The sequence below is a fragment of the Triticum urartu genome, chromosome 2A (assembly GCF_056163025.1).
Source record: "Triticum urartu cultivar PI428250 chromosome 2A, HENAU_Tu73, whole genome shotgun sequence".
NCBI lineage: Eukaryota > Viridiplantae > Streptophyta > Magnoliopsida > Poales > Poaceae > Triticum > Triticum urartu.
In genome coordinates this window covers 25,814,747-25,886,409 of record NC_141874.1, presented here as the reverse complement: position 1 = coordinate 25,886,409, position 71,663 = coordinate 25,814,747, and the positions used below count along the sequence as shown (strand labels likewise).

The 71,663-nt window shown below is 44.9% G+C and overlaps 2 protein-coding genes, 1 long non-coding RNA gene and 1 pseudogene across 7 annotated transcripts; all 4 read right to left on the bottom strand.

The window, feature by feature from the left end:
• Positions 1 to 19,664: 19,664 nt before the first annotated feature.
• Positions 19,665 to 22,272, bottom strand: LOC125540535 (uncharacterized; annotated as a pseudogene). The gene is made up of 2 exons (XR_015614943.1): positions 21,984 to 22,272; positions 19,665 to 21,837 (listed from the first exon to the last, which is right to left on the bottom strand). The product of XR_015614943.1 is annotated as an uncharacterized LOC125540535 (transcript).
• Positions 22,273 to 23,708: 1,436 nt separating this feature from the next.
• Positions 23,709 to 28,173, bottom strand: LOC125534905 (uncharacterized). 4 transcript variants are annotated; one of them, XR_007294551.2, is made up of 5 exons: positions 27,882 to 28,173; positions 27,642 to 27,765; positions 27,042 to 27,277; positions 25,441 to 26,629; positions 23,709 to 25,371 (listed from the first exon to the last, which is right to left on the bottom strand). It is a non-coding gene; the product is annotated as an uncharacterized LOC125534905 (long non-coding RNA). The 4 variants fall into 4 exon arrangements; XR_007294550.2 differs by having other exon boundaries at positions 23,709 to 25,570; positions 26,429 to 26,629; XR_007294549.2 differs by having other exon boundaries at positions 26,429 to 26,629.
• Positions 28,174 to 28,412: 239 nt separating this feature from the next.
• LOC125540534 (GDSL esterase/lipase At5g33370) lies at positions 28,413 to 30,390 on the bottom strand. Its single transcript, XM_048704153.2, has 4 exons — positions 30,072 to 30,390; positions 29,873 to 30,000; positions 29,515 to 29,757; positions 28,413 to 29,127 (listed from the first exon to the last, which is right to left on the bottom strand). The coding sequence occupies exons 1-4, from the start codon at positions 30,319 to 30,321 to the stop codon at positions 28,657 to 28,659; spliced, it is 1,092 nt and encodes a 363-aa protein (XP_048560110.1). The 5' UTR covers positions 30,322 to 30,390; the 3' UTR covers positions 28,413 to 28,656.
• Positions 30,391 to 36,236: 5,846 nt separating this feature from the next.
• Positions 36,237 to 39,033, bottom strand: LOC125534904 (indole-2-monooxygenase). Its single transcript, XM_048697953.2, has 3 exons — positions 38,436 to 39,033; positions 37,421 to 37,849; positions 36,237 to 37,076 (listed from the first exon to the last, which is right to left on the bottom strand). Exons 1-3 carry the CDS (start codon positions 38,991 to 38,993, stop codon positions 36,450 to 36,452), a joined length of 1,614 nt encoding a protein of 537 aa, XP_048553910.2. The 5' UTR covers positions 38,994 to 39,033; the 3' UTR covers positions 36,237 to 36,449.
• Between the last annotated feature and the right edge of the window lie 32,630 nt (positions 39,034 to 71,663).

Genomic DNA, 71,663 nt, shown 5'->3' with positions numbered 1-71,663 from the left:
TAACTGACTAAATTAAGTTAACTGACTAAATTCAGTTAGCTGACTAAAATTCAGACAAAATTCAGTTAACTGACTAAATTCAGTTAGCTGACTAAATTTAGTTAGCTGACTAAATTCAGTTAGCTAACTAAATTCAGATAGAACTTGCTGAGTATCTACCAAACAACAGCAACAATACTACATTGTGCCCGAAAGAACATTTGCTGCACAAGAACCCTAGCTTCTTGGCGAAATCCAAAATTTCGCACCCTAAACCTAGCCTGAAATCAACGACCACCTCAATAACCAGCTTCGCAACTCCGGAAGCTGTATAGACACAGAATTCCAACGCAAATACCCGCAACGCTATCCAAAGGGGGTGATCCGCCGGTGCTGCGAAGGACGCGGGAGGACGATCAAACCAGAGGAGGAGGGGGAGGAACAGAGCAGAGAGGGGAGGAGGACGCACCATAGTCGGGAGGAAAGACGCCGTGCGGGCGAACTTGATGCGCGGTCGGAGGAGGAACTTGATACTCCGGCGACGACGCCGCCATGGTGGCTGACGTCAGCCAGCACCCGGCGCACGCGGTCGGCGCGAGCAAGACAGCAACCAAGCCAAGTGGATGAATGATTGGGGTGGGGAGGGGACAAAATAAATTCAGGTGTTTTTTGCTTCGAGGGGGACGAGTAGTACTGCGGGTTGATTCGTCACAAAGGGAGGGGGCTAACTGAAAAACTCACGGCGCTGACCAGCCCAGTCCACCTGGCTTCACTTGGCGCGTTCGGATTGGCTGTGGACTAAACTTGCACATCCATGACAAGTTGAGGGATGAAATAATCAGCTTTTTCAACTTTAAGGACTAAATCATCACCTGACATGCAAGTTCAGGGACCTGCAGTGCTATTACCTCGTGCAAGATTACATGCATCGGCCGAGCTAGCTGTACTCGATCGCATCGCACGTGTGGCTGTCTGCTGTTGGCAGTGGCCGGGCCGCCGATCTCGCACGTGTTGCACAGGCTGGCTCGGCCGATCGATGCTTTTACCCAGCAGCAAACACGCAGGTACACCGAGGCTGGCTTTGGAACCACGTTGCTGGATCGATTCCTGTCATGGACGGATCCAGCAGCGCGTGGGCATGGGTTCACGGGCAGCAACTAGTTGTAGAGCGTTTTTTTGAGCCTCTCAATGATTACTTGATGGGTTAAAAGCATGTCACATGGCGTGCTATCAGCTGCCGTCACGTGCACTCTAGAAGTTTTCTTCATTTTTTCTTTTTTTCTTTTTACATCGTTTTAGTTTTTTTAAACGATTTTTTTGTTTTCATCGGTTTTTCTTAGCTTTTAGATAAATAAATATTTTTTCTTTTTTGCATGAAAAAAAGATTTTTTCTTCTGGGAGAGACATGATTTTACTTCTCTTGGAAACGAAAAATAACATGTTTTTTTTTCTTCCGTGAGAAGCACGATTTTTCTTCGGCAAGAGGCACAGTTGTGTCTCTGTGTTTTCTGTTTTTTTTCTTTCACGAGAGGCACGACCGTGCCTCTCGAAATGAAAAAAAACGTGTTTTTTGTTTTTTTTTCTTTTGCCAGAGGTATGATTTTGCTTCCAACAAGGTAGTGCTTTCGCCAGAGGCACGGCCGTACCTTTCGGAAACAGAAAAAAGACGTGTTTTGTGTTCTTTTCTTCTTCCGTGGGAGGCATGGTTTTATTTCTGCGAGAGGCGCGCTTGTGCTTTCGCGAGAGGGTGTGTCTCTCGGAAACGAAAAAAACGCGTTTTCTGCTCTTTTTTTCTTCTGCGAGAGGCACAGTTTTTCTTTCGCGAGGGGCATGGTTGTGTTTTCACGAAAGGAATGGCTATGCCTCTTTTGGAAAGGAAAAAAGCGTGCTCCTGGTTTGGTTTTTAGTTCGCCTTTTTTCTTTGGTTTTCTTCGTGAAGAAAATAGTACGTCAGAATTTATGAACATGGGATCTCGTTTTTAAGATCTCGACACGAGGAATCCAATGATGAAAACGGTTCGAGATTTGGACGCATGGTTTAAGAAATAAATTGTTGTGAATAAACTGATTTACGAAAAAAGAAAAAGTGCACAGGTTGCAACAAGTGGCGCGAGCACGACACCGAGATTTGTTAACGAGGTTCACCGATATGGCTACATCCCCGGGGCCTGACTATGGGCACTCCTTCCCATGACACCGTCACAATACCGCACCCGGTTGCCCTGGACGCCGGCACATGCCACCGGCTTCCCCTGCGTTCCAGTGCTATTATGTTGGCATAGTTACATCGTGTGTCTACCCCCACTATATATGAGAGGCCTAAGATACAAGTGTCCTACTTGGACACGACTCCATATTCTATCTAAACACAATACAACTACAAGTCCAACTGTAACCTACCTTGTACACTATATTCGACACAACTTCAATAAATTCCACCTTGGTGAATATTCTCCACCACCTTGAATTTGTCAGTGCATCAAACTTCCATGTACATTGGACTTAAGTTTATCCCATGAGCATCGCTGCTACTCCAAAGACTCCGTATGACTCCACCAGCAACTTGTAGTCCCTTCCTTTCTTGACCGCAGTCAACACTCGAGAAAAATTAAGTTCCTTGTTACTCTAATTTGTGCTCCCAACTTCCAAAGTATCAGTCCAATGCCATCACGCACTGATCACTGACCTGCGTGAATGTGAACAACTCACATATTGGATATCACACATAAGAGTTACCTGAACTCAACATCACCGCTCCTTTCTTGACCGCCTGTCTGAAACTTGAAGGAATTTTACCATTGCTTGTAGTCATCCCGAGTCAATTTCGCAATTGTCTCACCACATGTATGACCACCAGAGCCCTGGCCCGTCTCCATGCCCCGTGCGTACCGCACGCCTCGCCGCTATTACCGCATCGAGCCTCTGCTGTCCTGGTCGAGTCTCAAAGGTCGCGAAACCACACCACTCAATCCCCACTGCAGAGTACCACCGATCATCACCGACCGATGACGAGTTTCACGCTTCCATCAGACCACTGGGCTCCAGTCCTAACTACGTGTCCCTCACTTTTTCCCTGCTGAATAGGCTTCGACTCCGTCGACTTACGCCGTAGCGCCTCAATCAGCACCAAGTGAAGTCTTCCGTCAAACTCCAGCTCCACCTCAATATGACTCCATGGTGGTTGTACGTCCCACCCCGCGCCCCGTCGACTTCAAACTCCGTGTGTACACCACCTTGAATCAACTCCGTGCCATAGTCTTGTCGAAGTCACACAAGCACTCGGGCCTGCGACACGTGTTTCCATGCCCAGAAGTCGGTCACCATCAGCACCACGCTCCTATGTCGTCGTCGTCAATCCCACCACCGTCTTCCGTACCAATCGACTTGCGTCGATCCATCAGACTGTCCAGGCCAACTGCCCTATGTGTCTAACCCGAGCCGACTTTTATGACTGCAACCATCTACAACTCCACGCAACCCTCATCATCCATCTTAACTGGTTGACATCCCGCAACGCCTTCAAGCATCCTTGTTGTGTCAGCAAATTTTCACCGCTGTCTGTCATAACCCAAGGTTTTTAGTTCTGTCAAACTTCTCCACCTCAAACCTAGTATTCGTTGGCGCCAGATTCTTTGTACGACTAACCGTGGTGTAGCTCCTGACTCAATCCCAATGCTAGCTTGCTTTGTCCTCCTTATGGATTTCCGCTACCTGCAAAATTGGGGGGCAAGCTTAAGCATTTTGACTTGTGAAAAAATTAGCGAACACCTAATGTTACATCCAAATGTTACAGTTATTTCTGTTTTTTCACCGACGAAGCACTGCTATCGTGTTTCACATAAAACCGCCAAATATGCTTGTTACACTAACAAAAACACGTAAAATAGCATAATTTTTTAGATTTTATTTACTATGCATTTCAAATTTACTGTTCATCAAGAAAGCCTGTCAAGCAAAGAAGCCACTGAGAGCCAAAACGGCCATCCCCATAGAAATCGTACCATTCGTATCTAAACTAGTGGTTGGGGCGCCACCCGGTGGCGCCGCTTGAAAGGAAGTTGTGCGCATATTTTCATTTTAAAAAATACATGTCGTCCTCATCTAAATCTAGAAAAATATTTTTTAAAAATCATAGGATTTCATCTAGAAAAAGAAGTAAAAAAATCACCAACGCAGCCTACCAGCGAGCGCCACTTTGTGTAGCCCTCCATTTAAAACAATATGTTGGGCCATCACCTCCATCTAAAAAGGAAACAAAACATCTTAAAAAACTCCTCATCTTCATCTAAAAATAAAATCCCAAAAGCCTTTTCACTGCGGCCAACCAGCTTGCACCACGTGGCATAGCTGGTTGGCCGTCCTTCATGCGTAGCTTAATGGGTTTAATAACTAGCCTACAGTACTATATTTGTGTGCAAATACGTGCTTCTCTACATCAGTACAAAAATTGATAATAGTCCAATCAAAATTGTGTGACATCAGCAAATTGTGTTATCCATCTTTGAAATAGCCTTATGGTATTAGAAATATTGCACTTTTATAGATCCAGATTCTTCCACCAATTTGATGAACACAAACACAAGTACCTTCTAACAAGATGAGATGTGATTTGTAGTCCTAAGAACCAAGGTGGCCTTGTTGTGGTGGATCTAGAGATAAAAAATGAGCGCTTGATTTTTGAAAAGTTTTGGTGGGGTCAAATGACGTTTTCACAAGAGGTTATTTCATGGTTAGCAGCTTGACCACATTCTTTTGGGAGGATACATGGATGGAGATGCACCCCTAGCTATGATAATACTTGCGTCTATACAACCTTGTGCAAGGGAAATATGTTTATGTTGCATCGATGTCGGGACACGTACCTTTGAATATTGCATTCCGATGGCCTTTCACTGAAAAAAAATAGATTGACCAGTTGCACTTTATCAATATGTGGGTGGCGGTCAACCTCGGGACAAACAAAGTACTTTTCGCTAAAAGTTGAATCCTTTCAACACGTTCTTAGTTAAATCCATGTATATGGGCCTCATCCATGATGGCCACCCTTTTCATCACAAATATGCTGAAAGATTAAAAATCACTTTTAAGATCAAAAATTTCTTGTGGTACGTGGATAGGAAAGTGATCCTAACTATGAATAATCTGAAAAAGCATATGGGAAGGTTACACAAAATGTTGGTTTGTCTCAATGAGGAATTGATTCGGCATCTTTTACTTCAATACCCTCTCGTCAAACTATAGTTTTGTAGTGTTCATGTACTTTTGATCTGTCGCCACTTATGAGTAGTTCAAATATGTTTGTCAACTAGTTAGCATGTATTCATCCTAACATTAAGGCTCAATTCAGGTCGGAGTTTGTGCTTTACTTTGGGATATTTCAATTTGTTGCAGTGATTGTGTATTTAATTAATCAAAAGCTCTACACACATTACATACTATTTTCAAGGCTATAAATTGGATCTATACATGGTGTTTTTCTCACCGCCCAGACATTCACGGTCTCAATATGCAACCGATGGATGGGTTGTATTTGCTGCAAAGGCTGAGGATGTTATCCCTCTTATTGAACAAAAGTATAAATATATATATATATATTGTGTGTGTGTGTGTGTGTCCAAAATCCATTTGACTTCTGTTGCATCTACAGCCAAAGGGTGAGATTCATAATGATTGGTCTGATTTAGGTGAGTGTTTGTCTCTGCACCCATCATATTTTTTGATGCATCACATTTTTAACACATGGGGCCGACTTGATTCTTGAATATTGCTGCATCGAGTCCTCAATAAAGTTGAACCAAAGGTTGTTTGTGTTGAATAGATACGTCTCCAACATATCTATAGTTTTTGCTTGTTTCATGTCCGATTTATATTGTATTAGCATAGTTTGGGCACCAATTTAAACCCCTTATCATTATTTCTATTGACTAACTTTTAATCTAGTGCTCGGTGTCAGTTGTTGTTTTCTATTGTTTTTAGATTTTGCAGGAAAAAGATTGTCGATCCCAGAAAAATCAGCGGAATATTGATGTTGAGAAGGTTCCGAAAATCATCGACATTGGTTGGGTGCACCCAAGGCCTCCAGGCGGCACCCCACGATACCTAGGGGCGTGCCCCCTTGCCGCGTGCCTCCCTTGTTGCTCCGATCCATGGCCTCTCCGTCCATGTCCATTTATATATACCTATGAAACCCTTTGGGAATTTATCACCATAATTTTTTAACTACCGCACGTCATTGTTTCTTCATCATCCAATCTGGAGGCCTTTTTTGGTACTGCATCAGAGGGGAAAATCATCACGGTGGTCATTTACATCAACTTGCCGGCCACCATGGTCGCCTGTGAGTAGTTTTCTTTTGCTTTTCGTTTTTACTATTTTGATTTATTTATCCTTTATTTTTTCCTTTTTATCCTTTTTTCATGTTCATTAATATTTTTATTTTTTTTCCTATTTTGCTTTATCATTTCGCAAAGATTTTATAAATTGATGAACTTTTTTCATATATTTCAGGTTAAATAAATATAAAATGTTCATTAATTTCCAAAGGAATGTCATCGAATTCATTAAATTCAACAAAATCTTCACCACACAAAAATAATAATTATCATATATTTAAATATGTTCATTATTTTTCAAAAAGGTAAATGAGTGAAAAATTTATTCATCCAATTCAAAATATTACATTCAATTCAAAAATATTTCATCAAACTAAAGAAATTCAATTGAAAATTTGTTCAAAATGTTCACTTTTAGAAATTCATGAACAAATTCTCCATTAGTGAACATTTTGTGAAATTCATCAATATTTTTCAGAGATTAGTGAACAGTTTTTTGAACTTAGAACATTTGCTTTTATAATTTTGTTAACATTTTTTTACTTCGTGATGTTTTATGAAAATTTGAATCTATAAATTTATGAACATTTTCCAAATTCATGACCATTTTTTGGAAAGCGCAACTTCAATTTAAAGTAGCAAAAAGTGGTTATCTAATTCAAAATGTCCTCATCAAATAGAAAGAAATGTTCATCACAATTCGAAAGATGTACATCATATATTTTGAAATGTTCATGATTCTCAAATAGTTTTCACCAGTTCCGAAAATTGTTCATCAAATTCAAAATGTTTGTTGATTTGATTTTTTTTCATTAAATACAAAATATGTTCATAGAAAATAAGAAAAATGTTCATTTTTTGAAATTCGTGAACATTTTTGGATCAGCGAATATTTGCAAAGAATTCATGAACAATTTTTGGAATCCATATACCGTTTTTTACAAATTAGTGAACATTTCTTCATTTTTCCTTTCGAGCATACAGCAGGTTATTTCAAATTTGGAACATTTGTCTTGCATATTTGGTGAATATTTTCTAAAATTCGTGAACAATTTGTTTTGCAAACTTTTGCGGCTTTTATTAATTTATGAACATTTTTGGGAAATCATGAACATTTTTGGGAAACCGCAAATTTGATTTAAAATGCAAAAACAATAAACTGGGAAGAAAAGAAACGAAAAAAAGGAAAACAAAAGTTCAAATTTTGGGGTTAACTTTTGCTGGGCTCCCGCAAGGGTTATTTTTTTCCTGAGAGCGCCCCACCGCCGTCATGTGTCACATGTTGGACAGTCCCTTTGAATTTTTTTTATGTACGGGTTTTAGGGTTTTAGATGAGTTTTGGAGGGGGGGGGGGGGGTCGGCCTTTTAGTTTTTGCCTTTTGTACAAATTAATGAACATGTGCTTCTGGAAGTAGCACAAGTTGTGCTTCCACGAGAAGTGCAACACGTGAAAGCACACACTTCCTCCAGTGAGAAGTAAAGTCTGTGCTTTCACGAGAAGGAAATACTTGCTTCCCGTAAAAGCATGGAGTTGTGTTTCCAAGAAGCACAGTCGGTACATTCGTCAGAAGCACATATTGTGAAGCACAACATGTGCTTCTAGAAGAGTTGTGCTTTCGTGAGAGCACATATTTCTTTTCGTCAGAAGCATAGCATGTCCTTCTAAAAAAACTCGAAAACCGCAACCAAGTTTCTAGGCTTCGGTTTATTTCTTCATTTTTTTATTTTTTTGGTTGCCAGTTCTTTCTTTTAAATTTTTCTTAGGATTTTTGTTTGGTTTTTGGTATTTTTGTTTTTTTTTGTGAAAAAAACTTCGTCAAGACCTATGAACATGTGTTGTAGTTTCAGAGGCATCATCACAAGAAAGTCGACGATAAAATGATGTTTTAAATAAAAAATTTAAAAAAAACAAAACTAGTGGCACCAGTTTAAAATGACGCGAGGTGACAAGCTACGCCCCTGCAATGCGTCCCTTGTCAGGACGTGAGAAGATGGGAAGACGTTTGTAAAGGGTAACCCCTAACTAGTGTCGCCAGCCTAAAATGACTTGGGGTGTGCGTTCTTCAGCGCTTCCCAACGCGCGGGTCGTCAACTAGGAGGTCCCATTCAGCGCCTTAAGCTGCCATTAAGGGCATTTGCGTACAGGGTGCACACCCCATGTACGCTTGGTGTGGTGCGGACCGTCCTATCAATTTCCAGTTTTTTAAGTTTTTCCTCCTGTGTTCTTCTATCGTTTTTTCTATTCTGTACCTTCTTCTTATTTTTTTGTTTCTTTTTCATTTTTGATTTTCTGTTCATTTTTCTATTTTTTTATTTTCATTTTCTGTAAACAATTTAAAAATGTGTAAACTTTTTAATAATTTATGCTTTTTCAAATGCATGAATATCTGTCAAATTCATGATTTTTTTTAGCCCGTGCAATTTCTTCAATTTTTTGAACTTATTCAAATGCATTAATTTTTAAAATTCACAAGCTTTTAGCTTGTGAAATATTTTCTGGATGTTTCATTTTTTTTCAAATCTCATTATTGTTTTTCAAATTTCCTGAAAAAAAAATCACATTCGTGAGATTTTTTGACTTTGTGAACTTAATCTAGTGTCATGATCTTTTTTTCATTTCATAAACTTTACTCATTCTTCATGAAATTTTTCAAATTTGTGAATTTTTCATATTTTCATGAACTCTTCTCAGTTTTTATGAACTTTTTCAAATCCTTGAACTTTTTCTAGTTTACTTTTACTTTCTATTTTTTGTGAAATCTTTTCAACTTTACTTTCCCTTTTCATTTTATCATTTTTCCCAAAGTCAATAGTCAACTGGTCAGCATGTCAACCGGTCAACTAGGGAGATCTCTCGAGCGAACGAGCAAAACAAGCAACTGGTCCGCTCGAGCGGAACGGAACGAACAAGTCTATTGTTTTTCTTCACGTTTGCTAGGCCGACCGGCTCCACGTTGCGGGCGAATGCCAGCAACGCTAACCAGCGCTCAGAGCACCGAACATGAGGTCTTGTTCACCCCCCTCCCCCCCCCCCCCCCCCCCCCCACACACACACCCACGTCAAAGTTTTCACGCCAATTCCGTGAAATTTGCGTAAGCTTCTTGGTCTGTTTTTCGGGAAGCTTCTGCAAACTTCCAACCCATTTCCCTTTTTCTTTTCTTTTTCTGTTCGGTTTCTTCTCATCGGTTATTGTTTTCTTTCTCTGGTTTTCAATTATGTTTTTGTTCCTCTTTCCTAATTTTTCTCACTTTTTTTCTTGTTACATTTTCAATTTCATCTACTTTTTTTCATCAAATTTCTGAATTTTTGTAAATATTGTGAACAATTTTTCAAAATTTAAACTTTTTCTACAAATTTGTGATTTTTTTGGATTCACAAACCTTCTAGAATTTATGATTTTTTTAATTCATGATATTTTTTGAAATCATGAGTTTTTATTTAAAAATCTAAAAGCTAAATTCCTGCCATATGGAATTCTGCAACAGATCCGCACAATTCGGATCGAACGGATCCCGTGATTCCCACTCCCGTTCGGGACTTGTTTTTCCCTCTTCCCTTTTTCCTTTCTGAAGGCAGTAAAATTTGGGAGAAAATGGAATCGAAATCAATACCTCATTGGTATCTTGTAGTGCCCCTAACCACCCGGACTAGATTGAGGATGTGACTACATTCAGATTAGGTAGTTTTTGTACTTGTAAAAAACGTGGCGCAAATAATAAAGTGTCCTTTTCTTCTTTCCTTTTTTACACCAAATTTTCCTTCTTTTTCCTACTATTTTTTCTTCATTTTAATAGTCAAATGGCTCGGCTGCTCTATTTGTATTTTTAATTTGAGACCTTTTTAACCCCAAATTTCTTGCATTTAGTAGGAAGAACACTCACAAGAAAATAAATGCATAATATTGGGGTATAAAAGCTATTAGTTCATCATGATTTTTTGCTACATTTCTCCATTGTATCATTCACATGGTAAATACACTTTGTTGCACCCCTTTGAACACTACAATGATAATGAGGACAATTTCTCGATGAGCCAATGAGGCGTACGAACACCATGATAACTTTTGACCTGGGAAAAAAATTGTTGAAGTATACCCTCGTAATTTTTGTGTAAGTAGCATAATAATATATGAACCGCGGACCTGATAACTTACGTACAAATACCGCGGTAACTTCGACCGCGGGGGAAAAGTTGGTTGAAACCTACCCCCGGTGGGGGGGGGGTGTTGAAAACATATCCCTGATAACTTCTGTGTGAAGAGCATGATAATTTACGCATCACACACCTGATAACTTATGTACTAATACTGTGATAACTTTGGCGGGGGTGGGGTTGTTGTAATTCATCCCCGATAACTTCCGTGTGAATAGCATGGTAATTATGCACCGTAGACCTAATAACTTATGAGCAACACGTTTGATAACTTTTGACCTTTGGAAACAAAGTTGAAGAAACATGTTCCTGGTAATTCTTGTGCGAATTACATGGTAATTTATGCACCGCAAACCTAGTAACTTACGTACAACCACGGTGATAACTTTGACCAAATAACTCATGATTAAATAACATTATAATATATGCACAACTGACTTGATAACTTACTTAGTCTATGTGTGATAACTTTTGACCGGAGGGGGGGCTTGTTAAAAACACTCTTCGGTAACTCGTGTGTGAATAGCATGGTAATACACACACAACAGAGCTGATAACTTAGTTAACCCAGGCTTGATAACTTTTTGACCGAAAGAAGTTGTCGAAACATACCAACATGGGATCTAGCAGTGGCGGAGCTAGCATTTGACATCAGGGTGGTCCGCCCTAATTTTTTTTGATAACTAATATGACATGTGAACATTCTAACTAATTATCAATAGCACATAGAAATAAATCAATATGGTCTTACGAACACACTAAAATTCTCAATTAAATCTCAGTTTTGCATAATACATAGTAAATAGTACCGATGACTGAATAGTACATGGACCATAGTACATACCTTGAGAAGTTCAAAAAGACTATCTTTCTGGCCTACGTTTTTGCATTGCCATGAAGGTATCAATTATGTCATCTTTATTCACCTCGGAGAAAGCATCCCTCTCAATGTATGTCACTAGGCAATCATCCAAAAGACTATCACCCATCTTATTCTCAACTTGTTCTTGACAAAACTCATGGCAGAAAATGCTCTCTCAACATTTGCCGTTGCCACCGGGAGAATCAATACCAATTTTAAAAGCAAGTACACCAAATGATGAACTATATGTCTCCATGTTTGGACAAGCTTAACCGAGAGATCAACAAGATTTCCAAGGCCTTGGAAGTTCTCATCATTTCTCATGTCATAAATATAGTTATCAAGTTGTAGTTCAAGGTGTATCAAGTCGGCAATTGAAAATTCTTTGGGATAAAACTCAGCAAGTCTTCGTACCTTGTGTGCATCAAAAGAAACAAATGAGTTAGAGATTTTGTGTACCAAATTTGAAAGTGATATAAATTTTAGAAGCAAGTTTGTGTTGGGATTCGTAGTAATTTCAAAAAAATTCCTACGCACACGCAAGATCATGGTGATGCATAGCAACGAGAGGGGAGAGTATGATCTACGTACCCTTGTAGATCGCAACGGAAGCGTTGACACAACGTAGAGGAAGTAGTCGTACGTCTTCTTCCCGATCCGACCGATCCAAGCACCGTTACTCCGGCACCTCCGAGTTCTTAGCACACGTACAGCTCGATGACGCTCCCCGGGCTCCGATCCAGCAAAGCTTCGGGGATGAGTTCCGTCAGCACAACGGTGTGGTGACGATGATGATGTTCTACCGACGCAGGGCTTCGCCTAAGCACTACAACGATATGACCGAGGTGGAATATGGTGGCAGGGGGCACCGCACACGGCTAAGGAACGATCACGAGGATCAACTTGTGTGTTCTAGGGTGCCCCCTGCCTCCGTATATAAAGGATCCAAGGGGGGGTGCGGCCGGCCTAGAGGAGGCGCGCAGGAGGAGTCCTACTCCTACCGGGTGTAGGACTCCCCTCCCGTTCCTTGTCCAACTAGGAGAGGTGGAGGGAGAGAAGGAAAGGGGGGCGCCGCCCCTCCCTCCTTGTCCAATTCGGACTAGGGGGAGAGGGGGCACGCGGCCTACCCTGGCAGCCCCTTCCTCTTCTCCACATTAGGCCCATAAGGCCCATTAACCCCCCGGGGGGTTCCGGTAACCCCCCGGTGCTCCGGTTTTATCCGAAACTTTCCCGGAACCCTTCCGGTGTCCGAATATAGTCATTCAATATATCAATCTTTATGTCTCGGCCATTTCGAGACTCCTCGTCATGTCCGTGATCACATCCGGGACTCCGAACTAACTTCGGTACATCAAAACTCATAAACTCATAATATAACTGTCATCAAAACCTTAAGCGTGCGGACCCTACGGGTTCGAGAACAATGTAGACATGACTGAGACACGTCTCCGGTCAATAACCAATAGCGGGACCTGGATGCCCATATTGGCTCCTACATATTCTACGAAGATCTTTATCGGTCAGACCGCATAACAATATACGTTGTTCCCTTTGTCAACAGTATGTTACTTGCCCGGAATTTGATCGTCGGTATCCAATACCTAGTTCAATCTCGTTACTGGCAAGTCTCTTTACTCATTCCGTAATACATCATCTCGCAACTAACTCATTAGTTGCAATGCTTGCAAGGCTTATGTGATGTGCATTACCGAGAGGGCCCAGAGATACCTCTCCGACAATTGGAGTGACAAATCCTAATCTCGAAATACGACAACCAACATGTACCTTTGGAGACACCTGTAGAGCTCCTTTATAATCACCCAGTTACGTTGTGACGTTTGGTAGCACATAAAGTGTTCCTCCGGCAAACGGGAGTTGCATAATCTCATAGTCATAGGAACATGTATAAGTCATGAAGAAAGCAATAGCAACATACTAAACGATCGGGTGCTAAGCTAATGGAATGGGTCATGTCAATCAGATCATTCACCTAATGATGTGATCCCGCTAATCAAATAACAACTCATTGTTCATGGTTAGGAAACATAACCATCTTTGATTAACGGGCTAGTCAAGTAGAGGCATACTAGTGACACTTTGTTTGTCTATGTATTCACACATGTATTATGTTTCCGGTTAATACAATTCTAGCATGAATAATAAACATTTATCATGAAATAAGGAAATAAATAATAACTTTATTATTGCCTCTAGGGCATATTTCCTTCAGTCTCCCACTTGCACTAGAGTCAATAATCTAGTTCACATCGCCATGTGATTTAACAGCAATAGTTCACATCACCATGTGATTAACACCCATAGTTCACATTGATATGTGATCAACACCCAAAGGGTTTACTAGAGTCAGTAATCTAGTTCACATCACTATGTGGTTAACACCTAAAGAGTACTAAGGTGTGATCATGTTTTGCTTGTGAGATAATTTTAGTCAACGGGTTTGTCACATTCAGATCCGTAAGTATTTTGTGAATTTCTATGTCAACAATGCTCTGCACGGAGCTACTCTAGCTTATTGCTCCCACTTTCAATATGTATCTAGATCGATACTTAGAGTCATCCAGATCTGTGTCAAAACTTGTATCGACGTAACTTTTTACGACGAACCTTTTTGTCACCTCCATAATTGAGAAATATTTCCTTATTCCACTAAGGATAATTTTGACCGCTGTCCAGTGATCTACTCTTAGATCAATATTGTACTCCCTTGCTTAACACAGTGTAGGGTATACAATAGATCTGGCACACAGCATGGCATACTTTATAGAACCTATGGCTGAGGCATAGGGAATAACTTTCATTCTATTTCTATCTTCTGCCGTGGTCGGGCTTTGAGTCTTACTCAATTTCACACCTTGCAACACAGGCAAGAACTCTTTCTTTGACTGTTCCATTTTGAACTACTTCAAAATCTTGTCAAGGTATGTACTCATTGAAAAACTTATCAAGCGTCTTGATCTATCTCTATAGATCCTGATGCTCAATATGTAAGCAGCTTCACCGAGGTCTTTCTTTGAAAAACTTCTTTAAAAACACTCCTTTATGCTTTGCAGAATAATTCTACATTATTTCCGATCAACAATATGTCATACACATATACTTATCAGAAATGCTGTAGTGCTCCCACTCACTTTCTTGTAAATACAGGCTTCACCACAAGTCTGTATAAAACTATATGCTTTGATCAACTTATCAAAGCGTATATTCCAACTCCGAGATGCTTACACCAGTCCATAGATGGATCGCTGGAGTTTGCACATTTTGTTAGCACCTTTAAGATTGACAAAACCTTCTGGTTGTATCATATACAACTCTTCTTTAATAAATCCATTAAGGAATGCAGTTTTGTTTATCCATTTGCCGGATTTCATAAAATGCGGCAATTGCTAACATGATTCGGACAGACTTAAGCATAGATACGAGTGAGAAACTCTCATTGTAGTCAACACCTTGAACTTGTCGAAAACCTTTTTGCGACAATTCTAGCTTTGTAGATAGTAACACTACTATCAGCGTCCGTCTTCCTCTTGAAAATCCATTTATTTTCTATGGCTTGCCGATCATCGGGCAAGTCAACCAAAGTCCATACTTTGTTCTCATACATGGATCATATCTCAGATTTCATGGCCTCAAACCATTTCGCGGAATCTAGGCTCATCATCGCTTCCTCATAGTTCGCAAGTTCGTCATGATCTAGTAACATGGCTTCCAGAACAGGATTACCGTACCACTCTGGTGCGGATCTCACTCTGGTTTACCTACGAGATTCGGTAGTAACTTGATCTGAAGTTACATGATCATCATCATTAGCTTCCTCACTAATTGGTGTAGTAGTCACAGGAACAGATTTCTGTGATGAACTACTATCCAATAAGGGAGCAGGTACAGTTACCTCATCAAGTTCTACTTTCCTCCCACTCACTTCTTTCGAGAGAAACTCCTTCTCTAGAAAAACTCCGAATTTAGCAACAAAAGTCTTGCCTTCGGATTTGTGATAGAAGGTGTACCCAACAGTCTCCTTTGGGTATCCTATGAAGACATATTTCTCCCATTTGGGTTTGAGCTTATTAGGATGAAACTTTTTCATATAAGCATCACAACCCCAAACTTTAAGAAACGACAACTTTGGTTTCTTGCCAAATCACAGTTCAGATTGTGTCGTCTCAACGGACTTAGATGGTGCCCTATTTAACGTGAATGCAGCTGTCTCTAATGCATAACCCCAAAACGATAGTGGTAGATCGGTAAGAGACATCATAGATCGCACTATGTCTAATAAAGTACGGTTATGACGTTCGGACACACCATTACACTATGGTGTTCTAGGTGGCGTGAGTAGTGAAACTATTTCACATTGTTTTAGTTGAAGACCAAACTCGTAACTCAAATATTTTACCTCTGCGATCATATCGTAGAAACTTTTATTTTCTTGTCACGATGATTTTCCACTTCACTCTGAAATTCTTTGAACTTTTCAAATGTTTCAGACTTATGTTTCATCAAGTAGATATACCCATATCTGCTCAAATCATCTGTGAAGTTCAGAAAATAACGATACTTGCCGTGAGCCTTAACACTCATCGGACCGCATACATCAGTATGTATTATTTCCAATAAGTCAGTTGCTCACTCCGGAGAACGGAGTCTTAGTCATCTTGCCCATGAGGCATGGTTCGCAAGCATCAAGTGATTCATAATCAAGTGATTCCAAAATCCCATCAGCATGGAGTTTCTTCATGCGCTTTACACCAATATGACCTAAACGGCAGTGCTACACATAAGTTGCACTATCATTATTAACTTTGCATCTTTTGGTTTCAATATTATGATTATGTGTATCACTACGATTGAGATCCAATGAACTATTTTCATTGGGTGTGTAACCATATAAGGTTTTATTCATGTAAATAGAACAACAATTTATTCTCTTACTTAAATGAATAAACGTATTACAATAAACATGATCAAATCATATTCATGCTCAACGCAAACACCAAATAACACTTATTCAGGTTCAACACTAATCCCGAAAGTATAGGGAGTGTGCGATGATGATCATATCAATCTTGGAACCACTTCCAACACATATCGTCACTTCACCCTTAACTAGTCTCTGTTTATTCTACAACTCCCGTTTCGAGTTACTAATCTTAGCAACTGATCCAGTATCAAATACTGAGGGGTTGCTATAAACACTAGTAAAGTACACATCAATAACATGTATATCAAATATACTTATGTTCACTTTGTCATCCTTCTTATCCGCCAATCACTTGGGGTAGTTCCGCTTCCAGTGACCAGTCCCTTTGCAGTAGAAGCACTTAGTCTCAGGCTTAGGATTAGACTTGGGCTTCTTCACTTGAGCAGTAACTTGCTTGCCGTTCTTCTTGAAGTTCCCCTTCTTCCCTTTGCCATTTTCTTGAAACTAGTGGTCTTGTCAACCATCAACACTTGATGTTTTTCTTGATTTCTACCTTCGTTGATTTCAGCATCACGAAGAGCTTGGGAGTTGTTTCCGTTATCCCTTGCATATTATAGTTCATCACGAAGTTCTACTAACTTGGTGATGGTGACTAGAGAATTCTGTCAATCACTATCTTATCTGGAAGATTAACTCCCACTTGATTCAAGCGATTGTAGTACTCAGACAATCTGGGCACATGCTCACTAGTTGAGCGATTCTCCTCCATCTTTTAGCTATAGAACTTGTTGGAGACTTCATATCTCTCAACTCAGGTATTTGCTTGAAATATTAACTTCAACTCCAGGAACATCTCATATGGTCCATGACGTTCAAAACGTCTTTGAAGTCCGATTCTAAGCCGTTAAGCATGGTGCACTAAACTATCAAGTAGTCATCATATTGAGCTAGTCAAATGTTCATAACGTCTGCATCTGCTCCTGCAATAGGTCTGTCACCTAGCGGTGCATCAAGGACATAATTCTTCTGTGCAGCAATGAGGATAAACCTCAGATCACGGATCCAATCCGCATCATTGCTACTAACATCTTTCAACACAATTTTTTCTAGGAACATATCAAAATAAACACAGGGAAGCAACAACGCGAGCTATTGATCTACAACATAATTTGCAAAATACTACCAGGACTAAGTTCATGATAAATTTAAGTTCAATTAATCATATTACTTAAGAACTCCCACTTAGATAGACATCCCTCTAATCCTCTAAGTGATTACATGATCCAAATCAACTAAACCATAACCGATCATCACGTGAGATGGAGTAGTTTTCAATGGTGAACATCGTTATGTTGATCATATCTACTATATGATTCACGCTCGACCTTTCGGTCTCTGTGTTCCGAGGCCATATCTGCATATGCTAGGCTCGTCAAGTTTAACCTGAGTATTCTGCGTGTGCAAAACTGGCTTGCACCCGTTGTAGATGGACGTAGAGCTTATCACACCCGATCATCACGTGGTGTCTGGGCACGACGAATTTTGGCAACGGTGCATACTCAGGGAGAACACTTCTTGATAATTAGTGAGAGATCATCTTATAATGCTACCATCAAACAAAGCAAGATAAGATGCATAAAAAAGATAAACATCACATGCAATCAAAATATGTGACATGATATGGCCATCATCATCTTGAGCCTTTGATCTCCATCTCCAAAGCATCGTCATGATTTCCATCGTCACCGGCATGACACCATGATCTCCATCATCTTGATCTATATCAATATGTCGTCACATGGTCGTCTCGCCAACTATTGCTCTTGCAACTATTGCTATCACATAGCGATAAAGTAAAGCAATTATTTGGCGCTTGCATCTTATGCAATAAAGAGACAACCATAAGGCTTTTGCCAGTTGCCGATAACTTCAACAAAACATGATCATCTCATACAACAAAATTTATATCTCATCACGTTTTGACCATATCACATCACAACATGCCCTGCAAAAACAAGTTAGACGTCCTCTACTTTGTTGTTGCAAGTTTTACGTCGCTGCTACGGGCTTAAGCAAGAACCAATCTTACCTACGCATCAAAACCACAACGATAGTTTGTCAAGTTGGTGTTGTTTTAACCTTCGCAAGGACCGGGCGTAGCCACACTTAGTTCAACTAAAGTTGGAGAAATTGTCACCCGCAAGCCACCTATGTGCAAAGCACGTCGGGAGAACCGGTCTCGCGTAAGCGTACGCGTAATGTCGGTCCGGGCCGCTTCGTCCAACAATACCGCCGAACCAAAGTATGACATGCTGGTAAGCAGTATGACTTATATCGTCCACAACTCACTTGTGTTCTACTCGTGCATATAACATCAACATATAAAACCTAGGCTCGGATGCCACTGTTGGGATTCGTAGTAATTTCAAAAAAATTCCTACGCACACGCAAGATCATGGTGATGCTCCGGTTTTATCCAAAACTTCCCCAGAACCCTTCTGGTGTCCGAATATAGTCATCCAATATAGCAATCTTTATGTCTCGACCATTTCGAGACTCCTCGTCATGTCCGTGATCACATCCGGGACTCCGAACTAACTTCAGTACATCAAAACTTATAAACTCATAATATAACTGTCATCAAAACCTTAAGCGTGCGGACCCTACGGGTTCGAGAACAATGTAGACATGACCGAGACACGTCTCCGGTCAATAACCAATAGCGGGCCCTGGATGCCCATATTGGCTCCTACATATTCTACGAAGATCTTTATCGGTCAGACCGCATAACAACATACGTTGTTCCCTTTGTCAACGGTATGTTACTTGCCCGGGATTTGATCGTCGGTATCCAATACCTAGTTCAATCTCGTTACTGGCAAGTCTCTTTACTCGTTCCGTAATACATCATCTCGCAACTAACTCATTAGTTGCAATGCTTGCAAGGCTTATGTGATGTGCATTACCGAGAGGGCCCAGAGATACCTCTCCGACAATTGGAGTGACAAATCCTAATCTCGAAATACGCCAACCCAACATGTACCTTTGGAGACACCTGTAGAGCTCCTTTATAATCACCCAGTTACGTTGTGACGTTTGGTAGCACATAAAGTGTTCCTCCGGCAAACGGGAGTTGCATAATCTCATAGTCATAGGAACATGTATAAGTCATGAAGAAAGCAATAGCAACATATTAAACGATCGGGTGCTAAGCTAATGGAATGGGTCATGTCAATCAGATCATTCACCTAATGATGTGATCCCGCTAATCAAATAACAACTCATTGTTCATGGTTAGGAAATATAACCATCTTTGATTAACGGGCTAGTCAAGTAGAGGCATACTAGTGACACTTTGTTTGTCTATGTATTCACACATGTATTATGTTTCCGGTTAATACAATTCTAGCATGAATAATAAACATTTATCATGAAATAAGGAAATAAATAGTAACTTTATTATTGCCTCTAGGGCATATTTCCTTCAGTTTGCATACCTTTTGTGCATCAAAAGCAGCAAATGAGTTGGCGGGATTCAAAGCAGACATACAAGATAGCAGCTCCATATTGATCTCATCATACCGATTTTCAAGCTCTTGACTAATTTGATCAATGACTCCAAGAAAAACTTCTCTTCTAAAGTGATCATCATTTGTTTGGGGTCGAGCAAACCGTGTTGATCTTCCATAAGGCACATAATTATCTTCCATTATAGGAACTTGAATGCCATGCTTGTTACAAAATAGTGTGACCTTTTGCAGAAATGCATCCCACCCATTATCCCTAAGCTCTTGTATTCTACTTTTTGCATGTCTAACAAGTGCCATTGCAGTAAGAATATTTTGGTCTCTTCTTTGCAAACAATCAGACAAATCACTTGTGTATCCAAGAATGGCAAACATCAAGTGTGCATTGAAAATAAAGTCAAATGACTCGAACACTCCAACAATAGTATGAATTTTGGGCCAATCACTTCTTTGTGAAGCATCTTGTCCAAGAGTTATGAGCACATCACGGATTGTGGGATACATAGCAATAATGTTAAGAATAGTTTTGTAATGAGAGCCCCACCGAGTATCACCAGGCCTAGGTAACCCCATCTCTTGATTCAAACCACTCCCAGTTTGTAACTCAGCACATTCAAGTAGTTTTAGGATATTCTGAAGTCTAGCATCTCGAAGCATATCATGACGCTTACAAGACACTCCAATAACATTCAGTAATAAAGACACTCGATCAAAAAACCACACACAATCATCATTTCCCTTGGCAACAGCAACAAGAACTAGCTGGAGTTGATGTGCAGAACAATGAGTATAATAGGCAGAAGGTTACTCTTTCATGATCAATGTTTTCAATCCCTTAATTTCTCCTCTCATATTACTAGCCCCATCATATCCTTGCCCACGATTTTGTGTTATAGTCAAACCATGATCAATAAGTAAAGTTCCAATTGCTTCCTTAAGTGACAATGAAGTAGTGTCACTTACATGAACAACTCCAAGAAAGTGCTCAGACGGCCTCCTTACTTTATCAACAAAACGCAAGCATAAAGCTAGTTGTTCTTTATGTGATACATCACTAGACTCATCAGCTAGAATAGCATAGTGCTCATCACCAAGTTCATCAATAATTTTCTTTCTAGTAAGTTGTGCACAACATTGAATAATCTGATGTTGTATCTGATGAGATGTCAATTGACAGTTACCTGGTGCATTCTTCAAAACATACTTATTCACCTCCTCACTATTTGCTGCAAGCCACTTCAATAGCTCAAGGACGTTTCCTCTATTGCTAGACTGTTCACTTTTCATCATGCCCACGAAATGCCAATCCTTGATGAAGAAGAAACTGCAAGCATCTAAGTGAATACTTCAACCTCATCTTGTAAAGACGTAGATCCTCACTGTTCACCTTCACAAAAAGATCATCAATTGCTGCACGAGGATTCACAAATAAGTTATATCTCTCTTGAGCTGCATTATGCACACTTGATACGCAACCAACATGCTTAAGAAGAGCATCCTCTCTATTCCAATTACTCCAACCACCATCAGTAAATGCATTAGTTCCCTTACCACTAGTTTTTTTCTCTTTGAACAAGTAACATACAATGCAAAATGCAGATTCCTTCTTGATACTATATTCAAGCCAACTATGATTATGAAGCCACAAAGGATTGAATGAACGTTCTCTACTCCCAATTGTTCTTTTTTTAAAATCATGTGCATAAGGTTTGAATGGCTTTTTAAGGATATATGCTCTTCGAACTGCATCTTGATCATTGATAGGATAACTTGCAATGGGTAGCCTGTCCCCGAGATTATCTTTAAGACGACTAAAATCATAAACCGGTGGTGATGGCGGTGACACATCCTCAGTTTGCTCTATGGTCACATTTGACATAGACAATGTTGGTTCTTCAATTTGCTCTTCGATCAGAACTGGCATACACACAACTTCGCGGGTCTGCTCTTCAGCTACATCCGAGATATTCTCTGCCTTCTTCTTCTTCCCTATCTTCATAGCTTCTCTTTGAAAAAGAGAAACAATGTCTGCTGCCCTCTTGATTCTTCAACAAATATGCAAGAATACTACTTTCTATTAGTACTGCTTCCTATCAATAAAGCTAATTGAGGCAGAACATAGTGCAAAAAAGCAAACCCTAAATCATAAATTTAGGGTAAATCATGAACTTGGGGGATTTGTTTTCAGTACCTCACTACAGCCGGATTTGGAGGGGGGCGAGGGCAGGGCCGCCAGGCATCCGCCCGACGAGCTGCAGTAGGGGCGCAGGCAGCCGGCAGGGCCAACCGGCCAAGGCGCAGCCGCGCGCTGGGACAGGGCTCGCCGCGCGCGCACAGGGAGATGCGCCTGGATCGAGGGCCGGGCTGGAGAACAGGCGGGAGCTGGGAGCTTCCTCGGCGGCTGGGCGGCGGCTGGGGCGCCGAGCGCGAACGGCGGCGAGGCGAGGCGCGGAGGCGGCTATCGGGGTCGAGCAGGTGCGAGGGAGCAGTGGGCGTCGGGGAATTGGATATGGACGGTCTGTTTATTGGGCTATTTTTTTTCTGGCCCATTTAGAATGTATATGTATATGACCCGTCTCAGAATCCCAGGGTGGGTCGCGGCCCACCCTGGCCACCCTGTACATCCGCCACTGGGATCTAGTTTGAAGGGCTCGTCGCAACAAATTTTTTATGTGAAAATGATTTTTGTATCGGAGCGACTGTTTAAGTTACAAAATATTTTTTCTTTTTGAGTTCCAGTGAGATCCTCCCTGACATTAGCATTTTTCGTTCCCTGGGGCACAAGAATGTGCTTTTGTGGAGAATGTTAAAGACATCATTTTTATGTCCCAATAATTTATGTGTAAACAACACGATAACTTACGCTCAACTAGCATGATAACTTATGTTGCACATGCATGGTAATTTTTTATCTGGGAAAAGTCATTGGAACATACCAACGTGGGATCTAGTTTTGAAGTTCTCGTTGCGACGAATATTTTATGTGAAAATAATTATTTGATCAAAGTGACGGTTTGAGCTATAGAATATTTTGAATTTTCGAAATAGGGAGAATCTAGTATGGCATCATAGTTTTGTCATCTAGTGCATATATCCATGTGCACATGGAAAGAAAATTTGCAAGGCCATATTTTCATACCCGGTAATTACTACTTGGTAACTTATGTGTCGCAGTCGTGATAACTTATGTAGCACATGTCTGGTAACTTTGTACTCGAAAAAAGTCGTCGAAACATGTCAACATGGGATCTAGTTTCGAAGGTCTCGTCGCGGCGAATCTTTTATATGAGAACAGTTTTTTGATCGGAGCGACGGTTTGAGCTAGAAAACATTTTGATTTTTGAAATTTGATGAAATCTTTGCTGATGTCAGCAATTCTTTCATGCATGCATGCATTTTTTTAGGCATAATTAGCATGCATCATGCGCTCATTCTTAACATGCATCATGCAACGGGGTCGAGTTGTGCACTGCGCTATCCACCTCAGCCACATTTAAGAAAAGAATGGAGGTCTTTTGAGCGAGGGTGATCGATGAAATATAGGAATCGTACGGATCTGTTACTAACAGACCGCACGGTAGGACGTTAGTCCTTTTCATATTTCACAAAAAATTCCATGTTTGTTGATTTTTTAAAATATATGAACTTCCCAAATGCGTAAACTTTTTTCGAATAGGCAACGGCCCGGTTGGTGGTTAACATGATCAATTCAACAAATGAAACTCAAGTCCCTGGAGAAAAAAATAGACCAAACCCATGGAAGGGGCAACACGAGCAAGCCACCAGCCTGCCTTCGTGGGCCAGCCCACGTGACGCTCCAATGAGCGCCGGTTGTCTTCAGGGGCGCTAAAGGCGGCGAATAGGGAGTTCCTTTAGTTTGTAAAGATAAACTTACTTTTAGGATCGGCTCATTGGAAGACCTTGAAGTTTTTCCCACTTTATAGACAACTAGTGGTTGGGGCGCCACCCGTGACGCCTCCTGAGAGAAAGTTTGGGTGCTAGGTAGGGTGCCGCCCTTTGCATTGGATTTTAGCTCTGATTGATAACACACATGCATGTACAGCTTATGCATTACATATGACTGCTCCTCTTCATCATGTCATTGTATTGCAGCCACTGGACTTGTAGTTGCGGTTCATCTACACAATGAATTCATCCGCCTTTACGTCCACCACAACTGGACAACACCCTCCGCCGACCCCACCAAGCCACCTTCCTCATTGCTGAATGCTAACGTCTCGACGACCAAGAATTCGTGCTCGTCATAGTGCAGCCAGTGGTTGCGCGTGCCACCAAGGTTGACGCAGTGTCTTGAGCAGGAGAAGGACGGCGCTACCCTTGCTCGCCCAAAGAACCACTAGCTGCAGCAGCCGACACGTCCATCGGCTGATAAGGGCTTCCTCGTTGTCTTGCATCATTTTCTAGCAAACCTAGAAGAATCCCATTTGATTTTGATCAAACCAACCAATCTATTACATCAGCAAGAGCATATAATAGTCCCACCGTCATTTATGAACGGATGGAGTAGTAAGTAAGAACTCTGGGAACAAGAAAGAAAATAATTAGGCAGGGAGAATACCGAGAATTAATATCAGGCGAGATAAAAAAATGAGAATCAGATTTAGTGGGGTGCAGGGAGACAGGATTGAGCTCTAACTCACCAATCGCTGAAGTTGTCCACTCAACACCTTCCGTTCAAATGTGTTGTTCAATGTGAATCAACAAAATTCAGAGAAGTTTGTCTCGAAATGAGACAAGTAAACAAAATAGGTCTCAATGAAACAAAAGGACGTAGTAATGTAGCTGTGAGAGTGATGATTATTCTTGTTTTTATTATATGTTATCCCCATGCCAATATCCCTACTAAAGAATAACATATAGTACAATTAGTAGCAGTGCAAAAATTTGTGTCACCAACATTGAAGTGCCTAAACCTGTAGAGAATCTGAACCAATTCAGAAACCTGATTAACTGCCTCGAGGCAAAATTCATGTGTTATCTAGCAGCAAGATTTCTCCACAAAAGTTCTGCAACTATTTACCCTCTATTGCCCATTTTCATTGGGGATTATAATATAGCAACTATTATCTAGCAGCAAGAAACGGATTGTTAGTATGAAATATATATGTACCACTACATGTATTGTAACAAAAAAATGCTACATGTAACTTGTTAGTATGAAATATATATGTCAGTAGGAGTCTTTCCTAATTCCTACTGTCTTGAATGTAAAAAAACGTTTTTTTAGCTAAACCTAATTAAAGTGCATAAAAATTAATCGTGATTGCGGCCATCAGATTTCAACTGATAGTGTTTCGCTTTTGCAAGTAAGAACTTTGAGCCAAAGCAAGGAAGAGAAATATCTGAACCGAATGAGAGTCGGCCAACATACGGCAAGAAGTCAAAATGACTGGAAAATACTGCATGCCCTGAACGTTCATTACATCATAAAGATGAGAACAAATACCTGAGTACTCAACTGGTGAGTGCAATAATCCTATCAAGAGAAAAAATACCTTTCCTTGATCCATTAAGAAAAGACTTGCATCATCCACTGAATTTTGACCATTAACTTGGATCTTCAAACAACCAAAGAGAAACTTAGTTAAGCTATCACATTATGAGTGCAAAAATGAACTTCTTCCTACCTTCATTTAGCAGACATGATAAGTTTAGCAATAAGCGTAGTCCCTACTTAATATGTTCTGTTGCAGACTTTACTAAATAGTATTGAATGACTATTTTTTTGCTTTTTTGCTGCTACTCAGAGCCCTGTGCCTAGTAGAAAGAACATTTTATTTTAGTAGACTAATGAGGAAAATGCGCACATGACTTATGTCATGTTAATATGACTGGTGAGGAACATGCCTGGGGCATGGTTCTATAAAAATATTGGACCTAAATGTAATATTTTTCTTTCTTCACCAAAGTAAGTAAATTTATAATCAGAAAACATGATAAAAATCAGCATTTGCACTGATATGAGGTGAGGTAAGTGCAGGCATTATATTATTTAGCTCTGGTTTGGTACACGAAGGTTAGCAATTGTTAGTACACTGATCCTATGATGCGAGTATATAACCAGGTGACTAAAAGGAGCATCAAGTAACATGACAGACATGTGTGGATCAGTACAAGAGGGCATGTTTTTAATGGAGCATGTCACGTGATGGACATGGATTTTTTTTACTATAACTAAATTTAATTAAGTGATTTGAACAATAACAAAAACATCAATCAGTTAAGAGCTACCAGAATACATATTCTGCCTTTGTGCTTATCAAATCACCACCCTATAAGAAAACACCATCCATCCCAGGTTCACAATTACAAAAGCTCATGAACAGTTTTTTGCTCTCAGCTAACAAAATGGATTTATCAGTGCCATGTCATCTCAACAAGGCTAAAGAAACTTAACTAAATCAAACTTGCAAGATCTACCTCTGCAAACCATACTAGCTATGACAATGATAGCCCCTAATCTGAAATTTCTTGTAAAACCTATCTACTGAACCACTCACGGGTCACAGTTTAGAAAATCATATAGGGAAACTGAAATATCCATCACTACAGTTAATGCAACAAATTCCCATGTCCAAGAAAAAAAGTGCCAAAATGAAGAAAGAAGCATGTCACCTTCTTGGCCGGCAGCAGCGTGTAAACCAGCAACGTACGCCACGAGTATGACAGGTTCATCCTCTGAACATGCATACAAAAACAAAGGAACCCTGATAGTTCGATGAGATGTTGGTTCATAAATCTCAAGCTTCTGCACCGAAGATGATTGGCCTTACCAATTCCATGCATGAATCTGTTCATTGCAAGGACCTAGTAACACTGACTCGCAGAGGATGCTAATGTTAGTGAGGATTTCTCAGTTATAGATATAATAATAGCTACAGAACATGGTATAACCTGCAACTCTTGATGTATTTGTTCTTTTTTAAGATATTTTTTATGCGAAACTTGATTCATAAGTAATAACTTCTCATCTCTCAAAGTTATGCGAGTGGCAAACTTTGTCTAAGTCAGACTAAATAATACAGAGTATATGATTATCCACCATATTTTCTCTATCAAGATATTTGGCATCTCAGTTTACAGTGGAGCTCTTTTTTCCCTTAAGCAAGCAGTGCTGTAGCAATACATACTCAAGCTTGGACTACAGTAATAATCACTATGATTTCATATTGGACAGATAACTTACAAACAGTGACTATCAAAACAATCAAGAAAAGAAAGTCAGTACTTTTTCTCATGTGCTCATGTCGGACAGAACAAGATTTCATCCCGTGTGAAGATGGACCTTCCGGAAGCATTTGAGAAGTGAGAATTCCCAGACCATTTTGAATTACCAAGCTGCATGGCTTTCATTTCTTGATCCTTATCGACAAGCATAGCTGTAACTTCTTTCTCCATGGCAGCAACCTCTAGCATCATCATCTTTTTATTGGGTATTAAGGTATCAACTTTCTTTGCTAGCATCTGCAGGACAAAAGGAGAATTAAAAAAATTTATAGTGCAAGCGTCATATCCACACAAACTGCATAAAATAAGAAATGGTTGCATATTCCAATGGCATCATTTTTGTGCTTTAAACTTTGATCATTCTCGTCACATGCTTTCCTCAAAGAAACAGCTGCCTTCTGCAAGATATTATACAGGAAACCAGAGACCATTTCAATTGAGTTGCTATTTGAGGTTTCATTACTTCTCTGATTTGCATCGCTATTTGGATTTCCATTAGTCCCCTCATCTTGCCAAAACAGCGACTACTTCTAGTCGAGAAGATATAAAGAGAGAGGGATGAGGAAAACCACAAAAAGGGGAGCAGAGGAAGGATTCGTACCTGTGCTACACCTCCTAGTCGTCATGGAAGGAAGGGCTAGGGTTGGGTCTGCTTGTTTGGGGGAGGGGGTGAGGTTGCAGGAGCACCAACTTGATTCAGCAAAGAGGGATAGAGAGATGTTCTCCTGCAACAAGGACGGGAAGGAGCTTCAAAAATCGAGCACCAACTCCAAATCGAATCCAACACACACGCGTGCGTGCGCACAGCCGCACACACACACACAAGAGAAGGGGAGGGCACCTTATCCATGGCTATCCATGGCGTCCTGAAGCGGAACCAGGGTTGTGGGCATGTCGGATCTGAGCCTGCGTCAGTCCGGGCCTGCTGCGGCGAGGGGGGGGGGGGGGGGGGGGGGGTCGTGGATGGTGAGGAGAAGGTGAGAGGAGGAGAGAAGGGGTGACAGCGTCAGACGTGGGGGAGGGCGTGGGTGGTGGCAGCGGCTGAGGAGGTCGCCGGTGGTGGCGGCGGCAGAAGACGAGGGAGAGGGATAGGACTCGAGGGATGGGGAATGATGGCTGGGCAATCCCTTTCTTTGTTTTTTTCTCTTTTTTCTGGACGAAACGAACGATGTGGTGGCCCGGTGGGGCCGCGAAGGAAAATCGTTTTTGGCTCGTAGCTAATCCGACGTGGACACCACCAGAAGCCGCACCTTGCGCGACCGTTAAAGTGTTTAATACATTATTATTCAGTCACCTCAAAGCGAAAAAAATTATAATTCTCAAAAAACATATAGCCATAGTATTGTTGTACAGTTAAGACTAAATAAAGAAATATCATAATAGTTGTCCATGGTTAATTAGCTACCGCCCCATGCAATATATCTTTATTTTAGTCCGGTACTGGAAACAAATCATGAATTAGTCACTACAAGTGCCAAAAAAAGTATACACACAAATTAAATTAAATGACAGATAACAACCGCATCGCCACACAACATATCAACGCAAAAGACGACAGACGAAGGGCCCCGCACGCGTTCGTGGCCCAAGCGTCATGGACCCTCAGGGCATATATATTAGTCCGTGAGGCCGGCGTCTATGTGAAGAGCAGTGCCGAGGTTGAGCGGGCTGATGTAGTCGAGCGAGCCGGTCATGAACTGGCTGACGATGATCCTGTTGGCGCGCTCCGTGGGGTGGTAGGCGTCCCAGAACACGTACTGGTCCCTATCGGCACAGACGTTGGATAGCGTGGTGCACAACCCGACCCCGTCGTGCGGACCCTGCCCGCAGCACGACCCGTACGCCGCCGGGTCACTGATGAAGTCGAAGTGGATGTGGAGGGTGTTGGCGGCGATGAACATTTTGTCGCCGTGGCGCGCGTTGAGCTGCTCCAAGGCCCGGGACAGCTGCGGGTTGAACAGCTCCGCGGCGCGCATCAGGTCGGCGTCGCACTCCCCGCCACGGCTCCGGGCGAGCTGCGCCGGCGCGCAACCCAATGGGCCCGTCCCTGTCACCAGCACACGCCGCGCTCCCATGTCGTACAACCTCTGCGTCCATTATTAATTTCAGAGTACGTACGTGTCAGCTGCTACTTGTATTCGTTTCTTTTTACTCCGTATATAAGTCTCGTATGTGGAGTAAAGAAAACTCCACTATAAATTCAGATTTTTGATTGTAGCAAATTAAATATTTTTCATGATAAATTATGTTCGTTCAGGATGACAAAGTTTAGTTGGCGAGCACGACAAATCCGTCTCAGTTTATTTTTAACTAAAAAATTGTTGTGCTTGCAAATTAAATTTGCCATCATCACGCCAATATAAATTTTCATGAAAAACATCAGATTTGTCAAGGCTAAAAAAATAGCGTTAGATTTTTAGCGTTTCCGGAAAAGAAACGAAGGAAATACAGAGAGAAAGTACAAGTGTTGTTACCACGAGGATTTTCTTGTACTCAGAGATGAGGTAGCGGACATAGTTGGGAAGGGAGAACTGGAGGGAGCGGAGGGAGAAGGGCATGAAGAAGTAGTTGTTGACGAAGTCGTTGCCGCCGAGCGTGATGAGCACCAGCGCCCTGTTCACGATCTGGGTCGCCTGGGACGCGCCCACCATCGCGCGCAGCTTCCCCTGGTACTCATGGAAGTACTGCAGCTGCCTGCTCATCCTCACCATCTCCATCTGTGTACGAGTAGATCCCATGGTTTACCAGTATGGTTGATTGAGATATTAGTACTCTTTTTTGCACAAACTTGTAAATTTGACAGAACTAGAGATGAATTCGTGTCGCACGTACAAATTGAATGCCCGTGTCGTTGAGGATGCCGACGCCCGCCGACGCGAAGTTGGCGCCCACGAGCAGCTTCTCGCCGTGGAGCTCCGGGGATAAGTACGGCAGCGTGGGCTCCGCGCCGAGATGCTCACCTGAGACACGACTACATTAATTGCGCAGTGCACTAGCTAATCAATGGCAGTGGTCGTCACGTAGTAAGTACTGATGATGTCCGGGATGTTGAGGCCGTTGGAGAAGCGGCCGGTGGGCTGGTGCGTGGGGTAGTCGACCCCGTACGGCGGCGAGTCGGCGCGCGCCGTGCTCATCAGGTAGTTGTTGTTGCCGTTGTCCACCAGGGAGTCGCCGAACACGAAGAAGGCGCGCGCGGACTCCGCCGGCGACGCCAGAAGGACTACGCCCAGCGCCATTGTCGCCGCCAGGAGAACGCAGCCCGGTGAACTACTGTTGGCCATCGTCACCGTGAACTGATCGGTCGAGGCAAATCTTGCATCGATCCCTTGATCGACCCCCACGATATATAGTGGGCAATGCACGAGACCGGTCTGGCTGCCTTCATGCTCAAGAGGTCTGTGTACATACATAGAGGAGCCCAGCAGAATGTTGCATCAAATTTACTAGACAATTTCAGTATCTTACTCTTTTTTTCTGCGGGTGAGTATCTTATTCTTCTGAACCAGGAAAAGCGTTCTCGTAAGGAGATCATCTACTCAGTCCTAAATATATAGGGCCATTGCATAATTATAAAATAATAATTAATGAACATAAAATCGTATACTATATAATGAAAACATTTTTACATGCTGAGATAGACCTTTCCGCCTGCACACATGTTGTGATGATATAGTTGGACGTTGAGATAAATATGTCAGTGGAGATCATCTACTCAGTTCTATATCAAAGATTCACAAGGGCAAACACCTGCCAAGCCCCGCCCAGCCACTCGATTGCATCGCAATTTTTGAAGTAGTTAGATCCCGCACGAGTGCACAGTAAGTTTTAAGATTAAATAGTAGTAGGAACTTACAATTTTGCATCTGAAAAATATGATTTTCTCAGTCGCGGGTATCAAGTTTCAGAGTTGGAACTTTAGGCGATTTTTTTTGTCGATCGCAGGTACTAAACTCGTGATTTTATTGAGCACTTGTACTAAGTTTCGAGTTCTTTCAAAATTTATCAAAATGTATTCAAAACGATCTTATTTGAAAGCCCTCATGATGAAAAAGGCAAATATGAAAATGGTACTTAATTTGGACTTTTTATTTAAAAGATATGAAAGTTTAAAAAACGAAATCCAAAAGAAAAAAACACGGGCGAGGGACTTGCTGCCCCTGCACCTGCATACCCCAAATCCCCTCCCAGTCTTATATGTTCACTCTAAATGACATGGCCATATCGTAGAGCCAATGGTGAATGTGGATTTTTGGAACACTCGTGCATTGGAGCACTTTATTTTGAAAAGGCTCACAAAAAGGTTTTTTTAAGTTTCAAAAATATATATTCTTACATGAGTATGTATGGATGTTCCCTGCGTAGTACGTACATCGATGAAACTTTGTACATATATACTGTTAATTTTCGTTCAATAATATCATATATTATATGCTACACAAAAAAAAAGTTAAAATCCCAGCCCGAAAATAAAAAAGCAAGCCCATTTGAATGCATGTATTTGTCTTTCTTTTCCTTTACCAGTAAATTTCTAAAAACAGCAGCGGGGTGGACTTGTTGCCGTGTGCTAGGTACGGACGGACCGATCCACCTATATATGCATCATACTACTTATATGAATGGGGTCAATCATTCAAACATGCTTGGACCTGACGAGTGGTGACGACAAAGAAATGCAACCAGACATGGTTCCACCGAGTTAGGCCATCTTCATCACGCGACCTCATCTTGTCCGGCCCGTCCGTTTGGGGTAAAGGGACAAACGAGGCGGCCCAGTGCGCGACGGCCCGTACTCATCTTGTCCGTTTTCTGTCCGGGCCAACCAATTTCGAGCGCAAACTTGTGCCGGATTTGAGTCGCGGCGGACACCAAACGGACGCGCGCCTCGTCCGCGTCGGGGCCGCGTGACAGGCGACCACCTACCTCCCACCCGCCCACATCAATGCGCACGAGCGGGCGGCCCCACCTGTCATCCGCACATCGGAAGGTCGTCGTCTTTCTTTAAGTGGGAAGCATGGACCTGTTGTTGTCCACACTGCCCCACGCCATCCCACGGCCTCCTCGAAACCCAACAGCCCCGGACCCTAGCCCTCCATTGTCCTCGAGGTCGTGCAGGCACCTCCCGCCGTCCAGCCCGCCCCCGTCTACCACGCACCGCCGGCCCACCTCTGGACGCCCTCGGCCTACGTGGACCTCGTCAGCGACAAGGACGACGCCGACGGCCACTGAAGACGGCGACGGCATCGACGGGCACGGGCACGAGCACGCTGGCGGCGGCCGTTTTTTATTTTCTGTTTTATGTTTAATTATGTTAAGTTGGACGTGAAACTGGGCCGTTTTGTGGCCATGGACCCTAACTTAAGTTTTAAGTTTTTTAAACTGCGTTTATTTACCTTTTTAAGTCATTTTGTTTAAGTTTTTATGTTTTTTTAAACACGTCCATGGACAAGTTTTGGGATGCGGTCGTGCAGTGGACACACGCACGACTCAACGGACAGAGGTGGACATGGACAAACCCATCAATGTCTCAAAGGGACAAAATCCAGTCAAAAGGAACGTTCGTTTGAAGTCGCGCTGGCCTTATCGTGCGCTGAAGGCTGAAGCCGCCGGCCTGAGGGACGATTATTTTGACCGCTACGTGCTATCTGCTGGCAAGGATGCATGCATACACGCACAACGTCCAACGTAAGCCATGGCTGGAGTTGCTGTACTCGATCGCATCGCGCGTGTGCTTGTCTGCTGTTGGCACTGGCCGGGACCGCCGGTTACTATTCTCCGGCGATCTCGCACGTGTACAGCCTGGCTCGGCCGGTCGATGCTTCTCGCCGGCGGTAAACACGCACGTAGAGGCTGGCTTTGGAAGCAGTCTGATGGATCGATTCTTAACATGGACAGGTCCATTTCTATATGAAAAGAGAAGAAGAAAATGGGAGTGACTGGTCGTTCGGACAGGGCAGCTTTGGGCCATGTTATTTGGTCCCATGAGCTCATGCTGCTAGCACGAGCTGTCTGATCATGTGCAACTACTCCTTGGCACTGGGATAGCTCCCCTCTTAGTGATATCTTGAGATTTCAGACATGTTGGCAGGAGAGAGATGGTTTTAACTAGGTTGCGCATAAAAGCTGGAATACTTTTACTTTTGTATGTATGACTAGCACATATGCCCGTGCGTTGCAACAGGGAAAAATTAATGTTTTGTGCAAGCATAATATCCCACAGCATGGGATTCACTATGAAGAACATGCTGCAACGCAGCATCTTTCTACAAAATGAACATAAAAAAATACGTTGCAATTTAGCCTTGTTCATATTTTCTTTCTCAGGCATAATTTTCCACTGATTCCATTTAAGTACAATCCTTTTCTAATGGCATTTAAGTATAATCCTTTTATTAATTACCATGACGTCCTCGCCCGTTTTAGTCGGGAATCAGATCCTTCCTTTTCTAGTTTAGTAGCCCCAACACATTGAAGCCTAAAGATCCTTCCTTTTAATCATCCCTCCCTCCGTTTCAAAATAGATGACTCAACTTTGTACTAACCTCAGTACAAAGTTAGTACAATGTTGGGTCATCTATTTTGAAACGGAGGGAGTACATTTTTACCTCATCCTTCATGTAGAATTTATTAAGACCACAATCTTTCTATTAGTTATTCCAACAGAGAACAAACAATAATGTTTTATTAGAAGGAGATGGGAATACTAACTACTTCCATCTCAAAGCCGCTGGACAATTTTTTTTTGCAAGTTTGCAAAATAATGGTGTTGAGCCTAGGAGATGATGAGCAGATAAAGCACATTACTCAAATCTATAAAACCCTTTTTGGTGCTCATGACACTACCTCCATTTCTTTTGATGGTTTACATTGTTCTCACTTCAGTACTGAGGAACAATAGTTTCTTACCAAGGAATTTGATTTGGAGGAGAAGAAAAAAGATCTGTTTGGTTTGTACCATAATAAATCTACACAACCTATTAGTTTACCTATATAATTTTACCAAGTGTTTTGGAAAGATATTACACATGATTAGAAAGAAATGTTTGATGCATTTCATAAAGGAGTGTTCGATGTTGAGAGGTGGAATTACAACATTATTACCCTGTTTCTGTGGCATTATTACCCTGTTTCCAAAAGTTCACGATGCTAAGGCATGCTTCATAAGTTCGGGCCAATATGCATGCTAAGTGTCAACAGTAAAATACTTAAAAAGTTTTAGATATTAGATTTGGACTAGTGATGGGAAACTATATTTCTGACACTCGGACTGATATTATTAGGGGTGGATATATAATGGTGGGTGTTTGTTTATTTCATGAAATCATTCATGCAATTCAATCAACAAAAAAACTGGGGTGTTGCTTATGTTAGATTTTGAAAAGGTATATGACAAAGTTTGAGTGGCCTTTTCAAATTCTAACATAAGCAACCCCCCTTCTTATGTGAGAAGTCATGGCTGAAATCCTTCATGTAGACTCCTAGGCATGCGATGCGAGTTTTTGGGCTAAGGACAGTGGATCCTGGATGGTTTTGATCTATATAATATATACGATCTGTTTTTGGAGGAGATTGTGTTTAGATGTTGTTATAGTTTTTGTTGCTTTGATACATATGTTGCAGGTGGCTGGTGTTGGCCTTGGTTCTTTTACTCTTTTGAATCATTCAGAGCTTGTGATGTTATTCTCCTTAGCTAGTCTGTTAACTATGGTTTGCATTATTTCTAGTTATGTTTGTTTTTAAAACAGTTGTGGTGGTTTCTCTTAGGTGGATTTGATCCAATTTCTCCATACTTGAATATGCACATGTTTCCTTCCTTGTTGATTAATAATCCTTGAATCAATGTTGAAACTATACATTGATACTAATGCAGTTTTAGTATTACCATAAGTGTGTCCTCATTTCCAACAGACTCATATCTGATCAAGGTTCAATACGGTGGTTAGCCTAGTTGCCTAATTGTTGTTGGAGGTGTTGTTTAAAATGGTTATGGAAGAAGGTGCCCTGACACATGGCATGATAAACCTTTATTATTCAAATTTCTCTTATGAAACATGATAGAAGACATCATCTATTGCAAGGATTTTGATGGTCCAACTTTGGAAGACAAAATACCGGCTGGTGTCACGGAAGATGAATGGAGAGTGTTGAACCTAAATGCCATTGGTATGATTTGTGTGTACATCAATAGTGATATATTCCAGCAAGTTGCAATTGAAACAAAAGCTTATGAAATGTGGTAGAAGTTAGACACCATATTTGGAAGAAAGATATTAGTAAACAAGGCCATGGTAATCAAACATTTGTGAAGCTTGGCTAGCAACATGAAATAAGGTGATTGAGAAATTGAATGTCCTCTAATATTGTCTAATAAACTCTTATCTATGAAGATCAAGTTTGATGATTAGGTGCAAGCATTGTTGCAAATGAGTTCCATTCCTAATAGCTAGAACACATTTTTTGTCACTCAGCAGTTCAGGTTCAAATGGTAGGCCAACACTAGAGATGTGAAGAACATCATATTGAATGAAGAATCCAAAAATATATAACATGGAGAAAACAGAGCCTCTTCTCATTATGCAAATGTGGCTAAACCCAAGATAAAATATGGGAATCATGGAAGTAGACATGCAAGACTCAGCAAGGCATAGATAAATCTAGTGGGAGATCAAGGTTAAGACAAAAAAGAGTTTACTTGTGGCAATCCAGGACACCAAAAGAATGATTGCATGCTATATAAAACAAAGCTTGGAGAAGGTAAAACTCCAAAGTAAAACCAAGCAAATGGAAGAGACGTTTTCCGACATGACTACACAATGTGAGGACTATTTAGTCATTAGAGATGAAGAATGCTATATTTTTGTTCATGACGATGCAATGAGTTAGGGTGTACATATCACATCATACTAAGAGCACTTCAGATCACACACCACTTGCATTAGTGGCTCTATGAGAATGAGAGATAGTGGTCTATCAAAAAATATTGACAAACATATGCTTTAAACCAAACATTGGCTGCGGGTTGTTTCGCAATGACATGAGGCATATTTCCGTTATAAGGTCGCTTGATAATCTCATCAATGGCAATTACCATGGTGAAGGAAAATGGAAGCCCACCAGAGGCTCTTTGATTGTGGCCCGTGGAAGTAAGCAAGGTTATCTATCTGTTACCAAAAACCAAGTTGTACAAGGAAGTATTGAGTATTGCTGCTAAGGACATTTCAATCAACGAGTCACACATATAATGTTATAAACTGTTCAAATGAGCATTCATGTACTAGTATTAATTTATACTCATGAATATGGTGATCGATTTCTGATGCAATGCTTTGTTTATTCAATACACTCGTGCTTAACAAAAAGTCTGAAAATCCATACGACTATTATGTAGGTAGTTCCTATGGACCAGTTTTTATTAATCTTCCGGCACTACAGGGACAAGGAGGAGCTTCTCCTTTCGGTGCACTGTTACCCCAAATGATTCAGTCATACTGATGCCAGCTTCCATTGATTCTGATGGTAGCTTCCAGTCGAAGTGGTACATGAGATTTGCTAGCATGATTTCAATGGTCACAATAGCAAAGTTGATACCTGGGCATATCCTCCGCCCAGTTCCAAAGGGCAAGTAGGGGAAATCGTTTCCCTTGTAGTCCATAGTTGCAGCGCTACCACCTTCCATGAACCGCTCAGGCATGAACTCTTCTGCGCTCTCCCAGCTACTAGGATCCCTTGCAAGAGCCCAGCTGTTGACGATGGCGCGCGTCCCTGATGGTATGGTGTAGTCATTAATTTTGCAGTCGGCCATGGAGAGGTGAGGCACAAGGAGCGGTGCGGGCATATGGAGCCGAAGTGTCTCTTTGATGACTGCCTTTAGGTAGGCCAAACTGCTCAGATCATCTTCAACAATCATTTCTTTCCCCTTGGATATAGTGCTCCTGACCTCGGTTTTCAGCTTATTCATGAGGTGGGGTTTTTGCATGAGCCGAACCATGGCATATTCCAACACTATGAACGATGTATCGGTGCCAGCTTCAAACATGATCTGCATGCATACATACATACACACGTATACACATGTCAGAACGAACAACATATATAAGCTACACTCCCCGTTCCAAATTATTTAAAGTTTTATGTTTGTCTTAAGTCAACTCTTTAAATTGACCAAGTTTATAGAAAAAATATAACAATATTATTGAAGCCAAATTAGCTTTGTTACAAAATATATTCCGTATACTATATATATTTGATGTTGTAAATACTAAGACATTTTTGAATAGACTTAGTCAAATATTGTAAAATTTGACTAAACACAAAGCTATAACTTCAAATAATTTGGAACGGAACCTTAATATATGTAGGTAGGTGAGGTTTGTGAGGTCATACCTCCAACTGAGCCTTAATATGGTCTCTAGTAAGATTGTACTCTTGTTGAATGGAAAGCAACACGTCGATGAAGTCGCTTTCCTCGCCACCTTGTTCTGACGCGGGCCTGCTTGCATGCTCATCGATGAGGCTATTGAGAAGTTCGTCCCACATCTTGTTCACCTTCCGGGCCTTGGCGCACACCATCCTCTTGATGAAGTCCAGCTTCACCAACACTGGGAAGTAGTCTTCCAGGTTGAAACCGCCGATGAGCGACGAGTTGGCCTCGACGAGCTCCCGGAAGAGCTTGTTGTGGCCTTGTTTTCTGAAAGACTTACCGGCCACAGCATGGCAGACAATGTCGTTGGCGAATGCGTTGAGGAGGTCACTCATGTCCATGGCGATGCCAGTGGTGGCCGCCTCCCGGATCTTGGCCACCACCAACCTCACCTTGTTGATCGAGGAGGCGAGCAGAGGCAGCAATAATTAATCTCAGTATGTCTGATGAGGTGGACAACATGCACCGACACAGAGTTTTTGAGCACCTGCATCCCGGCCCGCTATCCCGACCCTCCAATGTCGCTTTAAGATCTATGTGACACAACTAACTTTCTACATATATTTTTCTCTTTTTTTGTTTTTCTCATATAGAACATGTCTTGAAGTTCAAACCTTTGTAGTGCGGCAAACCTTTCTAACTAGAATCTAGGATAAATTTTTCAGAATTTTTGGTCCGACATAAATACTAAAAATAAGATTTTTTTTAACCAAACAAAACTTATTTTGTATATTTATGTTTGACCAAAAAATCTAAAAGTTTTATCCTAGATTCTAGCTAGAAAGCTTTACTGTTTTATGTAGGTTTAAACTTCAGGACATGTTCTATATAAAGAAACAAAAAAGAGAAATATACTTGCACAAATTGCGATGCGAGAAATTGATGGCTATATAAGAAGGGCCTGGATGCAGGGTGCTCTAAAACATATTCTCGCAACATGCACATGGTGCAATCAAATTCAAGTTGATGGATGGCTACCTCGTTCTCGCGCGCATGGCGGTAGGAGCGGACCTTCTTGTTGGTGAGGAGGTGCGTGGTGGCGATCTTCTTGACCTGCCGCCAGTGCTCGCCGTAGGCGCAGAAGGCGACGTCCGTGGAGCCGTAGAAGAGGATGTCGGTGACGGGGGAGTAGGCCCGGGACGCGAACACCTGGTCGTGGGTGCGCAGCACGGCCTGCGCGGCGCTCGGCGAGGACACGATGAGCGTCGGGACGGCACCAAGGCGGAGGAGCATGAGTCCATCGCGTCCGTGCTCGGCGGCGAGGTCTCGGAGCGAGACGTGCGGGAGGGGGCCGACGAGGTGCAGGTGGCCGACGATGGGGAGCCTGCTGGAAGGAGAAGGCAGCTTGCTCAGCTGATCTTCTCTGGCTCTCGCGGTGACGGTGGCCGTCGACGGCGTCCCGAAGCGACGTGCCACGAGGAGTACGAGAAGTGGACAGACGAGCAGCAGAGAGACCACCAGGGCTGCCTGTGGAGACGGCGACCTCGCCTGCAGCAGCAGCAGCAGCTCGTGGAGGCCATGCTGCACCTGCGACATGGCTGTTCTGTTTACTTAATGATGGCCGCTGTGTTTCATCCCCACAGGCAGCATCCCAGCTGGCTTTATAGCTGCAAGCTATGAGACTGCAGGCAGCAAGAGCAAGGCATCTTTTTTGGTCCATAGTTCATTTAGAAAACTGCAGGCCGATGTAGAGCCACGACACCATGAGAGGCTGGCTATTAATTTGCATACTACATGTGGTGACGTCTTGTAATAATCCCTCATGTCTTCGTCCTCACTCACCACACACAATAGCCCCTCGATTGTGATAGGCTTCAACTACAACAGAACCCTACGTCGATGAGCACTTGAACACAAACTTCACACCTCATCCTCGTCTCACACCGCCCGTCTCTTGGAAGGTGGCAAGCCGGCAACTGAAGTCCGGCGGCAACAGAACTCGCCGTATACTAGCACCTCAACTTCGTTATGTACGAACATGCCAAAACGCCTTGAATATCCCAAGTGCTCCTGCAGACACCATGAGATAGAACACAATCTTGCAGTACCTAATACCTATGCCACGCCTAACTAGGATTCAACTCCAAATCAGATACTGCTATAGTACTACTCGACGCTGGGGAATTCTGATTCGTTATCGACCCCTCATTAATAAAGAGTGCAAACACATTGGAGAGTGCTTAGGCAAATGAGTGGGTACATGAAAAGGCAAGTTGCTCTCTATTGGAGGAATACTTTGTCTTGATCAATCATGTTCTCATGAACTAGGTTCTTCATGTGCTTTCATTTTTCCAGCTCTCAAAAGGGATTCTGCAAGATCTAGATCCAAATTCTTTTGATAGGGGACAGTGAAAAGAACAAATATATCTGACCAAATGGAGTATGGTTTGTCGACAAGGAGGTCTAGGTATGCAGGACATCCATGTCAAAAATAATGCCTTATAAGCTTCTTACCAAGGATGGTGTATGTTAAACCCTCTTATGCAATAAGTGCTTAGGTCCAAAAGCCTATCTCAAACATGCTAGAAGCATGGAAATTCACATTTTTGGGCAAAACTGGTGGAGGCAAATAAACATATTTTCCACTTTGATTCATTCACGATAAAGGGCGGCTCAGAGATTAGATTATGGGAGGATAAGTGGTTGGGAAATGCCACACTCCGAGAACAGTATCCATCTCTATACCTCATTGTAGTTTTCCAATCTTGATGAGACAATCAAACGCCTCTTTTTCAGATGCATGGTTGCATGTTCTACGTGATCCATCCAAATAATGTCAAATTTGTATCCACCAACAAGTGTTGACAATATATATTGTTTGCCTTGGCAGTACACCCCCCAAAAAATTGTATACTAATAAGGGTGGTAGCATGTGTCTCACTATGGTCATATTGTCTCTGTTGAAATTATATGGTTTCTTAAATGTAAAAGCTCTTCTCCCATGTAGGTTATCCATCGTTGTAGGCATTGGCTTCGTACGTGGTATATGCTACAACTAATGGAGTATCTTCCTCTGTTCGTGGATGTATGTACATGTTTGGAGCAGCTGGTCAAGGAGATTTTTTCCAATATGGATGGTGGCATAGTCTCCTGATAGGACCTTCACCATCGTCGACACAGACATAGTTTCGGTCGCACATGACTTACTCTTGCCTTTATGTCTTTCTTAATTTGTGAGACTCTTAGTGTTGGTTATGTGCATTTTAATCATGCTATATGTTGTGTGTCAACTCCATGCTATATGTTGAATTAATTTTGAGTTAGTAAAAGAGCTATTTATCAGAAAAGATAAGTAGGAATCAACTCCAAGACGGACAAACCCATAGTTGCTTTCTTAATTTAATCGCACGGCAACCTTAAACACTATTGAAACCCAGACAAAATAGACTCACCAACTAATTCATCAATTTACTCAGACGAAGACAAGATCATTTCCATCAAGAAGAAATAAACATGGCATGCAGCAAAACGTACTGTTCTGAAAACAGGCAGACAAATAGCACAGACAAGAGGTAGATACCTACTTGGAAGGAGCTAGCTAGATAACATCCAAAGTGAGGCCCTGAAGAAGATCCTGAATGCAACATCCAGATGGATACGGTTTCTTTTGAATCGTGGGTTTCCATCACATAGCCGCCCCGCGCTGAGTTTGTGGAGTGCCTGCAAATCTCTTGTGATCTAGTATGAAATTAAATTAGTAGCAAGGACAATAACGGGGGATCATACCATTCGTTCTGCCGAAAGGATGATACGGACATTCGTCAGGGCAATAATTAACTAACGTCATCATGTTTACAAAAACGCCAGCGTGGTTGATTTGTTGTCGTCTACTAGATATGAATATGATGGACGAACCTATCTATGCATATGCACATGATATGATAGGCGGCTAAAATGAGATAAATCATTCAAACATACCTGGTCCGGCCGAGTTACGTACGTTGAAAAGCAGCCGGCCGGCTTCAAAGACGATTATTTCATGGATGGTGACACATTTAGAGCCTCAACATAATATGGCTAGTGAAGGTAACATGGAGTAGCAGAACACTTGTACACACATTTGGGTGCTGCGCGCGTGAGGGCAGCACCACGCGGATCCATGAACAGTGGCTTCTTTCTCCACCATACCCTCTCCGGTACTACTGGTTTTCTCCCTCGCACCTTCTTCCACAACTTATTGTCGTGGTTAATATCAGTAAGGATCACAAAGGGCCCCGCAAAAAAAAGTAAGGATCACAAAGGTCTAATGACATATTAGGATCCACATTTGTAAAAAGAAAAAAAAACTGACTGTTACAGCATACACTGACATAGACGGCATGGAACAGGGGTCACATATGGTCTCCTAGCATGCATAAATGTAGACGGTAGAGGGTATACTATACAAGTTGCAGGATCAGATCCAGTCCCCGCACTGTTACAGCATACACTGACATAGACGGCATGGAACAGGGGTCACTTCCATCCCATATGGTCTCCTAGCATGCATACATGTAGACGGTAAAGAGTATACTTGCAGGATCAGATCCACTCCCGCGCGTGCGGCTGTGTGTGGCGGAGCTGCATCCACATCTTTGCGCGGGCCAGCTAAAAAAATAGAACAGTCTTCACTAAACTTTAATTGAGCTGGGCGGGCCATGTCCTGGCTTTGCCCAGCCGTAGGTCCGCCACTGCACGAGATATATTAAGGCATCTCCAGCCGCGTCCCTAACAGACCTTTTCTAGGCGATTTTGCCGTATCGGCGCTAAAAAAACGGTTCAGTCATGTTCTTAGAAACACGTTTTTCGCCGGCTCGGGTCAAAACTGGTGCCGGCGGACCCAGGCCGAACCCGATTCCCTGGGGACGCTTGGGGAGCCGGCACAAGCGAAAAAGGCGTGTGGGCCCGCCCTGGCAGCGACCCGAGGGCCTTTTCCCGCCGCTTCTTGACGCTTTTCCCTCGCATCTCCTCCGCTCGCTCGCCTTCCTCCCGTCATTCCCTCCCTTCCTCCCGCCAAACCCCCTCCAGCTCACCTTCCAGTCGGCGCCATGCCGCCGAAGAAGTACGCCATGCCGCGCGCGGCGGCAACCACGACTGGCACCGTGGCCCAGCCGAAGCAGAGGAAGCCGAGGGCGCCGCCATCGAAGCCACCGGGCATGTCGAACGCCGAGTGGAGAGTGGAAGTTCAGCGACGCGACGCAGTCAGCACCGACCGGCGGAACAGGGCCATTGCCAAGAAGGCCCGCGACAACACGGCGCGTGCGGCGGCGTCTTCCTCATCGGTCGACCACGCGGGGATGATGAATCCACCCATTGTCAGCCACGCCCAGTACGCGCCCTGGGGACAGCAAGGCGTCGGATTTTCATGGGGATCGTCGTCGCCCGGCTACGCCGACGGTGATGCGCACGGGGGGTTCAACCCAAACGTGACCTTCCCCCATGGCCACCCCGCGACGCGCACACCCTCGCCCGCCTTCGTCGACGTGCAGTACCCTCCATACAACTACTCGCCGCCCGCCGCCTATGCGACCACACCGACGCCCCATCTCCGCCGTGGGCCGCTGCCCTTCTCGCACCTCGGCGACACGGACGACACAGGAGCCGACATGGACGACATCATCGCGACAGGATCGACCACGGTCGCCGCGTCTCCTGGGTTCGCAACCCAGGACGAGGTAGTGGATCTCAGCGGTGACATGGAGGCCGAGCTCGGCTACGTCTACGGCGAGGACGCGCACGAAGCGCAGGATCCCGAGGAGGAGGACAAGGACGAGGAAGAGGAGGAGGAGGAGCCAGCTCCTGATCCGACGAAGGGGCGTCAGAAGAAGAAGCGGGCGGCTAGGACAGACGAAGCGCGCATCAAGTGGACATCCAAGGAGGAGGAATGCCTCGCCGAAGCATGGAAAGTCGTCTGCCTCGACCCGACCACCAGCACGAACCAAAGCTTCGAGACGTACTGGGACCGCATCAAGGCCGAGTTCGACGAGCGGAAGCTCGTCGACCCGTACTTCAAAGGCGTCTACATGCAGCGCGGCTCCAAGGCGATGGCGAACCATTGGGGGCATATCCAGTTGGCGTGCAACAAATGGCATGGAATCATTGAGGAGGTCGCGGCTCGCCCGGAGAGCGGCGCCAACATTGAGGATCAGGTACGCACGCCGTTCGCCCGCATCTTTCCGTCGTCAACGCCCGCCGCCCGCCAACTGTTTGTTCCTCCGCGCAGCTGCTGCGTATGTTCACCATGTATCGGCGCGACAACCAAGACGCCGACTTCAAGCACCTCCACGTCTACAAGCGCATTGACAAGTGCGAGAAGTGGGCGGAAGTCCGACGTACCCTCGACAAGGCCAAGGAGACATACAAGCCGGACACGACGACTCCGGGCGCGTCAGAGGGGCGGCCGGACGGCCACAAATTGGCAAAGAAGGGGAAAAACGCCGACGCGGCAACCACGCGAGTGCAGGAGTCCATCGAGCATTGCTTCGCCGACGCCCAGGCCCGGGCCGTCCTACGTGAAGAGAAGACCGAGGGGCGGTGGTCGTCGCTGATGAAGAACAACGCCATCAAGCTCGACCTGCTCCGGATGAACGTCGCCGTGAAGAAGTGGAACACCGACATGGCTTTTCTGATGGGCGGGGCAGACATGCTCAAGAGCAACGACGAGCAGCTCAGGGCGTGGTACATGGCGGAGCACGGCCTCATCCTGAACCAGATGCAGACGGCAACGCCGACGATGCAAGCTCCCGCGCCCACGACCACACGGACGCCAAGCCTGAACGACGCCTCTACATCGCCGCCCAGCAGTGCCGAAGCCGCGCCGACACAGCCCAGCACCGAAGCAGCTCCGACACCGCCGAGCCCGCGCACGCCGACTCCGCCAACGCCTGGAGCCGACCCCGCCGAGTGAATCATTGCGCACGCGAACCTGCGGCGTGCGGCGCTCTGATTTTTGTAACGCCAGACTACGTCCGATCGCCGGATTTGTGGCGTCTTTTGAGAGCTGAAACGACCAAGTTTAAATTTCCCGCATCCTGGGGCCGGCGCTTGGGGGCGTGACTGGGAGCTAGGTCGCCCCTAGGGGTCGAACTAGCGCCGGCACGCCCCCAGGCCGCTCTATTTAGGCGCCCTGGGGGGCCGAACGGCTGGAAATGCCCTTATGTGAACTATTCTTGGTGCATTGCCCATCGTACAGTAGTTTTACGTCGATGGATTTGGAGTTATGTAGCTAAAAAAGTACCAAACGAGTGAGAAGAATTCGCCACAATGGTGGAAGAATAAGGATAAGCGCCAGATGTATATAGGCGAAAAAATCGTGTCAATGATACGTTAGTGACCTTTTGACGAAATGTTTGTTGACTACTTTAGTCTTTGTCCATTAGTGACCTTGCAAAGGAAGGTTTGGTAATTGCTAGCTTCATTTCGCCATGCGATGCATAAGCTAATCAGGCATCCTCTCGGCCGTTGTGGGCTCTCAATATATATTGGCGGTACCATGTCAAACTGAATGTAAAAGCCCATCACCTTCGGGATTCACTAGTCCATGTTTTAGCATGCAAGTCCAATCTCACCAATATGACTATGTGATTCCTATTTGACGCTCAAGATCGTCAAAACGAAATCATTAATTAAGAAGTACTCGTTACAAATAACACTCCACTTTCCCAGGTTGCGACAAGTGGCGCCCATGCAGCGCGCCACTTGTCGCAACCTGTGAGTTTTCTTTTTTTTCGTAGATCCGTTTATTCAACACGTTTTATCTTTTAAACCGTGCGTCCAAATCTCAAATCGTTTTCACCATTGGATTCCTCACGTCGAGATCTTCAAAACTAGATCCCATGTTGATAGGTTTTGACGATCTTTTTTTTCACGAAAAAAAATCAGACGAAAAAAACTGGGCAAAAAAACCGAACCGGGGGCATGGTTTTTTCCCTTTCTGAAAGAGGCACACCCGTGCCTCTCGCGAAATCATACTCGTGCCTCTCGTGTAAGCAAAACCGTGACTCTCGTGGAAAGAAAAAAAACAGAAAACACATTTTTTTTCGTTTCCGAGAGGCACGGCCGTGACTCTCGCGAAAGCACAATCATGCCTCTCGCAGAAGCAAAATCGTGACTCTCGCGAAAGAAGAAAAAAACAGAAAATGCGTTTTTTTCCTTTCTGAGAGGCACGGCCGTGACTCTCGCGAAAGAAAAAAAATAGAAAACGCGTTTTGTTTTTCCTTTTCCGAGAGGCACGGCCGTGACTCTCGCGAAAGCATAACCGTGCCTCTCGCGGAAGCAAAACCGTGACTCTCGCGAAAGAAAAAAAAACAGAAAATGTGTTTTGTTTTTCCCTTTCCAAGAGGCACGGCCGTGACTCTCGCTAAAGCACAACCGTGCCTCTCGCGGAAATAAACCGTGAATTTCACGAAAGAAAAAATAAGAAAACCAAAACGTCAAAAAAACCCGGGAAAAAAACCGGTCAAAAAGCCGAAAACGCGTGCGGAAAAAAAATTCAAAGGAAGCGTCCAGAGCGCGACACATGGCGAATGGGTGAGAGCGCGCCAAGTGGCGCTGATCGTTGCGACGCTTCCGAAGGAGTGCTCGTTAACTAGTTGCTCCCTCGTCAAAACGGCATGGTTTCACTGAAGCGTGGCCTCCTGATGCCCCAGATTTGGCTGGCCCATGGTCGCTTCGCTGTTTTTTCATTCTTCTGTTTCTTTTCTCTCTTTTTTCTGTTTCTGTTTCTACTTCTATTTCTTCTATTTTTATTTCCTTTTCATTTTAGAATTTGCTTTCCTTTTTTGTGCAGTATACAAAGTTCCTTTCGTCTTACAAAAGTGTTAATCATGTATTGAGAAATTGTTCATTATAAATTGTTCAATGATATACAAATTTTCATTGTGCATTTTGAAATTTGTTCAGTGTATATTACACAAATGTTCAGTGTGTGATCAAAAATTGTTCAGCGTATATTACAAAATGTTCAATGTGTATTCAAAATTTGTTCAAAGTATATATTCATATTCTTTCAAACATTTCATCAAATAATACAAAAAGTTTAACATGTAAAATTTTGTAGCTACCTACTTGGGAGAGCTACTTAGATAACATCCAAAGTAAGGCCCTAAAGAAGATCCTGAATCGAAAATCCAAAGAGATATGGTCTCGGTTGAATCGTGGGTTTCCATCAGATAGCCGCCCCGCCCCGACTTTGTGGAGTGCAAGCAAATTAAGGTTGATCTTGTGATCTTGTATGAAATCAAATTAGTAGCAAGGAAGATAACGGGGCATCATACCATTCGCTCCCCCGAAAGGATGACTGAAGAAATCGTGTTTACAAACATGCCCGTGATGTTGATTTGTTGTTGTACTACTAGATAGATATGGTTGATGGATCCATCCGTTTATATGCGCATGATATGACAAGCGGGTAATATGAGATCAATCATTCAAACACGCGCCCTGTTTGGCCGAGTTACGTACGTTGAAAAGCAGCCGGCCGGCCTCAAAGACAGATTATTTTTATGGATAACGACACATTAAGAACCACAACATAGTATGGCTAATGAAGACAACATGGAGTAGCAAACCATTTGTACCCGCACTTGGGTACTACGCGCGTGAGTGCAGCACCACGCGGATCCATGAACACCGGCTTCTTTCTCCAACTCACCTCTACGGTTTCCTGGCACTTTCTTGAACAACTTTTTGTTCGGGTGAATATATTCACTGGTAGAAAAAGGGCCTGTTGTCCCGGTTCGTAAGGGCCTTTTGTCCCGGTTCTTGAACCGGGACTAAAGGGTCGGTACTAATGCCCTGTCCCTTTAGTCCCGGTTCAATCCAGAACCGGGACTGATGGGCCTCCACGTGGCTTGTGCGCGGAGCCCAGGCAGGAGACTCTTTAGTCCCGGTTGGTGGCACCAACCGGGACCAATAGGCATCCACGCGTCAGCATTTCTGTGGCTGGAGTTTTTGTTTTTTTAAAGGGGGGGGGGATTGGGGGTTTTGGGGGGTTAATTTAGATATTTCATATATTGTGTTAGCTAGCTATAATTAATAGAGAGAAGTGTCCTTTCTTATGTCCGTGCTTGGTCGATGCTATGTACTATACATACGTATAGAGAGGACTTGACACGCTAGCTAGCTAGTAAGCAAACGAAGGAAACAGAAGATCGTCATGAACATATATGCATACAGAGAGAAGTGATATCGACCACCTCTCCTTCTCCGAGAGATTGGTCGAACAACAAGTTCTCGTATATCTATCCGACACTACCGGCTACATATATACAATAATTATCTCTTACAAATATAATCATACAGACTCATGGTCCACATAGTATTCTCCGTCTTCAGCGATCACGTGGTCAAGAAAGAATGCCGCCAATTCCTCTTGAATTGCTCGCATGCGAGCTGGTGCTAGGAGTTCATCCCACTTTCGAAACATCTAATTTGAAGAAGGGGGTCAATACATATATATATATATGAATGAATGAAACTCAACACAAATGATGGTAATAAAATAAAATTGTGAATGTTGTTATTTACGTACTTTATATTGTTCGTCAGTGTAGCCCCGCTCACAGGTCATGTGGCGGATGGACTCGCAAACGTAGTATCCACAGAAATCATTCCCTTGTTCTTGCCACAACCACTTTACAAGAAATAGAGGTCAATCAAACTGATAAGCAAGAATGCCAAATGGTATTGATGAAACTAGCGCTTGAATCAATAGGAGATGCACGGAACATGCTACTATAGTACTTACTTTCGGGTGTCTAAATTGCAGCTTCTTCGGGAGTCCTGGAGCTTTTTTGGAGAATATTTTCCAAACCCTGCTAGACAAAGAAAACAATTACTTGATATATCAGGAAATGAACAAAGTTGCGGATATGATGGATAATGATCGATTTAACTTACTTCTCGAGCATTTGAGTCATGTCTGCATAGTCCTGGGGATCTTTTCGTCTTGAGTCTAAGACGGTTACTAATCCCTGCTCAAGCTTAATCTCTAGAAGAATATAGTGATAACTGCACAAGCATGCATAACTCATCAATTACATTACTATAACCTTGACTAATATATAAGGGAAACCGAATACGCACAAGACAGTAACACTCACTTGAAGTTGTAAGGAAAGAGTATTATATCTTTGTTTTCATTTATTACCAACGATCGTAGCAAGTTGGCCTCGGTATCTGCGGCATGAAATTTAACCTGAGTTGCATCTATGAGATATGTGCTAATGAACCCAATATCACCGACTTGTCTTTTCTTCAATTCGGCGATCTTCAATCTGCATAATATATTGAGGATGATTATAAATACATGCAATGAAAGAGCTGAGCTATATAGAGAGACTTAATGATAGAAGTAGTACTACTTACAGACAGTAGCAGGCGACCATTGTTTTATCGAGGGCCAATTGATTGAAAAACTGAAAGAACTCCTCGAATGGAACAGGCAACAGTTCAATTCCAACGAGGTCATGCTCCTTTTTAACTTTCACATACAAAGTACTCCTCCCCCCAGAGTCTCTGCAGATTTTCAAGTACCAATCATGCAATCTTTGCATCATCATTGATAGAGATCTTTCATCTTTGATGAGAGGCTTCCCGTACTCGTATCTTTGTATCTGCACCTCCATGAAATCATAATGTACATCGTCGGGCAGGTAATCGCCAAGATTGCTATAACCGGGCACCATCCTCGGACCTTGAGCGGGGGGCACGATTGCTTCGCTTGTTCGCCGAGCTGGGCAATTTTTTTCCCAGCTCGTCGTTCTTTCAGCCTTTGATCACTGACAGTATTTTCCGACCGCTCCGCTTCGGCAAATTCCTTTCCAATAATGCGCTCATAGTTTCCTTTCGGCGGAGACTTGGGTGGTTTTGTCAGGGCAGCCAGAGTGCGCTTCGCTTTCACCGGATCTACCTTCTCCTCCGGAGGTGGATGTTTCTTTGCTTTCACCCCTTCAAAGTAGTTCCTCACTTCTTCTCGTGCGATCTCGGCATTCTCCTCCGGGGTCCTCTCGTATGGTAACTTCTCAGGAGTCTTCAGAGAAGGACCAAATCTGTATTTCCTCCCGCCTCTGGCTGTACTGCTAGACGCCGGCAGAGCAGACGGAGCGGTTGTTTTCTTTACTTGCTTACGAGGCGGAGGAGAAGGACTACGACGCGCCGGAGTAGCCGGAGCGGCGGCAGGTCTCTTCCGCCCTTGCTGACGAGGCGGAGAAGGAGGAGGCTGGCTGCTCGGGCGCGTCGGCGCAGGCGGAGAAGGAGGCGGAGTGCCGCTGTAACGCCCCGAGACCGATGTGCCAGGTGTCGTTCAGTTATTCGTTGTTGTTGCCTTGTCATTGCTGCGTGTCATGCATTGCATATCATGTCATCATGTGCATTTCATTTGCATACGTGTTCGTCTCACGCATCCCGAACATTTTCCCCGTTGTCCGTTTTGCAATCCGGCGTTCCGTTCTTCTCCGGTGGTCCTTTCTACCTTTCTTTCATGTGTGGGGATTAAACATTTCCGGATTGGACCGAGACTTGCCAAGCGGCTTTGGTTTACTACCGGTAGACCGCCTGTCAAGTTTCGTACCATTTGGACTTCGTTTGATACTCCAACGGTTAACCGAGGGACCGAGAAGGCCTCGTGTGTGTTGCAGCCCAACAACCTTCCATTTTGGCCCAAAACCCACCTAACTCTGCTCCATCGTCTCGGTCGTTCGATCACGATCGCGTGGCCGAAAACCGCACCTCATTTGGAGCTTCCTAGCTCCCTCTACCTATAAAAGAGCACCCCTCCCCGAAATTTCGGATCATTTCGCAGTCTAAACCCTAGATCCACTCCTCCCCGCGCCACCGGACGCGTCCGCGCTGCACCAGACATGTCCGCCGCCCGCTGCCACCTCACTCCAGCCAATCGGAGCGTGCCACCTCAGGCCCGCCGCCGCTCTCCTCCAACCCGCGGCCGCCACCTGTCCCAGCCGGCTTCCGCGTCGCCCCACTTCGCCGCCGGCCCGCGGAGCCCATCCGGGGCCCGCGCGAGCCCGGATCTCCGCCGCCTCCCGCAGGCACCCCGCGCCTCCTCGCTCCCGTAGCCGGTCGAGGGGAGGAGCCCCTCGATCCGCGCCTCCGCTGCCTAGCGTCTCTCCGCCGGCGACCTCGCCTGCAACCTTCGCCGGAGCACGCCGCCCTGCGACTTGGAGCCCCGTCCGGCGCCGCTGTCGCCAGATCCGGTCATCACGTGCCGGGATCCGCCCCTTCCTGCTCACGGCCAGCCTCCCCTCGTCGGAGCACATCTCCGCCGGAACCGCGCCGCCGTCCACGGCTTCACCGGAGTCATCGCTCCCTGCGCCAGATCGGGAGGAGCCCGATCCATCTGCGTTGACCGCGCCGCGCCTCCACGTGGGCCACGCCCGAGTCTGGCCCAGCTCGCCGGCCTCCTTCCTCTTCATTTCGGGCCGCGCTCCCGGGCCCATCTCCAGCGCCGGCCTCGCTCGGCCTCCTCCCCAGCTCCCTTCGCCAGCCGCGTGGGCCGCAGCGCCAGGCCTAGCCGGGCCACCTCCTCCGCACCGCGCCAGCCCAGCTGGCCTGCCTCTCCCTCCGACCGGGCCAGGCCCATGGGTGAGCCGCCCCAGCGCCTGCCCTGTTCCAGTTTCAGCCCGATATGTATTTTTCTTCGGGTCCTGCGAATTTGTTCATTATCCAGTGCATTGCCAGTTTTGCAGATTAGACCCTCATTTAATAACTCACTAACCGTGCATCGGATTAAAATGTTTTATATATGAAACTTGCTCAGATTTTTGTGTAGATTAATAATATCAAACTTTCATCTATGTTTAAAATGATTAAAATGTTGTTTGCATTAATCTGCTCCTATGCCATGCTAATATGATTTAATTCATAACTTTATAACCGTAGCTCCGATTTAAATAAACTTTATATGTAAATGGGGTAGAAAAATGCATAGATTACCATGTTGCACTTTATTTTCCTGTTTAACAACAATAAAATATGGTTTTTAGACAGAACAGTACCAAACCTAATTTATGCTCATGAGGAGTTTCCGGAATTGTTGTTCGTTGTTTCCGGCCTCATTTAACCTTGACTAGATAGGTAGTTTTCATTTGCTTCACCCTCTTGCCATGCTTAACAACATTTAATATTGTTTGGTACATAAACGGGATCAAACTAAATAACTCATCGTGGTGTTTCGTCAATATGCAACTCGTTGCATATTGAGCTCCACTTAATTTGTAGGATTGTTTGTGCACTTTGCCATGCCATGCTTCTTTAAACCGGACATGCAACATACTTGTTTGCGCATAATGCTATGATCGTGTGATGGTTGTTTACCATGATTGTTTGCTTCTTTCCGGTGTTGCTTCTTCGGGTTGGTTCCGTTAATGTCGAGTTTGTGAGGACCCGTTCGTCTACGTCCGTTTGTCTTCTTCATGGACTCGTTCTTCTTCCTTGCGGGATTTCAAGCAAGATGATCATACCCTCGAAATCACTACTATCTTTGCTATGCTAGTTTGCTCGCTCTTTTGCTATGCCAATGCTACGATGCCTACCTTTTGCTTGCCAGCCCCCCAATTGCCATGTTGAACCTCTAACCCACCTTGTCCTAGCAAACCGTTGATTGGCTATGTTACCGCTTTGCTCAGCCCCTCTTATAGCGTTGCTAGTTGCAGGTGAAGATTGGAGGCCGTTCCTAGTCGGGACATTTATTTACTTGTTGGGATATCACTATATATCTTATTTAATTAATGCATCTATATACTTGGTAAAGGGTGGAAGGCTCGGCCTTATGCCTGGTGTTTTGTTCCACTCTTGCCGCCCTAGTTTCCGTCATATCGGTGTTATGTTCCCGGATTTTGCGTCCCTTACGCGGTTGGGCTATTATGGGAACCCCTTGACAGTTCGCCTTAAGTAAAGCTCTTCCAGCAATGCCCAACATTGGTTTTACCATTTGCCTCACCACCACCTACTTTTCCCTTGGGAGTCGCTCTCTCGAGGGTCATCTTTATTTTAACCCCCCCGGGCCAGTGCTTGTCTAAGTGTTGGTCCGAAATGGGCAGCCTGCGGGGCCACCTCGGGGAAACTTGAGGGCTGGTTTTACTCGTAGCTTGACCTATCCGGTGTTGCCCTGAGAACGAGATATGTGCAGCTCCCATTAGGATGTCGGCGCATCGGGCGATGTTGCTGGTTTAGTTTTACCCTGTCGAAATGTCTTGTTGTACCGGGATACCGAGTCTGATCGGAACGTCTCGGGTGGAGGTCTATTCCTTCATTTACCGTGAGAGCTTGTCATGGGCTAAGTTGGGACACCCTGCAGGCATTTGAACTTTCGAAAGCCGTGCCCGCGGTTATGGGCAGATGGGAATTTGTTAACGTCCGGTTGTAGAAAACCTGAACTTGACCTTATCTAAAATGAATCAACAGCGTGTGTAACCGTGATGGTCTCTTTCCGGCAGAGTCCGGGAAGCGAACACGGTTGTTGGAGTTATGCTTGACGTAGGTAGTCTAGGATCACTTCTTGATCATACTTTTATCGACCGTGCTTTGCCTTCTCTTCTCGCTCCCATTTGCGTATGTTAGCCACCATATATGCTAGTCGCTTGCTGCAGCTCCACCTCATACTTTTACCTTACCCATAAGCTTAAATAGTCTTGATCGCGAGGGTGCGAGATTGCTGAGTCCCTGTGGCTCACAGATACTTCCAAAACCAGCTTGCAGGTGCCGATGAGATCGTGCAGATGACGCAACCCAGCTCAGGAGGAGCTCGATGAAGATCTTGTCCTTTGTGTTGTTTCGTTCTAGTCGATCATTAGTGGAGCCCAGTTGGGGTCGATCGGGGACCTTTGTCGCATTTGGGGTTCTTCTTTTATTTTGGTTCCGTAGTCGGACCATGAGTGTATTTGATTGATGTAATGTTTATTCATGTAATTGTGTGAAGTGGCGATTGTAAGCCAACTATGTATCTCTTTCCCTTATGTATTACATGGGTTGTGTGAAGATTACCTCACTTGCGACATATGCCTTCAATGCGATTATGTCTCTAAGTCGTGCCTCGACACGTGGGAGCTATAGTCGCATCGAGGGTGTTACAAGTTGGTATCAGAGCCTTCCCCGACCTTAGGAGCCCCATTGCTTGATCGTTATTAGTGGCCGAGTTGTGTCTAGAAAAATGTTTTGAGTCAATTAGGAATTATATATCGGAGAGTTTAGGAATTCTTTTTACTTCCCAGTCTCCTCATCGCTCTGGTAAGGCATCCTGACGTAGAGTTTTGTCTCTTCTCTTCTCAAATTTCACTAAATTTTTTTAGGATCATGCGGGTATCTTGGAATCGTTCCGATGGTTTTATGATGAGAACATTGTCTTGGTGCCTCCTGTCAGGGGTTTTGTGGAAGTGTCCCGGGGAGTTGAGCTCTGAGGTGTTGTCGTCATAATTTTATCGTTGCAATTCTGGAATACCTGAGTTTAGTACGCCGACATCGAAAATCTCTTTTATGCAGTTCGTTGGTGAGATAACCTCGACGCCACCCAGTACTGGGGAGGGAGTTCGGGAGTATTGCCATAACTTGTATAACGGATGCTTTTCGAAGGTTGAGGTAGATGATTTCCGAAGGTTTCTTGGTTATGTGTTGAAGGATGGATACAGCTGGATGTAGGATTTGCTAGTTTGGGTGAGATATTATGCTTCCCCTGTATCCCCAACACTTGATTGCATAACCGGAAAGTTTCGGGAGTTTCATAGGTGGGAATTCAAGTAGCTCTTAGGATATCTTTCCGACAGATGTATGATATGAAATTGGGGTTCGACGTCTAGTGGTCCGCCTATTCACGGTCGGTTTTACAGTGGTCTCGTTGTGTCTTAAAGAGTCCTTGGCTATGCCGACTCGGGGACGCTTCGTATGTCATGTGCACTGCCTTGTACATGATGGTGCTGTACGATCGAGCCCGTGTAGGCCCCACCACGAAAACTTCGGACGAGATCTCTATCATATGTTTGTTCTGGCTTATTCCGCAAGCCAATCCTTTGTTTTGTTTTCATTTGTGGTATTCGAGTTGCTTCGAAGTCAAATGTTGATTCCATACCTTCCCTAAGTGGTGTTCTCATATTCCTATGTGAATACTAATCCTCCTCGATCATGGAGTTTGTCATTTTAATTTCTTCTCACCGGTGTGTTTTCTCTTCAAGTGGATCCGATCATTTCAACATCAGTAAGATCAATGATCAGTTCTTCTCTACGGTGTTTGTTTCACCCATTCCAAATTGTCTTTGTTTTTCCCACCCTCCCTCCCTTTTGTTTTTTTTTCTCCAAGGATTCAGATCTCTTAATCGAGTATCCATATTATTGATGTGAAGTCTCTCCATTCTTTTCCTTCAATATCCTTCCGGTGATAAGCTTCTCGTCTCCTTGTTCAATCCAATCCAATTCTTTTCCCGTGAGTGGCAGGTTGTCACCTCATAATTTGAGTTGTATTCCATAAGACCATATCAAGCTTATTTTTTTTCGTTGTTGGTTTTCCAACAACTCCGCTCAACCCTCCTCCTAGAGATGCCTTTTCAGGCTCTTTTGTAGCAGAAGTTGGCATTGTCTTCTACATTCGTTTGTCTCAATTATCTTTACTATACTCTTTCGTTCCGGAGGCATTGCCATGTTGTTCTTTTCAACCCATCATCTCCTTTTGTCAAAGATCATGTTCTTTTCATGCCTATCCATTTAACCGGAGTGTGGTGCCATTCTGCTCAAGTTCTTTTCGCCTTATCAAGCCTTTCATCTCTGTTCAACCGGAGTGCTGTCTGAGATCTTTCTTACCCCTTGTTTCAATTCATTCAATAGTTACGGAGGCAGCGTATTCTGATGTCATCAAGTATATTCTCATCTTATCAAGTTCTTATTCAATTATTTTCATTTCAACCGGAGTGTCGTGTTTTTCTTTTGAGCTCTCTCATCTTATCAAATTTTGCATCCCTTCTCAACTGGAGTGCTGCCCGAATTTTGGTCTTCCTTGATCCCTTTTCCTTAACCGGAGTGTTTTCTATATATATCTTCCCTTCTACCTCAAGGTTTCGCAATGCTCTTTGTCCCTCGTTTCTAACGTAGTGTTTTCGACCTAGTTCACCTTCGTGGTATTCTTTTCTCGAATTTGTTCAACCTCGCAAGGTTCTTTGGTTTCACTCATTTGTAAAAGAAGCAACTTAGTTTACCTCTTCTCTTTCTCCTCCGTTTGTCCCTCCGGTGCCATTCTAGATCTCGGGACGAGATCCTCTCGTAGTGGTGGAGTGTTGTAACGCCCCGAGACCGATGTGCCAGGTGTCGTTCAGTTATTCGTTGTTGTTGCCTTGTCATTGCTGTGTGTCATGCATTTCATATCATGTCATCATGTGCATTTCATTTGCATACGTGTTCGTCTCACGCATCCGAACATTTTCCCCGTTGTCCGTTTTGCAATCCGGCGTTCCGTTCTTCTCCGGTGGTCCTTTCTACCTTTCTTTCATGTGTGGGGATTAAACATTTCTGGATTGGACCGAGACTTGCCAAGCGGCTTCGGTTTACTACCGGTAGACCGCCTGTCAAGTTTCGTACCATTTGGACTTCGTTTGATACTCCAACGGTTAACCGAGGGACCGAGAAGGCCTCGTGTGTATTGCAGCCCAACACCCTTCCATTTTGGCCCAAAACCCACCTAACTCTGCTCCATCGTCTCGGTCGTTCGATCACGATCGCGTGGCCGAAAGCCGCACCTCATTTGGAGCTTCCTAGCTCCCTCTACCTATAAAAGAGCACCCCTCACTGAAATTTCGGATCATTTCGCAGTCTAAACCCTAGATCCACTCCTCCCCGCGCCACCGGACGCGTCCGCGCTGCACCAGACATGTCCGCCGCCCACTGCCACCTCACTCCAGCCAATCGGAGCGCGCCACCTCAGCCCCACCGCCGCTCTCCTCCAACCCGCGGCCGCCACCTGTCCCAGCCGGCTTCCGCGTCGGCCCACTTCGCCGCCGGCCCGCGCAGCCCATCCGGGGCCCGCGCGAGCCCGGATCTCCGCCGCCGCCCGCAGGCACCCCGCGCCTCCTCGCTCCCGTAGCCGGTCGAGGGGAGGAGCCCCTCGATCCGCGCCTCCGCCGCCTAGCGTCTCTCCGCCGGCGACCTCGCCTGCAACCTTCGCCGGAGCGCGCCGCCCTGCGACTTGGAGCCCCGTCCGGCGCTGCTGTCGCCAGATCCGGTCATCACGCGCCGGGATCCGCCCCTTCCTGCTCACGGCCGGCCTCCCCTCGCCGGAGCACATCTCCGCCGGAACCGCGCCGCCGTCCACGGCTTCACCGGAGTCATCGCTCCCTGCGCCAGATCGGCAGGAGCCCGATCCATCTGCGTTGACCGCGCCGCGCCTCCACGTGGGCCACGCAAGAGTCTGGCCCAGCTCGCCGGCCTCCTTCCTCTTCATTTCGGGCCGCGCTCCCGGGCCCATCTCCAGCGCCGGCCTCGCTCGGCCTCCTCCCCAGCTCCCTTCGCCAGCCGCGTGGGCCGCAGCGCCAGGCCCAGCCGGGCCACCTCCTCCGCACCGCGCCAGCCCAGCTGGCCTGCCTCTCCCTCCGACCGGGCCAGGCCCATGGGTGAGCCGCCCCAGCGCCTGCCCTGTTCCAGTTTCAGCCCGATATGTATTTTTCTTCGGGTCCTGCGAATTTGTTCATTATCCAGTGCATTGCCAGTTTTGCAGATTAGACCCTCATGCTCATGCATTTAATAACTCACTAACCGTGCATCGGATTAAAATGTTTTATATATGAAACTTGCTCAGATTTTTGTGTAGATTAATAATATCCAACTTTCATCTATGTTTAAAATGATTAAAATGTTGTTTGCATTAATCTGCTCCTATGCCATGCTAATATGATTTAATTCATAACTTTATAACCGTAGCTCCGATTTAAATAAACTTTATATGTAAATGGGGTAGAAAAATGCATAGATTACCATGTTGCACTTTATTTTCCTGTTTAACAACAATAAAATATGGTTTTTAGACAGAACAGTACCAAACCTAATTTATGCTCATGAGGAGTTTCCGGAATTGTTGTTCGTTGTTTCCGGCCTCATTTAACCTTGACTAGATAGGTAGTTTTCATTTGCTTCACCCTCTTGCCATGCTTAACAACATTTAATATTGTTTGGTACATAAACGGGATCAAACTAAATAACTCATCGTGGTGTTTCGTCAATATGCAACTCGTTGCATATTGAGCTCCACTTAATTTGTAGGATTGTTTGTGCACTTTGCCATGCCATGCTTCTTTAAACCGGACATGCATCATACTTGTTTGCGCATAATGCTATGATCGTGTGATGGTTGTTTACCATGATTGTTTGCTTCTTTCCGGTGTTGCTTCTTCGGGTTGGTTCCGTTAACGTCGAGTTTGTGAGGACCCGTTCGTCTACGTCCGTTTGTCTTCTTCATGGACTCGTTCTTCTTCCTTGCGGGATTTCAGGCAAGATGATCATACCCTCGAAATCACTACTATCTTTGCTATGCTAGTTTGCTCGCTCTTTTGCTATGCCAATGCTACGATGCCTACCTTTTGCTTGCCAGCCTCCCAATTGCCATGTTGAACCTCTAACCCACCTTGTCCTAGCAAACCGTTGATTGGCTATGTTACCGCTTTGCTCAGCCCCTCTTATAGCGTTGCTAGTTGCAGGTGAAGATTGGAGGCCGTTCCTAGTCGGGACATTTATTTACTTGTTGGGATATCACTATATATCTTATTTAATTAATGCATCTATATACTTGGTAAAGGGTGGAAGGCTCGGCCTTATGCCTGGTGTTTTGTTCCACTCTTGCCGCCCTAGTTTCCGTCATATCGGTGTTATGTTCCCGGATTTTGCGTCCCTTACGCGGTTGGGCTATTATGGGAACCCCTTGACAGTTCGCCTTCAGTAAAGCTCTTCCAGCAATGCCCAACATTGGTTTTACCATTTGCCTCACCACCACCTACTTTTCCCTTGGGAGTCGCTCTCTCGAGGGTCATCTTTATTTTAACCCCCCCGGGCCAGTGCTTGTCTAAGTGTTGGTCCGAAATGGGCAGCCTGCGGGGCCACCTCGGGGAAACTTGAGGGCTGGTTTTACTCGTAGCTTGACCTATCCGGTGTTGCCCTGAGAACGAGATATGTGCAGCTCCCATTAGGATGTCGGCGCATCGGGCGGTGTTGCTGGTTTAGTTTTACCCTGTCGAAATGTCTTGTTGTACCGGGATACCGAGTCTGATCGGAACGTCTCGGGTGGAGGTCTATTCCTTCGTTGACCGTGAGAGCTTGTCATGGGCTAAGTTGGGACACCCCTGCAGGGATTTGAACTTTCGAAAGCCGTGCCCGCGGTTATGGGCAGATGGGAATTTGTTAACGTCCGGTTGTAGAAAACCTGAACTTGACCTTATCTAAAATGAATCAACAGCGTGTGTAACCGTGATGGTCTCTTTCCGGCAGAGTCCGGGAAGCGAACACGGTTGTTGGAGTTATGCTTGACGTAGGTAGTCTAGGATCACTTCTTGATCATACTTTTATCGACCGTGCTTTGCCTTCTCTTCTCGCTCCCATTTGCGTATGTTAGCCACCATATATGCTAGTCGCTTGCTGCAGCTCCACCTCGTACTTTTACCTTACCCATAAGCTTAAATAGTCTTGATCGCGAGGGTGCGAGATTGCTGAGTCCCTGTGGCTCACAGATACTTCCAAAACCACCTTGCAGGTGCCGATGAGATCGTGCAGATGACGCAACCCAGCTCAGGAGGAGCTCGATGAAGATCTTGTCCTTTGTGTTGCTTCGTTCTAGTCGATCATTAGTGGAGCCCAGTTGGGGTCGATCGGGGACCTTTGTCGCATTTGGGGTTCTTCTTTTATTTTGGTTCCGTAGTCGGACCATGAGTGTATTTGATTGATGTAATGTTTATTCATGTAATTGTGTGAAGTGGCGATTGTAAGCCAACTATGTATCTCTTTCCCTTATGTATTACATGGGTTGTGTGAAGATTACCTCACTTGCGACATATGCCTTCAATGCGATTATGTCTCTAAGTCGTGCCTCGACACGTGGGAGCTATAGTCGCATCGAGGGTGTTACAAGTTGGTATCAGAGCCTTCCCCGACCTTAGGAGCCCCATTGCTTGATCGTTATTAGTGGCCGAGTTGTGTCTAGAAAAATGTTTTGAGTCAATTAGGAATTATATATCGGAGAGTTTAGGAATTCTTTTTACTTCCCAGTCTCCTCATCGCTCTGGTAAGGCATCCTGACGTAGAGTTTTGTCTCTTCTCTTCTCAAATTTCACTAAATTTTTTTTATGATCACGCGGGTATCTTGGAATCGTTCCGATGGTTTTATGATGAGAACATTGTCTTGGTGCCTCCTGTCAGGGGTTTTGTGGAAGTGTCCCGGGGAGTTGAGCTCTGAGGTGTTGTCGTCATAATTTTATCGTTGCAATTCTGGAATACCTGAGTTTAGTACGCCGACATCGAAAATCTCTTTTATGCAGTTCGTTGGTGAGATAACCTCGACGCCACCCAGTACTGAGGAGGGAGTTCGGGAGTATTGCCATAACTTGTATAACGGATGCTTTTCGAAGGTTGAGGTAGATGATTTCCGAAGGTTTCTTGGTTATGTGTTGAAGGATGGATACAGCTGGATGTAGGATTTGCTAGTTTGGGTGAGATATTATGCTTCCCCTGTATCCCCAACACCTGATTGCATAACCGGAAAGTTTCGGGAGTTTCATAGGTGGGAATTCAAGTAGCTCTTAGGATATCTTTCCGACAGATGTATGATATGAAATTGGGGTTCGACGTCTAGTGGTCCGCCTATTCACGGTCGGTTTTACAGTGGTCTCGTTGTGTCTTAAAGAGTCCTTGGCTATGCCGACTCGGGGACGCTTCGTATGTCATGTGCACTGCCTTGTACATGATGGTGCTGTACGATCGAGCCCGTGTAGGCCCCACCACGAAAACTTCGGACGAAATCTCTATCATATGTTTGTTCTGGCTTATTCCGCAAGACAATCCTTTGTTTTGTTTTCAGTTGTGGTATTCGAGTTGCTTCGAAGTCAAATGTTGATTCCATACCTTCCCTAAGTGGTGTTCTCATATTCCTATGTGAATACTAATCCTCCTCGATCATGGAGTTTGTCATTTTAATTTCTTCTCACCGGTGTGTTTTCTCTTCAAGTGGATCCGATCATTTCAACATCAGTAAGATCAATGATCAGTTCTTCTCTACGGTGTTTGTTTCACCCATTCCAAATTGTCTTTGTTTTTCCCACCCTCCCTCCCTTTTGTTTTTTTTCTCCAAGGATTCAGATCTCTTAATCGAGTATGCATATTAATGATGTGAAGTCTCTCCATTCTTTTCCTTCAATATCCTTCCGGTGATAAGCTTCTCGTCTCCTTGTTCAATCCAATCCAATTCTTTTCCCGTGAGTGGCAGGTTGTCACCTCATAATTTGAGTTGTATTCCATAAGACCATATCAAGCTTATTTTTTTTCGTTGTTGGTTTTCCAACAACTCCGCTCAACCCTCCTCCTAGAGATGCCTTTTCAGGCTCTTTTGTAGCAGAAGTTGGCATTGTCTTCTACATTCGTTTGTCTCAATTATCTTTACTATACTCTTTCGTTCCGGAGGCATTGCCATGTTGTTCTTTTCAACCCATCATCTCCTTTTGTCAAAGATCATGTTCTTTTCATGCCTATCCATTTAACCGGAGTGTGGTGCCATTCTGCTCAAGTTCTTTTCGCCTTATCAAGCCTTTCATCTCTGTTCAACCAGAGTGCTGTCTGAGATCTTTCTTACCCCTTGTTTCAATTCATTCAATAGTTACGGAGGCAGCGTATTCTGATGTCATCAAGTATATTCTCATCTTATCAAGTTCTTATTCAATTATTTTCATTTCAACCGGAGTGTCGTGTTTTTCTTTTGAGCTCTCTCATCTTATCAAATTTTGCATCCCTTCTCAACTGGAGTGCTGCCCGAATTTTGGTCTTCCTTGATCCCTTTTCCTTAACCGGAGTGTTTTCTATATATATCTTCCCTTCTACCTCAAGGTTTCGCAATGCTCTTTGTCCCTCGTTTCTAACGTAGTGTTTTCGACCTAGTTCACCTTCGTGGTATTCTTTTCTCGAATTTGTTCAACCTCGCAAGGTTCTTTGGTTTCACTCATTTGTAAAAGAAGCAACTTAGTTTACCTCTTCTCTTTCTCCTCCGTTTGTCCCTCCGGTGCCATTCTAGATCTCGGGACGAGATCCTCTCGTAGTGGTGGAGTGTTGTAACGCCCCGAGACCGATGTGCCAGGTGTCGTTCAGTTATTCGTTGTTGTTGCCTTGTCATTGCTGCGTGTCATGCATTTCATATCATGTCATCATGTGCATTTCATTTGCATACGTGTTCGTCTCACGCATCCGAACATTTTCCCCGTTGTCCGTTTTGCAATCCGGCGTTCCGTTCTTCTCCGGTGGTCCTTTCTACCTTTCTTTCATGTGTGGGGATTAAACATTTCTGGATTGGACCGAGACTTGCCAAGCGGCTTCGGTTTACTACCGGTAGACCGCCTGTCAAGTTTCGTACCATTTGGACTTCGTTTGATACTCCAACGGTTAACCGAGGGACCGAGAAGGCCTCGTGTGTGTTGCAGCCCAACACCCTTCCATTTTGGCCCAAAACCCACCTAACTCTGCTCCATCGTCTCGGTCGTTCGATCACGATCGCGTGGCCGAAAACCGCACCTCATTTGGAGCTTCATAGCTCCCTCTACCTATAAAAGAGCACCCCTCCCTGAAATTTCGGATCATTTCGCAGTCTAAACCCTAGATCCACTCCTCCCCGCGCCACCGGACGCGTCCGCGCTGCACCAGACATGTCCGCCGCCCGCTGCCACCTCACTCCAGCCAATCGGAGCGCGCCACCTCAGCCCCGCCGCCGCTCTCCTCCAACCCGCGGCCGCCACCTGTCCCAGCCGGCTTCCGCGTCGCCCCACTTCGCCGCCGGCCCGCGGAGCCCATCCGGGGCCCGCGCGAGCCTGGATCTCCGCCGCCGCCCGTAGGCACCCCGCGCCTCCTCGCTCCCGTAGCCGGTCGAGGGGAGGATCCCCTCGATCCGCGCCTCCGCCGCCTAGCGTCTCTCCCCCGGCGACCTCGCCTGCAACCTTCGCCGGAGCGCGCCGCCTTGCGACTTGGAGCCCCGTCCGGCGCCGCTGTCGCCAGATCCGGTCATCACGCGCCGGGATCCGCCCCTTCCTGCTCACGGCCGGCCTCCCCTCGCCGGAGCACATCTCCGCCGGAACCGCGCCGCCGTCCACGGCTTCACCGGAGTCATCGCTCCCTGCGCCAGATCGGGAGGAGCCCGATCCATCTGCGTTGACCGCGCCGCGCCTCCACGTGGGCCACGCAAGAGTCTGGCCCAGCTCGCCGGCCTCCTTCCTCTTCATTTCGGGCCACGCTCCCGGGCCCATCTCCAGCGCCGGCCTTGCTCGGCCTCCTCCCCAGCTCCCTTTGCCAGCCGCGTGGGCCGCAGCGCCAGGCCCAGCCGGGCCACCTCCTCCGCACCGCGCCAGCCCAGCTGGCCTGCCTCTCCCTCCGACCGGGCCAGGCCCATGGGTGAGCCGCCCCAGCGCCTGCCCTGTTCCAGTTTCAGCCCGATATGTATTTTTCTTCGGGTCCTGCGAATTTGTTCATTATCCAGTGCATTGCCAGTTTTGCAGATTAGACCCTCATTTAATAACTCACTAACCGTGCATCGGATTAAAATGTTTTATATATGAAACTTGCTCAGATTTTTGTGTAGATTAATAATATCCAACTTTCATCTATGTTCAAAATGATTAAAATGTTGTTTGCATTAATCTGCTCCTATGCCATGCTAATATGATTTAATTCATAACTTTATAACCGTAGCTCCGATTTAAATAAACTTTATATGTAAATGGGGTAGAAAAATGCATAGATTACCATGTTGCACTTTATTTTCCTGTTTAACAACAATAAAATATGGTTTTTAGACAGAACAGTACCAAACCTAATTTATGCTCATGAGGAGTTTCCGGAATTGTTGTTCGTTGTTTCCGGCCTCATTTAACCTTGACTAGATAGGTAGTTTTCATTTGCTTCACCCTCTTGCCATGCTTAACAACATTTAATATTGTTTGGTACATAAACGGGATCAAACTAAATAACTCATCGTGGTGTTTCGTCAATACGCAACTCGTTGCATATTGAGCTCCACTTAATTTGTAGGATTGTTTGTGCACTTTGCCATGCCATGCTTCTTTAAACCGGACATGCATCATACTTGTTTGCGCATAATGCTATGATCGTGTGATGGTTGTTTACCATGATTGTTTGCTTCTTTCCGGTGTTGCTTCTTCGGGTTGGTTCCGTTAACGTCGAGTTTGTGAGGACCCGTTCGTCTACGTCCGTTTGTCTTCTTCATGGACTCGTTCTTCTTCCTTGCGGGATTTCAGGCAAGATGATCATACCCTCGAAATCACTACTATCTTTGCTATGCTAGTTTGCTCGCTCTTTTGCTATGCCAATGCTACGATGCCTACCTTTTGCTTGCCAGCCTCCCAATTGCCATGTTGAACCTCTAACCCACCTTGTCCTAGCAAACCGTTGATTGGCTATGTTACCGCTTTGCTCAGCCCCTCTTATAGCGTTGCTAGTTGCAGGTGAAGATTGGAGGCCGTTCCTAGTCGGGACATTTATTTACTTGTTGGGATATCACTATATATCTTATTTAATTAATGCATCTATATACTTGGTAAAGGGTGGAAGGCTCGGCCTTATGCCTGGTGTTTTGTTCCACTCTTGCCGCCCTAGTTTCCGTCATATCGGTGTTATGTTCCCGGATTTTGCGTCCCTTACGCGGTTGGGCTATTATGGGAACCCCTTGACAGTTCGCCTTCAGTAAAGCTCTTCCAGCAATGCCCAACATTGGTTTTACCATTTGCCTCACCACCACCTACTTTTCCCTTGGGAGTCGCTCTCTCGAGGGTCATCTTTATTTTAACCCCCCCGGGCCAGTGCTTGTCTAAGTGTTGGTCCGAAATGGGCAGCCTGCGGGGCCACCTCGGGGAAACTTGAGGGCTGGTTTTACTCGTAGCTTGACCTATCCGGTGTTGCCCTGAGAACGAGATATGTGCAGCTCCCATTAGGATGTCGGCGCATCGGGCGGTGTTGCTGGTTTAGTTTTACCCTGTCGAAATGTCTTGTTGTACCGGGATACCGAGTCTGATCGGAACGTCTCGGGTGGAGGTCTATTCCTTCGTTGACCGTGAGAGCTTGTCATGGGCTAAGTTGGGACACCCCTGCAGGGATTTGAACTTTCGAAAGCCGTGCCCGCGGTTATGGGCAGATGGGAATTTGTTAACGTCCGGTTGTAGAAAACCTGAACTTGACCTTATCTAAAATGAATCAACAGCGTGTGTAACCGTGATGGTCTCTTTCCGGCAGAGTCCGGGAAGCGAACACGGTTGTTGGAGTTATGCTTGACGTAGGTAGTCTAGGATCACTTCTTGATCATACTTTTATCGACCGTGCTTTGCCTTCTCTTCTCGCTCCCATTTGCGTATGTTAGCCACCATATATGCTAGTCGCTTGCTGCAGCTCCACCTCGTACTTTTACCTTACCCATAAGCTTAAATAGTCTTGATCGCGAGGGTGCGAGATTGCTGAGTCCCTGTGGCTCACAGATACTTCCAAAACCACCTTGCAGGTGCCGATGAGATCGTGCAGATGACGCAACCCAGCTCAGGAGGAGCTCGATGAAGATCTTGTCCTTTGTGTTGCTTCGTTCTAGTCGATCATTAGTGGAGCCCAGTTGGGGTCGATCGGGGACCTTTGTCGCATTTGGGGTTCTTCTTTTATTTTGGTTCCGTAGTCGGACCATGAGTGTATTTGATTGATGTAATGTTTATTCATGTAATTGTGTGAAGTGGCGATTGTAAGCCAACTATGTATCTCTTTCCCTTATGTATTACATGGGTTGTGTGAAGATTACCTCACTTGCGACATATGCCTTCAATGCGATTATGTCTCTAAGTCGTGCCTCGACACGTGGGAGCTATAGTCGCATCGAGGGTGTTACAAGTTGGTATCAGAGCCTTCCCCGACCTTAGGAGCCCCATTGCTTGATCGTTATTAGTGGCCGAGTTGTGTCTAGAAAAATGTTTTGAGTCAATTAGGAATTATATATCGGAGAGTTTAGGAATTCTTTTTACTTCCCAGTCTCCTCATCGCTCTGGTAAGGCATCCTGACGTAGAGTTTTGTCTCTTCTCTTCTCAAATTTCACTAAATTTTTTTTATGATCACGCGGGTATCTTGGAATCGTTCCGATGGTTTTATGATGAGAACATTGTCTTGGTGCCTCCTGTCAGGGGTTTTGTGGAAGTGTCCCGGGGAGTTGAGCTCTGAGGTGTTGTCGTCATAATTTTATCGTTGCAATTCTGGAATACCTGAGTTTAGTACGCCGACATCGAAAATCTCTTTTATGCAGTTCGTTGGTGAGATAACCTCGACGCCACCCAGTACTGAGGAGGGAGTTCGGGAGTATTGCCATAACTTGTATAACGGATGCTTTTCGAAGGTTGAGGTAGATGATTTCCGAAGGTTTCTTGGTTATGTGTTGAAGGATGGATACAGCTGGATGTAGGATTTGCTAGTTTGGGTGAGATATTATGCTTCCCCTGTATCCCCAACACCTGATTGCATAACCGGAAAGTTTCGGGAGTTTCATAGGTGGGAATTCAAGTAGCTCTTAGGATATCTTTCCGACAGATGTATGATATGAAATTGGGGTTCGACGTCTAGTGGTCCGCCTATTCACGGTCGGTTTTACAGTGGTCTCGTTGTGTCTTAAAGAGTCCTTGGCTATGCCGACTCGGGGACGCTTCGTATGTCATGTGCACTGCCTTGTACATGATGGTGCTGTACGATCGAGCCCGTGTAGGCCCCACCACGAAAACTTCGGACGAAATCTCTATCATATGTTTGTTCTGGCTTATTCCGCAAGACAATCCTTTGTTTTGTTTTCAGTTGTGGTATTCGAGTTGCTTCGAAGTCAAATGTTGATTCCATACCTTCCCTAAGTGGTGTTCTCATATTCCTATGTGAATACTAATCCTCCTCGATCATGGAGTTTGTCATTTTAATTTCTTCTCACCGGTGTGTTTTCTCTTCAAGTGGATCCGATCATTTCAACATCAGTAAGATCAATGATCAGTTCTTCTCTACGGTGTTTGTTTCACCCATTCCAAATTGTCTTTGTTTTTCCCACCCTCCCTCCCTTTTGTTTTTTTTCTCCAAGGATTCAGATCTCTTAATCGAGTATCCATATTATTGATGTGAAGTCTCTCCATTCTTTTCCTTCAATATCCTTCCGGTGATAAGCTTCTCGTCTCCTTGTTCAATCCAATCCAATCCTTTTCCCGTGAGTGGCAGGTTGTCACCTCATAATTTGAGTTGTATTCCATAAGACCATATCAAGCTTATTTTTTTTCGTTGTTGGTTTTCCAACAACTCCGCTCAACCCTCCTCCTAGAGATGCCTTTTCAGGCTCTTTTGTAGCAGAAGTTGGCATTGTCTTCTACATTCGTTTGTCTCAATTATCTTTACTCTACTCTTTCGTTCCGGAGGCATTGCCATGTTGTTCTTTTCAACCCATCATCTCCTTTTGTCAAAGATCATGTTCTTTTCATGCCTATCCATTTAACCGGAGTGTGGTGCCATTCTGCTCAAGTTCTTTTCGCCTTATCAAGCCTTTCATCTCTGTTCAACCGGAGTGCTGTCTGAGATCTTTCTTACCCCTTGTTTCAATTCATTCAATAGTTACGGAGGCAGCGTATTCTGATGTCATCAAGTATATTCTCATCTTATCAAGTTCTTATTCAATTATTTTCATTTCAACCGGAGTGTCGTGTTTTTCTTTCGAGCTCTCTCATCTTATCAAATTTTGCATCCCTTCTCAACTGGAGTGCTGCCCGAATTTTGGTCTTCCTTGATCCCTTTTCCTTAACCGGAGTGTTTTCTATATATATCTTCCCTTCTACCTCAAGGTTTCGCAATGCTCTTTGTCCCTCGTTTCTAACGTAGTGTTTTCGACCTAGTTCACCTTCGTGGTATTCTTTTCTCGAATTTGTTCAACCTCGCAAGGTTCTTTGGTTTCACTCATTTGTAAAAGAAGCAACTTAGTTTACCTCTTCTCTTTCTCCTCCGTTTGTCCCTCCGGTGCCATTCTAGATCTCGGGACGAGATCCTCTCGTAGTGGTGGAGTGTTGTAACGCCCCGAGACCGATGTGCCAGGTGTCGTTCAGTTATTCGTTGTTGTTGCCTTGTCATTGCTGCGTGTCATGCATTGCATATCATGTCATCATGTGCATTTCATTTGCCTATGTGTTCGTCTCACGCATCCGAACATTTTCCCCGTTGTCCGTTTTGCAATCCGGCGTTCCGTTCTTCTCCGGTGGTCCTTTCTACCTTTCTTTCATGTGTGGGGATTAAACATTTCCGGATTGGACCGAGACTTGCCAAGCGGCTTCGGTTTACTATCGGTAGACCGCCTGTCAAGTTTCGTACCATTTGGACTTCGTTTGATACTCCAACGGTTAACCGAGGGACCAAGAAGGCCTCGTGTGTGTTGCAGCCCAACACCCTTCCATTTTGGCCCAAAACCCACCTAACTCTGCTCCATCGTCTCGGTCGTTCGATCACGATCGCGTGGCCGAAAACGGCACCTCATTTGGAGCTTCCTAGCTCCCTCTACCTATAAAAGAGCACCCCTCCCCGAAATTTCGGATCATTTCGCAGTTTAAACCCTAGATCCACTCCTCCCCGCACCACCGGACGCGTCCGCGCTGCACCAGACATGTCCGCCGCCCACTGCCACCTCACTCCAGCCAATCGGAGCGCGCCACCTCAGCCCCGCCGCCGCTCTCCTCCAACCCGCGGCCGCCACCTGTCCCAGCCGGCTTCCGCGTCGCCAAACTTCGCCGCCGGCCCGCGGAGCCCATCCGGGGCCCGCGCGAGCCCGGATCTCCGCCGCCGCCCGCAGGCACCCCGCGCCTCCTCGCTCCCATAGCCGGTCGAGGGGAGGAGCCCCTCGATCCGCGCCTCCGCCGCCTAGCGTCTCTCCACCGGCGACCTCGCCTGCAACCTTCGCCGGAGCGCGCCGCCCTGCGACTTGGAGCCCCGTCCGGCGCCGCTGTCGCCAGATCCGGTCATCACGCGCCGGGATCCGCCCCTTCCTGCTCACGGCCGGCCTCCCCTCGCCGGAGCACATCTCCGCCGGAACCGCGCCGCCGTCCACGGCTTCACCGGAGTCATCGCTCCCTGCGCCAGATCGGGAGGAGCCCGATCCATCTGCGTTGACCGCGCCGCGCCTCCACGTGGGCCACGCAAGAGTCTGGCCCAGCTCGCCGGCCTCCTTCCTCTTCATTTCGGGCCGCGCTCCCGGGCCCATCTCCAGCGCCGGCCTCGCTCGGCCTCCTCCCCAGCTCCCTTCGCCAGCCGCGTGGGCCGCAGCGCCAGGCCCAGCCGGGCCACCTCCTCCGCACCGCGCCAGCCCAGCTGGCCTGCCTCTCCCTCCGACCGGGCCAGGCCCATGGGTGAGCCGCCCCAGCACCTGCCCTGTTCCATTTTCAGCCCGATATGTATTTTTCTTCGGGTCCTGCGAATTTGTTCATTATCCAGTGCATTGCCAGTTTTGCAGATTAGACCCTCTTGCTCATGCATTTAATAACTCACTAACCGTGCATCGGATTAAAATGTTTTATATATGAAACTTGCTCAGATTTTTGTGTAGATTAATAATATCCAACTTTCATCTATGTTTAAAATGATTAAAATGTTGTTTGCATTAATCTGCTCCTATGCCATGCTAATATGATTTAATTCATAACTTTATAACCGTAGCTCCGATTTAAATAAACTTTATATGTAAATGGGGTAGAAAAATGCATAGATTACCATGTTGCACTTTATTTTCCTGTTTAACAACAATAAAATATGGTTTTTAGACAGAACAGTACCAAACCTAATTTATGCTCATGAGGAGTTTCCGGAATTGTTGTTCGTTGTTTCCGGCCTCATTTAACCTTGACTAGATAGGTAGTTTTCATTTGCTTCACCCTCTTGCCATGCTTAACAACATTTAATATTGTTTGGTACATAAACGGGATCAAACTAAATAACTCATCGTGGTGTTTCGTCAATATGCAACTCGTTGCATATTGAGCTCCACTTAATTTGTAGGATTGTTTGTGCACTTTGCCATGCCATGCTTCTTTAAACCGGACATGCATCATACTTGTTTGCGCATAATGCTATGATCGTGTGATGGTTGTTTACCATGATTGTTTGCTTCTTTCCGGTGTTGCTTCTTCGGGTTGGTTCCGTTAACGTCGAGTTTGTGAGGACCCGTTCGTCTACGTCCGTTTGTCTTCTTCATGGACTCGTTCTTCTTCCTTGCGGGATTTCAGGCAAGATGATCATACCCTCGAAATCACTACTATCTTTGCTATGCTAGTTTGCTCGCTCTTTTGCTATGCCAATGCTACGATGCCTACCTTTTGCTTGCCAGCCTCCCAATTGCCATGTTGAACCTCTAACCCACCTTGTCCTAGCAAACCGTTGATTGGCTATGTTACCGCTTTGCTCAGCCCCTCTTATAGCGTTGCTAGTTGCAGGTGAAGATTGGAGGCCGTTCCTAGTCGGGACATTTATTTACTTGTTGGGATATCACTATATATCTTATTTAATTAATGCATCTATATACTTGGTAAAGGGTGGAAGGCTCGGCCTTATGCCTGGTGTTTTGTTCCACTCTTGCCGCCCTAGTTTCCGTCATATCGGTGTTATGTTCCCGGATTTTGCGTCCCTTACGCTGTTGGGCTATTATGGGAACCCCTTGACAGTTCGCCTTCAGTAAAGCTCTTCCAGCAATGCCCAACATTGGTTTTACCATTTGCCTCACCACCACCTACTTTTCCCTTGGGAGTCGCTCTCTCGAGGGTCATCTTTATTTTAACCCCCCCGGGCCAGTGCTTGTCTAAGTGTTGGTCCGAAATGGGCAGCCTGCGGGGCCACCTCGGGGAAACTTGAGGGCTGGTTTTACTCGTAGCTTGACCTATCCGGTGTTGCCCTGAGAACGAGATATGTGCAGCTCCCATTAGGATGTCGGCGCATCGGGCGGTGTTGCTGGTTTAGTTTTACCCTGTCGAAATGTCTTGTTGTACCGGGATACCGAGTTTGATCGGAACGTCTCGGGTGGAGGTCTATTCCTTCGTTGACCGTGAGAGCTTGTCATGGGCTAAGTTGGGACACCCCTTCAGGGATTTGAACTTTCGAAAGCCGTGCCCGCGGTTATGGGGAGATGGGAATTTGTTAACGTCCGGTTGTAGAAAACCTGAACTTGACCTTATCTAAAATGAATCAACAGCGTGTGTAACCGTGATGGTCTCTTTCCGGCAGAGTCCGGGAAGCGAACACGGTTGTTGGAGTTATGCTTGACGTAGGTAGTCTAGGATCACTTCTTGATCATACTTTTATCGACCATGCTTTGCCTTCTCTTCTCGCTCCCATTTGCGTATGTTAGCCACCATATATGCTAGTCGCTTGCTGCAGCTCCACCTCATACTTTTACCTTACCCATAAGCTTAAATAGTCTTGATCGCGAGGGTGCGAGATTGCTGAGTCCCTGTGGCTCACAGATACTTCCAAAACCAGCTTGCAGGTGCCGATGAGATCGTGCAGATGACGCAACCCAGCTCAGGAGGAGCTCGATGAAGATCTTGTCCTTTGTGTTGTTTCGTTCTAGTCGATCAGTAGTGGAGCCCAGTTGGGGTCGATCGGGGACCTTTATCGCATTTGGGGTTCTTCTTTTATTTTGGTTCCGTAGTCGGACCATGAGTGTATTTGATTGATGTAATGTTTATTCATGTAATTGTGTGAAGTGGCGATTGTAAGCCAACTATGTATCTCTTTCCCTCATGTATTACATGGGTTGTGTGAAGATTACCTCACTTGCGACATATGCCTTCAATGCGATTATGTCTCTAAGTCGTGCCTCGACACGTGGGAGCTATAGTCGCATCGAGGGTGTTACAAGTTGGTATCAGAGCCTTCCCCGACCTTAGGAGCCCCATTGCTTGATCGTTATTAGTGGCCGAGTTGTGTCTAGAAAAATGTTTTGAGTCAATTAGGAATTATATATCGGA

Excerpts from the sequence above, each read along its gene's own strand:
- LOC125534904 (XM_048697953.2), bottom strand. The coding sequence starts at position 38,993 with ATGTCGCAGGTGCAGCATGGCCTCCACGAGCTGCTGCTGCTGCTGCAG. Across the intron at positions 37,850-38,435 it reads GCCATGCGCGCGAGAACGAG|GTGAGGTTGGTGGTGGCCAA; the intron begins GTAGCCATCCAT and ends TCGATCAACAAG. Across the intron at positions 37,077-37,420 it reads ATATTAAGGCTCAGTTGGAG|ATCATGTTTGAAGCTGGCAC; the intron begins GTATGACCTCAC and ends GTATGCATGCAG.
- LOC125540534 (XM_048704153.2), bottom strand. The coding sequence starts at position 30,321 with ATGGCCAACAGTAGTTCACCGGGCTGCGTTCTCCTGGCGGCGACAATG. Across the intron at positions 30,001-30,071 it reads CAACATCCCGGACATCATCA|GTGAGCATCTCGGCGCGGAG; the intron begins GTACTTACTACG and ends GTCGTGTCTCAG. Across the intron at positions 29,128-29,514 it reads AGTACAAGAAAATCCTCGTG|AGGTTGTACGACATGGGAGC; the intron begins GTAACAACACTT and ends TAATGGACGCAG.